Raw genomic sequence first — 72089 nt, 5'->3', positions numbered from 1 at the left:
TGTTTACCTTTTCCAGCTCACTAATCCTGTTTTCCTTGGAGTTGTTTACCTTTTCCAGCTCACTAATCTTGTTTCTCAATGATTTGATTTCTTTATCCATTCTATCTTTGAATGCATGGGATGACTTCTCCAGGCTCTCTTGCCAAGCTTCCCTTTCCTTTTCCCATTTCTCTTCCAGCTCTCTTGTGAGAGCCTTTTTGATTTCCTCTATGAAGTTCTTTTGTATTGAGGAGCAGCTTATATCCCTCCCAGGGGATACATCTGGGGACAGTCTGTTCCTAGTCTCCTCAGCATTTGAAGTCTGCTCCCTCTCCACACAGAAGCTGTCAATGGTTAGAGCCCTTTTGAATTTTTTGTTCATTTTGTCAGAGTAGGAATCAAAGAAAACAAACTGACAAGAGAAACAATTGGTCTGTTTTGCGGGGGATAGGGCTGAATGGTATTAATGGGCTTCCTCTACAGACTGGGGGTAGGGCAGCAGAGAGCCACTAACAGAACAGCAATGACTGTACTGAGTCTGCGCTCTGAGGCTCTGAGAACGCACCGAGTCAGTCCAGGTGGGGGTTGGGGGTGGCCGGGCTCTGAGAGACGCTGGCTTTCTGGGGTTTTAATCTTCACCTCCGGTGTTTACACCCTCTCCACCGCTCCTGGCTTGCTGCCAAGACGGAGCATCCACACTGGGGCAAAAGCCCTTTCACAGAAACGGCAGAGATCACACCCCTCCCCCTCGGGTCTGAGCTGTGTGAGCTGCCTGTCTTGCTCTGGCTGTCTGCCCTCAGTCTGCGCCCAGTCTGATTGACCCTCCCCCGAACAAACACAGACCTTTTCTGGTGACTTTCAAGGATGTCTTCTCTTGGTGATAATTTGTGGATTTCTTTCTGGGTCAAGCATTAAGTCAGAGGCTTGTCATGAAGTAAGTTCTGAGAGAAAACGAGGAGCTCAAGCAGCTGTCTGCCTCCACGCAGCCATCTTGGCCGGAAGTCTAATGCTCTATATATTTTAGAAATGAGGCCTTTATCAAAATAATTGCCTATAAAATTTTTCCCCAGCTTTTTTGCTTTCCTTCTAATCTTGCTTGTATTGTTGGGGTTTTTATTTTTTTTTGAGCAAAAACTTTTCACTTTGATGCTATCAAAATTTTTTTATCATATATAATTTTTAAATGAAATCTTAGTTCAGTCTCAACCTGGTCAAAAAGGCAAACTCGGGAAACAAAGGTAAAGGTATTTTTATCACACCAAAGCAGCAAGCAGCTGGGTGTGGCTCCCAATTCAAATTGTGCTTTCTAAAGACAAGAGCAAACATCTTCCATAAAAGCAAAAATATTTTGATTGGTACATATAATTAAGAGGAAATGGGATTAGTGCCACCTCAGCTCTCTTCCTCCCTTCATTATGGTATCTTAGGGAAATAGGATTAATGTGCATGGGCAAATATTTCCAGATGGCCATCTTCTGCAAGCTGATTGCCTATATACTCAGTACTCAAAAGTCTTAAGGTTTTTAAAAATGAGGTCACTCAGACTGTCTGGACACAGTGGCTGATTTTGCACATATGTATGAATGTGTATATGCACATACATAAGCATATACACACAGACATATTCTCTGAAGGCTAAACTAGGACTATTCTTATTCATGTAGAAGCTATTTGTCCAATAAACAACAAATACCTTTAGTATTCAAAGTTATCAAATTTTCCCCCCAACTCCAAAATTTTGCTGCTTTCCCCTATACATGAGTAGGTGAGAAAGATACAAAGTTGAACCCAAACAGCAAAGTCATGTGTTTTGTCTAAGTATTTTTCTGTCTTATTATATGCACTGATAGCCTACAATGTTTAAAAGGCTTTGACTTTACTCATGTAGACACTAAAGAAGTTGTCTAACCTTTTTGACTCAATGCCCCAAACTTGAAAATGAAGTGATCTGTTGTTTTGAAATGTATGTCTTTTGTATGTGGTTAGGATTTGAAGGCACAATGCTTTATTGCATTTATATCTTCTTCCAATTTTCGTTTATGGTTTAACAAGCCCAGAGATGCTTCCTCCAATAGTGTTTCTCTAAAAATAAATAAATAAATAAATGGTTTTGTTTGAATTATGGGGACCCTTGCTCATTTGCTACTAAGAAATGCAAAGAAGGCCAGAAGTCAAGGTAACATAAATCCAAAATCCATTTTTGTTATTTTAGCATCATCTTTCTTCTGCCTCTAGCTTTTTATTTTTCGAGGTGAACTGAAAGCTTGATATTTTGACATTGTTCATTTGTTTAAAAGAAAGTAAGCTTAATATATCACCAAGCAAACAATGGCTTAATTAGATGTACCAGTGTTTATAGAAACGGTGTTACTTAAAACTAGGTTGAAAATCAATTTCTTCTTGTGAAAAAAAAAAAAAAAAAAAGGAATACTAAATAGAACAGCATGTGAAAAAGACAAGAGAGACATAATGCAATGGAGAGATAATTAGACAGTCAGGCAGACCAAGATAGAGAGACAGAGAGGTAGTCAAATGGAGAAGGGGAGAAGGGGAGAAGGAGAGAAAGAGATGGGCAAACAAATAAACAGAAAAGGATAGACACAGAAAGAGAAAGAAGCAGGCAAAGAGATAGGAAAGAGAAAGGGAGAGAGGGAGAAACAGAGAGAGACAAAGACAGAGATGATTGCTTATTAGACTTTAGCATTTGGTCAAAATTTTTTTTTCCAGTTTCTTGCTTTTATCACTTTGTTTCTCCAATGATCAGTATATTTATATTATGCAAAATGAATTAATCCTATTGATGAAGAAGTATTACACATTTTCATGGCTTATGTAAGCAAACAATGTTTTTTACCAATCCACTTTCTACCCTTATTCCAATTTTATAATTCTCAAAGGAAAAGAACACAGCCTTTGATTTCTATTGAAAAACTAATTTCCATTGCATTAATAAAATCCCTTAATTCCTTTGACCAATTTTAAAGAGAAAAACTTTTCTATCTAAATACCCTTTCAAACTTAGATTTTTGAAGTGCAAAATTGATGTAAAAGAGGCAATGTGGCATGTTTAAGCTGAAGAAGAGTTGACTCATTGTTGATATGATAACTAACCTCCAATATTAAAAGGGCTGAAGGAGAAGGTTAAGGTTTGTTTTGTTCACCTCTGAAGACTGGACCTTACAAAAAGGTCATTACAAAAATGGTCATTGTAGTGGACATTACAAAAAAAAATTAGGTCAATTTAGTCTGGCTGTAAGGAACAATTTCCCCACAATTAGGGGAACAGACAGAATGAGCTACCTTAGAAGGTATAGGTTCTTTTTCATTAGATCATCAAACTAAGTGGCCCTTCCTGAGATATATCGTACCAAATGGCTTTCAAGAAGCCTTTTAACTAAAATTCCAGGATTCTGAACTTCACATTTTTATTACACACTGGCAAGTTTCTAAAGAAAGTGATCATTCAAATAAGTATGAGGACTTTGGGTATTTATACCAAAGAAAATTAAGGCTTTTGCATTTGCAAAAGCTGGAAGCATGTTAAAACTGTCAAGCTAAAAATATTATACCAAATTTTTGTGGGATTTTGGTACAGTGAACTTGTTTCTGGTACTGTGTAAGGCAATGGATTTGAAGAGAAACTGGAAACATAAACATGCTAAAGACTGATGAGCTTTCATGAGTAAGTCTGGGATAAAATTTTAGATTTTTTTTTCTTTATTTTGTAGAAAGAATTTTGTCTGTTGTCATATGATGACATCAATATTTACCTATACACAAAAGCAGGATAATCTTGAATTTTCAAGGTTGTAAATTTACCCACATTTCTTCCCAAAAGAGTTGGAGGGAATGAGAATGAAAAAGGGAATCTAGACAGTCTTTTATATCTCTAATACCTCAAAGATCTGTTCTCAAATTGAATTAATATATTTTAAAATAAATAATGATAATTATAATAATTAAAATATATAAAACTCTCTGAACAAAGTTATTATGATTAAAGTTTTACAATGATTACATACATTTAATGATTTGACATATTATATTATTCTACAGGAAGCCTTTCTGGATCTCCTCCTCCTGGTTGCTAGTGGACTCCTTCCACAAATTACCTTCTATTTATTTTATATTCACTTTGTATGTATTTGTGTACACATGACCTTTCCTGATAGAAGGCAAACTCCTCTAGGATGGGGACAATTGAATTTTTGTCTTTATATCTCCAGTGATTAGCATAATATCTGAAACTCTTACTTAATAAGTTAAACTCAATAAATTCTTGTTAATTGATTCTATTAGTATGCTAATCATAATCAATGAAAGCTAACAGATCTAACAAGATACTCAGAGAGTATCTGAATCCTGAACCTGCATTCTTTTCATTGTTCAACAAAACCCCTTTTCCTAATTTGGCAAACAAGTATCAATTTATCAACAACAACAGACTTATACAAGATATATCACCAAGATGGTGGTGGTGGTGGGGATCTGAACCTGTGGTTTCATCAATATACTAATTTTCTGGTTTAGGAACTCCCTAATGAAGATGCTCAATTATTCTACAATTAGTAGATTTATAGAATTTCCTGGGAATGCTGAAAAGTGAAGTGAGTAATACAGTCAATAGGATGAGCTGCCAGTTCTCTGTCCACTCTACTTTATTGCTTCTCATATGTAAAAGGTTTAAATAGAATTTTGGGGAGAGAAAAATCATGATAATTTTTTTTTAAATTCCAGACCTTTCCCTCACAAAAATTGAGAAGACTTTATAACAATGTACTATGTTCTTAAAAGTATGATTTTATGGTAAAGTATTTGAGATAATAACACTTTATTGGGATTGGGCTATACTGCAGGATTTTTAAACTAGGGGTATGAACTAATTTTTTCCCATATATTTTGATAACTGCATTTTAATATATTATTTTTATTTTATGCATCTAAAAACTAAAGAGTTCTTGGGTTTCACCAGACTGCCAAAAGGATTCATAAAGAAGAAGATTCAGAATCTCTGGTCTATTACATGTATATTTTAATTTCCCACTTGAATGGCATTTTAAAGTCAATTTTCTTTTCCCTCAGTTTCTTCATTTGTCAGATAAGTATAAAGAGATCATTGGTCAAAAGTAAAAAAAAAAGATTATATCTATTTTGCAAGCATGGCTAGATTATTATTTTGTTAAGAGGACATAAGAAAGTTGTGTAAGAAGTAAGGAAAACACTCAAAAATAAAGATAAATCCCCAGGTTTTCCTCTTGAGTTCTGCTGCTGAATGTGAGCTTTTCTCACTGTAGTTAGCCTGAGCCAAAGAGCTCAGTAAATTGCCTAGACATCAATGATGGCAAAATTCTCTGGGCGGGAGTCAGAAATTTTTCATTTCATCTATCAATTCTAGCTTCCTCCTGTGGTACCACAAAGTCAACTGTACTTGTTAAGCTCAGGAGAGAGTTCAGGAGCTCACTTTACGATTAACTGGTGTTTAACAAAAGACTTGAAGGATTCTCAGTCTTATTGGCCATTTAATAGAAGTAGTTGGTAGTGCGCAGAAATTATTATTATTTTTTTTCTGTCTACTGTGCCCCATGGGAACCAAGATTCTTTGACCTTATCTATCTGCCCCCTCCAAAAATTTGCTATTAAAAATTTGTTTCTAAAACTGTTGAAACTTTCATTAGACACCCTCCATATTTTAAATAATAATAGAAATCAAAATAGTTTACATAGGCAATAGTAAAATGACCTTATCTCTAGAGATCCACGAAAGACTATTCTCCACTATGGGAAATGGAGAGTGTGTGTATTATATCTCTCTGATATAATAAAATAAAGGCAGAATGAAAGATAGGACCAATTCACATATTAAACCTGGATCTATAAAAGAATTACTAATTCAACCATTTAGATTGAATTGATCAGACAATTTTAGTTAAAATAATTGGTTTGATTGATTTCCATAGCACAATTTCCCTTATGCACACACACATACTGAATTGACTGGTTGATTGAATTTTGTTTGTATAAATTGATACAATGTCTGGCACAAAGTAAGAAGCTTAATAAATGCTTGTTGATTGATTGATTAATCAATACTATATAATACTCCTATGTTGGTTATCCTGTCATTTGTGCTGCTTTATTTATCTTTCAGAATGTTATTGTGTAAGCAAATGTGGCACTAAAGTAATGCTTCAATAACAGATGACTGGAAAGAAAAAGAGAGAAGAGAATGTTTATGGAAAGTTGTATGGATCTTAAGTGTTTTAGAAACCTGAAACATCTATTCTGACTCTTCAAGGTCTAGCTCACATGCCTGTGATTCCAGACTTTTAGATTCTAGACTGGGGACTACTCTAGAGAGAAGAAAGAAAAAGACTTTCCTGCAAACACATAGGAAAATCTGGATCCTCAACATGTCCCTAATTTCCAACTTTAGTCTTTAGAGACTTTGGAAAATTTTTTTCCAAAGGCAAGTTTGAAGCCTCTCTCTTTTGGTTAATTCAAAATAACATCTTATTTCTGCTTTTGTATTTTGGGGAAGTATAGTCTGATCTGAAAACCTTTTCTGATTTCTCTTTGTTATCTGCTTGGATAAATGGGTTAATTAGCTATTCACTATTTGAAGATCTTTTGTGTTTCATGTTTGGAAGGAAGGGGCCAAGCTGGTGAGTGAAAAGTGAGGTATTCTCTGCTATGAAAATAGCAACTAGCATTTACATAGCACTTACTATGTGCCAGGCACTGTGCTCAGTGCTTTATAATTATTATCTTATTTGATCCTCACAACAACTCCTGGAGGTAGGTGCCATGTTATTTCCATTTTGCAAATGAGGAACCTGACACACAAACAGAGGGTGACTTAGTGAGGGTCACAACACTAGCAAGTGTCTGAGACTGGATTTGAACTCAAATCTCCCTAATTCTAGATCTTGTGCTTTTATTTATTGTGTCACCCAGAGATAGTATCCAGGAAAATCACCTTAATTGTTTTTAAGCACTGATGTTTATAATTGATGCCATAGCTGATTTTTGTAAGGAACTGAAAAAAAATTTTGGCACAGGGAAGAACTGTTACAGAGTTATACAATAAAATTTGGACCATTTTGCATAAAACTCCTAACTGGTAGGAAAAAATGGGAGCATGATGCCTCCTTAGGCCTATTTGAATAGAGATGTCAGAACATTAGAGACATTATTTCTTCTTCAAAAGAGACCGTTTGCAATTCCGGACTCTTTCAGAGACATTCTCTATTCCTTTTTCAAAAGAAAATATTTGTGATGCTAGACTTTTCAGGGATATTCATTACTCTTTTAAGGACCAAGTCCAGGAAGAAGGAAAAAATGTCTTTCAGGGGCTTTCTCTAGATTGAATTTAGGTATTTCTTATCAAAAAGAACAGATATTTGACTGCAATTTCTTGTATAGTCTGATTTATTGAATTTCTCCACATTCTGCTTGTTGTCTACTTGGATAAAGGAGTTTACTCACTATTCACCTCTTTTGTACAACTATCATTTGACAGAAAAAGGTTAAGATGGTAGGTGTAAGCTTTGAGATAACCTTCAGATAGCAACTAGACTTTTTGTTTTGAAATGGTTATACCTCCAGACCAGCAATATTTAGTGGGTTCATATAGATACAATTTTAGTCTGGCAAGAATAGAATGACTTGCTTCATACATTTCCCTTGTGCTTTTCCTCCTCAAGGCAGGAATCAGTCTATCTTGTCAAGGAGCGGGTAAGACTCCAGCGATACCAATAATGCCTTCAATGAGCTACATTTAAAACAGCCCATATGGACAGATATAGTATATACTGATATTAAAAATGAAACACATAAATAATCTCAAATAAAAGGATGTCTACACTGGAATGTCTCCAATTCCTTTCCACATGCTTTCTTCTGTAATCTATCTTTTAGCTTTATCATTTAACTGAAACTTTTCCCTCCCAAGTTAAAGTGGCAATCTGATGGCATCTTCTCATTTCTTCTCCTTTCTGACCTATCCATATCATTAGATGCTGTTAATCAACCTCATCTCTTGGATACCATCTTTTCTCTTTTTTATGTGAAATGGTTCTTTCTTTCATTTTTCTGACTGCTTCTTAGTTTCATTTGCCAATTCACTATCCCCAATCATGACCACCAAGTGTGGATGTTCCTCAAGTCTCTGGACTGGCCAAATTATCTTTTCTCTGGAAACTTTCTCATTTGGTGACCCTCATCATCTCCCAGAAGGCTTAATTATCATCCCTTTGCATAATTTCCAGAGCTACATACTCAGCTCCAATCATACGTCACAAGTTGCCTGTTGCACATTTCAAATTGGGTGTATCACTGAACTTCAACCTGTCCCAAACAGAACTCTGCCATTACCATCATAAGCTATTGTTTGGGGGACCATCATCCTTCTAGTCTTCTAGGTATATAACCTTGGTGTCATTCTTGGCTTCTCATTATCTCTTATGGTATACATCCAGCTCAATTGTTAAATTTTATCTTGCATATATCTCTGCCCTCATACATCTACTAACCTAGTTCAGGCCCTCATCACCTCTTGCTGAAAATATTACATTAGTTTCCATTTGGCCTTCCTATCTCAAACTCCACTCTGATTCATCCTTCAAATAGTCAACAAAGTGATCCTTCTAAAACAACAATTCTAACCATGTCCTCCCCTTCATACTTATTCTAGCCAAATTGCCTTGCTTCTTGTTTCCTGTCTACAACATTCCATTTCTCACCTCCTTGTCTTTGTATGAGCTCTCCCACATGCCTGCTCACTTCTGCCTCTCAGGACTTCTGGTTCATTCAAGGCTCAGCAATAGTCAAGGAACTAGCTATAAAAATAACTAGAAGACTGAATAATCACCCTCCCTCCTCTCTGTAACATTTATTAAACACCTATGGAGTTCTGTGCCTAGTGTCAGGAGCGTATACAAAGTATTGTTGAGATAGTCTTGCATTTAAGGAGTTTCTTTCTTATAAGCACCAACATTTGTTGTTTCTGTATGCCAGATTTGTGATTTTGCAAGACTAGACAGCTACTAGTATTGAACTTCCTCTACCAAAGTCAATCAATACCCTTCAAGCCTCAAAGAGTTCTCTGGGTTAATAAGAAGGTTTGCAAAGAACAAGATCCAAGATATAATGGATATGAAGTTAGAAGAACAGGATTTTAATACTGACTCTGCTATTTCTATTATTTTGGGGCAAGTCAATTCACTTCTCTGGAACTCAATTTCTTCATTTGTTAATGAAAGGGGTTGAAACCAATGATATCTATGGTTTTTTCCTGGTCTAAACACAAAGTTCCTCAAAGTTTGCTTTTCCAAATTTTACTGCTGTAAGACTTTTGGAACTATTTAAATATGATGCCATAATTTATTTGCAAAAGCATAAAGGAATCAGAGGAACTCATAAGAATTCAAACAATTCTTCCATTTCTATGGGAGATCAAATGAGTGAGCATATGCATAATGTTGTACAAACCTTAACTTGCTATATAAGTGCTCATTATTATTTTTAATTTCGTTTATTATTATTCCTCTGTGCATATATCTTCTGTTTGCTGAGACATAGTTTTGGGTATATTATTGAAAGGCTACTCAGCCTTTACATTACAAACTGCTCAACTCTGGCCCTCTTTTTAATCTCCTAAAAAGTAGAAAGTATGTAGGTGTTGAATGAATGGAGAAGTAGATTGTATGCAAGACTTAAATGACAGTTGTAAATGATCTCCACAGTTAACTCAACTCTAAAAAATGTTTTGAAATAGTTGAAGTTTGTCCCACCTCCACCTTTCCATCTTGTTGAGTTTTCTGTCCCAACTTCCTATCTCTTGATAAGGAGCCCAATATACTTGTGTTTCCCTATGGCTGATGCAAGTCTGTAGCTGAGGAGCCCCACTGAGGTCTACTGACAGATGGAATCTTAGCTCAGCATACGTCTTCAGAAACACCTGTTTTAGCTTCCTTATTTTACACATGAAAAAAACTGAGACCCAGAAATATCAAGAGTCTTGCTCATGGCTACAAAGGTCACAAACGTTAGATGTGGATTGATAAATTTTGCACGTCTTTGCTAATTGACCCAAATAATACATTTTGAAGGGATTTTGGGCAGGAAACCATGTAAATGCCTATTACTGGTAAGGTTTCCTAGTGATGAGGGCCTGATGGATCAGACTGCTGATTATTCTCAAATCTAAATCTGTCATTGCAATCAAATTCTCTCTCTCTCTCTCTCTCTCTCTCTCTCTCTCTCTCTCTCTCTCTCTCTCTTTCTCTCTCTCTCTCTCTGTTTCTCTCTCGTTCTCTCTCTCTCTGTTTCTCTCTCTCTCTGTCTCTCTCTCTCTCGTTCTGTGTCCTCCATTCAAAGCATCTCAGAACCTGACCATGGAGCAAATGTTGTTGTTAGTTTTTTGCTTCCAAAGGGGATCAGTGATATCACAGGGTGATGTCTTGACTTGCAAGTCAATTGGATTTAAGTCAGGCAGAGTTGCACAGAATCATCAGCTTCTCTCTTTTTTTCTAGAGTCATGAGCATCCAACGGTAGGGCAGAAGTCAGAGCAGCTAGCAATGTAGTAGAAAATTTACTGTCTTTGATATTGGATCAAACTCTAAGCACTCCACAGAGCCTGCTTCAACTGCCATTGGAACAACTTGTTTCCATCTGCCCATTCTGCTAGGGGAAGTCAGAGTAGATACTTTCATAAGTTACCAATGGGTTTGTGGTCCATCTTGTTACCCTCAATCTGGTTTAGCTCGTCTGCTGAGATGATTTTATTGGGATGTGGCTGTTGTACATAGTATAGCTTCTTGGAGCTCCAAGTGAGAACTGGTGGACTCCAAAGCATCCATTAAAAGGGCTCAGTAGTCTTCACACCAGGAGTCCTGATCCTTTGTGAGCACGCATATACCAAATAAGATGTAAGGAAAATGGAGACACACTAAATGTGTGTCTACTTTCCATGATGGTAGAACAAACAAGGACACATATGATTAGATTGAGGAAAAACCCAAAGCGGCTCATTTCTTGGAATTTTAACTGGCCATGTATTTCCCCCACTCTCCCACATACTGTACTCTGAACTTTGCAAAAGATGAATTGCTCTGATAATGGCACACCGACCCTAAAAGCAGGGCAGAGCCAATTAAAACATGTACTTTTTTGCATTAAACTACTCTAAGTGTGAGTGAAGCCCCTAAGGCTAATCCCTGGTGCAGAACACCACTATTTTCTTTTACTCACTGTACCTATTGCTAACAACAGGGTATTGTTTGGTTTTGGTTTTGGTGGAGTTTTTAATTGGTGGTGGGGGGCAGTAAGAACTCAAATTTTCATTTTATAGGAAGAAGAGGGAGAGGGACAAAGCATTTATGGCCCTTGTTCCTTTTCCTCATGCTGGTGAGAAAGGGAAGGAGAATAGGGAACAGCTGCAAGATATCTCTGAAATGTTAAATTCATGACTCAGAGAAATTGCTGAGGTGGGATGGGATCTCCTTGCTTCTCCGCTGGGGCAAACTAAGCTCCAAGTACACTGCCCCATAAATGTTAGGAATCCGGGTCAGAGAAGACATTGGCTCTCTTTGGTTTAGGGCAGAACATTTTCCAGATGAGGAAAGCCAGGCACAGAAAAATGAATTATATTTGCAGGGTCAAAGTAGCTGAGGGAGAATCTGAACCCAGATGTTCCTGACTTCAAATCCTTTGCTCTAAACACTCTAGATGAGAGTAAAATTAGGAAAAACAGGAATTTGGTGGTGAGAGAGAAAGTATCATGCTGTACTCTTTTCAAAAAGGAAAAAAAAAAAAACAATCTTGAGGACTGACCCAAAAAGGGGAATGGAAAAACTGAAGTCATGGGCAACCCTGACATAGGAAGATATGAGTTAAGACTGTCTCTAGAAGATACAAAGGCAGAAAACAAAAATAAATATAAATGTGTGACATGAGACTCTAAGACTACTGGCAGGAGTGCTGAAGCTCAGGATGAACTAGGGCTGCCTAGGAGAAACTATAGATAATGAAAAGTATTCTTTACAATTATAATGGGGAAATAGGATCATGAAGAACTCAATGAGCTAAGTGTTTGACTCAATTTTTTTTTCCAATCCAACTTTTTCCCTTTCTTTAAGGGACTACCACATGCCCTCAAACACCCTAATCTTTAAGTCCCATGTTATGTAATACCATTAATCCTCAGTATAATAGTCATATACAGAAATGATCAGGTGATCTCCCCATCACCCACAAGAGTTTCACTTCCATGTTCTGATACTGACATTGCTTTTTTTTACTGATCATTACCTCTTCCCTATACTTAACTCCCTCCAAACCTATTCTTCAATCTTATCAGGATTTTCAATTCTTAGACTTCTCAGTATTTTTTGTCTATCTTCCTTGTTCTAACTCAGAATCCTCTTTTTCCAATTTTGACCACATAATGAATCAGTCCAATTCTATTCTGCTGTCTCCTTTCAAATCCTTCCCCCCTTATCCTATTAATGCTTATGCCTTGACATATTCCATACCTGAATTATTCTTTTCAACTACTTTTGCTCCTACTTATGGTGCTGTTGAAGAGAACTGGAAGAAGTCACACAACCAATGAGTCCATTTACAAATTTATATTATTTAATCTAAATCAAGCTCTTGTCATTACTAGGCAATCTTTTAAATCCCTATTTGTTTTCTGTCTTAGTTCTCAAAGAAACTGTTCCTTTCCTCTCCTCAGGCCTCCCATACTTTCCCTACCTCTCTAACTTTAGATGGTAGCCTTCTTTTATTTTTTAGTAGGAAAATAGAGACCATTTGTTATAATCTTCATTTTCTTCCCTTTATATCTCCAAATCCCTTGACATCAGTGCCTTTCTCTTTTACTCAGTTTCTCCTAAAAATGTGTTCTGTCTCTATACTGAGGTCAGTCCTTCTATATCCATCCCCTCTTTAATCCTATTCTTAATTCCACTCCCTCTCATTTATTAGTGTATTTACTGTATCATGCTCCTTCTCCCCTGTAAAATAATGACATTACATAGTAACTACACTATTTCATGCAGTAAGCCTAACACTATATAAAACATTATTTGACAGGACTGTTTTAGTGAGTAAGTAATAACATATGAAGGATATGTTCTGATGCTTCTCCCTTCAGAGTTCTAATGGTGATCTAATGCTCAAGAGCCTCCATTGGCATTATTTCCCTTCCCATTGATACTGGTTACTCAGACAAACAATAGTTTTTAGAAAGAGGTATTTAACAACGTGATGCACTATCCCAATAATATTAAATATTCTGTCCCCAGATTTGTGATACAACCTCTTAAAAGAACATCTAATCCAGGGGAAAGTAAGCTCAAGTTTGTAAAACATATATATGAAAGAGTAATTCATAGTTTTTGATTATTGGAAGTCCTTTCTTCCTTTTATGGGGTGTTCAAGAAACTATCTTGATGAATCTTTGCTAGGTTTCCTTTTTTCTGTTGACTTTTAAATCTACCTTTACCTTTTTTCCTTTTTTTTTTTTAGATAATAATAGCTCACTTTATTTTTTTAAATTTATGAAATAAAAGAAGCATTTCTATAATATAGTATAATAAAAAAGATAATTATGCATGAAATTATAAATCTGTTTTGCACAACTTGCTATTCTTTTAAAATATAATTATATTAAATTATAATGCAAATTTCTTTTTTCTTCCTCACGCCTTCCCTCCCTAAAGATGGCTACTCTTAGATACAAATATATAGATGTATATATATATATATATATATGTGTGTGTGTGTGTGTGTGTATGTATGTAAAATCATCCTATACATATTTTTATTTATTAGTTTTTTCTCTGGAGTTGCGTGTCTTCCTTCATATATCCTTTGAATTTAATTTAGGTATTTATAGTAGTCAGAGTGGCTTACTCACTCAAACCTGTCCTTAAAGCAATATTGCTAAATGTTTGTAGCAGCTCTTTTTGTGGTAGCAAATAATTTGAAAATAAGATACCTATCAGTTGTGGAATGACTGTATAAGTTATGGTATATGAAAATAATGGAATATTATAGTTCCACTAAAAATAATGAAAACCTGATTTTAGAAAGGCCTGAAAAATTTTACATAAACTGATGCTGAGCAAAACAAGCAGAACCAGGAATACATTATACCCAGTAACAGCAGGATTGTGTGATGATCAACTATGACAAACTTGGTTCTCCTCTGCAATTCAATGATCCAAGGCAATGCTAATAATCTTTGGATAGAAAACACCATTCAAATCCAGAGAGAGAACTATGGAAACTAAATGTAAATCAGCACTTGCTATGTTCACTTTTCTTTTTTCTTCTGATTTTTTTTCTCTTTTAGTTTTCCCTTTTTGTCATGATTTTTCTCTCCCAATATGATTCATAAGGAAGCATGTAAAAAAATGAATGTACATGTATGACCAAAAACAAAGACGTCTATTACTTATATCAAAAAAAAAAAAAAAAGAAAGAAAAGATAATATTGCTTTCTCCTCACTTCCACTCTTTCCTTGTTTCTCAATGTAGACATTTCCTTGTTTTTCAATATAGACATTGGCTGTTCTGGGGACAATACTAAAACTAGGATGCTCATTTTTTAAAAGTCCAAATCTTGTCTTCTGAAGCTCATGAGATCCTTTTCTAGTTAAAATGGGGTAAAAGAAAGACATTGGGACCAAGATTGGAGATGCTTTCCTTTTCCCAAACTCATTCTCAATTTCTTGGCTGGAACTGCTTTTATCTGTCTGATTTGAACCTCTTAGTTTTGTATTAGATTGCTATAAAAAATATAAAAGGTATGATGAGGTTTTTCAAACCAATCTTTAAAAAGTTTTTGTCATATCTACTTGAAAAGTTAGGCCTTGTTCCAGCTAATTCCTATCATATCCAGTAAGCTGAGTTCTCACCTGATAAATGTATCCTGGCTATGTAAATAGGCTAATGGGCTTATACAGAAGTCGATTCTTATAAATTCCTATATTGGAACCCATACATGTACACCAACAGTATTTAAACAACCCATTTGGAAAAAAACAAACATGGGATAATGGTTCACACATGAACTAAGTATTTTTTTTTTACTAGAACAGGTTTAGTTGTGTCAACTTCCTTTTTACCATTTAGCAATTTAAATGAAAAATTAAACTATCTTTTTTGGTGATCATCTGAGTGGAATTCATTTTATGAATTCAGGAAGGGAATAGTAATCCTTATAATTTTCCTTCTTACTAATCAACACAATCACCTTCAAACATTTTTTTCATGGTTCTAAAATATTTTGTCTTGAATAGTTTTTGTGGCCAGAAAGTGGATGGGAGAGGGGAAAACAGAGTACTTCTAAAAATGAATTCCATTGTCAGAAGCAATTGCCAGTTTGTCAATGATCATTCCTGATAGCCAGACTTAGAGCAGTGTCTCCATCTTACTCAAATGTGAAAGGTGAGTAACCTGTAGACTCCAAGTTAGGTTCCTTTTCACCTGGAGTCACTTTTATTTCTATTACAATCCTCTTCTTCCCTCATTATTCTTTTGCTTTGATTTCACAAAGAAAGCTGATTCCTAGCTAATATAACTCTAATACAGACTGCTTGCAGAATGAACAGCTTCTTAATTAGACCTTAATCAGTTAACAACAAAATATTTCCATAGGCTGACTCTTCTATCTTAACATCCATTAAAAGGGAAAAGATGTGTTTCAGGACCTCTGTTTCTATGGTGATGATTGGAAGCAAGTGGTATTTCTAATAGGTGACTCAAATGTATAATGGACATAGCAATTTTTTTGCAGAAGAGAAAAAAAATGTCATTATCTAGCATAGTTATATTTTACATATTGGAGCCACAAGGTGACTGCTTTTTTAATCTCTCTTTTGAGTTGTCTGCATCCTACAGAGACACAGTAAAAATAAGTTATTGATTTTTTTTGTATGTGTAAGATAAGCTGTTTTTTGAGTGGAAAAGCAAATGAGAGCCAGAGGGAGGAATTTGGAGCAAGTTGTTAGGGGTTTAGCCCCATGTGTCCCACTAAAAGCAGGATGGATCAAGCTATTTTCAACTTAGTTGTCTGTTCAGCAAGATGAAATATGTTAATATTAAGTAAAGTATGGAACAAGTGCTATAGATGACATTTCTGGCAAGATAATTCTACTTTTTGTGTCTTTTCCAGTTAATTATTTATTGTCTATAATAAAGAATCTCTATAACCCTCAACCCCACTTCCTCAAAAAGGCTCTTTGCTGAAATCAGACCACATGAAAATTCCCTAAATAATCTCTAATTTATTTATTTTGTGTGGGATCATATTGATATTTAAGAAAAATTATTTTTTGATGTCATTTTCATATTCAAATGTATTGCTCCCCTATCTCCTATCTAGCCAGCCTACATACAAATTTTGAAAAGAAAAAGAAAAACAATTCAACAAAACTAACCAACTCTATCAAATAAGTGTAAATGGTATAGACAATGGGCCCCCATTTGTGCAATGAAAGGAGAGAGGTAAATTTTAACAACTTTGTAAGCTCACCCTTAAAAAGAAAGCAATGTATATGAAAGTTCAAGGCCTGTTCTGATGTTGTCTGTACACTTTATTATCAGTAAAATATTATATTGTTTCAGATACAAAAGTATTTCAAATACAACACTGTAGTTTGAAGAAGAGAGATTGCAGCATGTTATTCCACAGTTTTGCAAGTTTTTCCAAGTTTGACCTTATATATCATTATCTATTAAACTTCCATTTGAACCAGAATAAATATGCTTAGTAACTTTTGAACAGAATTTGTTAATCCTTTGTCTATTTATGTCCATTCTTCTTCTTCCCGAGGATTCATGTCTATCACATCCTTTGAAATTTAGCATAAAATCCAAGGATTTATGTCTGTCATGTCCTTTGACACGTAGCGTAGAACCAGACTCTCTGGTGAGATAATAAATGTAAAGAACTTTGCAAACCTTAAAGTGCTATATAAATGCCAGTTATTATTATCCTGCAATCACCAGGACTCCAGGACAGTGATTTCATTCCATTATTGAAGCTTCTACAGCATTCCTGCTGAGCTCAAGCATTGTTTATAGAGCAGTACAGGGATATGCTGCTAAATATTTAACAACCAGGCTTTCTAAGGGGAGAAAAAAAAGTATCCATGCACTTTTAAATGTAATTTGCATTAACACCTTCTTAAGACTAGATAATAAACAAAACAATAAATGAAATCCTGGTTCATAGCATTTATGGAATGGCCAGGTATAAATGTTCTTGCTGAAAATTTAGCAAAAGCTCTTGGAAACCTATTTGAACTGCTCCCTGTATAAAATCAACTCCCTTTGAGAAGAGGCAGTGTGACATAGCAAAATTGCTTTGGAGTGGGTTCTAGTCTCTACTACTCACAGTAGGGCAAATAATTTTTATCCCTTTGGGCTTTAGTTGGTTCATCTGTAAGATTTGTTCTCCAAATTTTTTCTAGTTCTGGCATTCCATGATTCTATGACTTTTCTGATGAACATAATCCCAGTTCAATTCAACAAACATTTATTAAGCACATAGTATAGGAGCAAGATGTACACTGAACAAGAAGTAGCTAGAGTCCAGTAGCTTACAGTAAGTTTGATCTCTGAGTCAGAATTACCTGCATTGGATGATTTCAGAAAGACCTGGAGAAACTTACATGAACTGATGCTAAGTGAAGAATCAAGAGAACATTGTACACAGCAACAAGATTATGTGATGATCAACTATGATGGACTTGGCTCTTTTCAACGAGATGATTCAGACCAATTCCAATAGACTTGTGATAGAGAGAACCATCTGCATTCAGAAAGAGGGCTATGGGTACTGAGTATGGATCACAACATAGTATTTTCACCTTTTATGTTGTTCTTCAAATTAACAAGCATTTTTTACAAAAGCGATTATTATGTGTCAGGTATTGTGTTAAGCACCAATGATTTAAAAGAAGGGGAAACTGTGGCTTCCCTCAAGGAGTTCAGTTCTGAAGAAGAAGAAGATAGCATTAAAAGACTATGTAAAATGTACAGTATAAATTAGAGATGGGGCATTGAGGTGACACAGTGGATGGGGAGCCAGAACTGTAGTCAGGAAGACTCATCTTCCTATATTCAAATCTGGCCTGACACTTATACCTGTGTGACCCTGAGCAAACCACTTAATCCTGTTTGTCTCCGTTTCCTCATCTGTAAAATGGAGAAGGAAAGGACAAACACTTCAATATCTTTGCCAAGAAAATCCCAAAAGGCGTCATGACAAGTCAGACTTAACAGAAAAATAACTAAAAAAAAAATAACAATAAGGAATTAGAGGCAATCTTGAAGGGAGGATGTTAATATTGACAGAAGAGGAAACTCTATTTTCATGTTACAAACTCTTTTTTAATATTTATATACTCAGTTTGGAAGACATTATTTAGACCAGGCTGATGTGCTACTGTATAATTGTTCTTAAATCATTTTGTGCTAATTTTTGTTTTTAAAATAAGATTGTAAATTCCAACAGAATGGGAACAACATTTTCTTGTTCTTTTATATTCTAGGCAGCTAATTGGTGCTGTGGTCAGAGAACTGGACTTGGAGTCCAGAAGTTCAAACATGACTTCACCCACTTGTAAATTGTGTGTCCCAGAGAGATGATGTAATCTGCCTCAGTTTTCTCATCTGTAAAAAATGGGGGGGGGTGACAATAACACCTCGTAGAACTGTCATGAGAATAAGATAATATTTGTAAAGATCTTTGCAAATCTTAAAGTGTAATATAAATGCATGCTGGTAATTCTGATTATTTCCCCAAATCATCCACTAGAGTGACTGCATATATAATTCAGTAAGTAGTTCAAAGAGGAGCTGGTTTAGGGCAGATCAAACCAGGGAAATATCTTTCAAGTCTGGCAGCAGTGGCAGGAAACACTAAGAATTCCAAGAAAAAGGGGGAGTCATCTTTTTATGATGGGTAATAGAATGAGGATTTCTGGGAAAATTGGAGTTTTAGATTCCCCTTGGACTAAATTTGCTCATTCTGTTGACTCTTTTTGCTCAGTAGAGGTTGTTCTGTTTAAACTATTGCAGTGCTGTGGATCTCAAGAAAATGCATTTTGGCTTCATGATCCCCATTTTATATATCATTGGCAAATTGTCAGGGACATGAACTCCTGGGAAATTGGTTTATTTTCAAGTTTTCTGATGGCATATTCACTTCTTTCTCAGCACTGACTGGTGCTTTCCTGTTTTCCTGTATTAGAAATGTGCTATTAGCTGGGACATTCATTATTCAAATGATTTTTCTAACTTCCAGTATGCAGTATGTGTATGTGTATATGAGAGACAGAAGATCCTCCCTACCTCCAATTTGGAGAACTTGGGCTACTTCCAAGGGCCCACATGTGTTTTGGTGGAGTGTATAAGGACTTAGCACTGTGGGAGGATGCAGAAACCCTTGGTCTCCCATGACAGTAAGATGGGGGAGAAGGAGAGAAGATTAGAAGCTCTATCATTTTGAGTGGAGAGACTCCAACTTTTGTTGCTCTCAGTTTTTTGACTCTCTGAAACACGTGACATATAACTCACTTTAGCCTGGAAAGTCCCATCTATTCTGTGATAGTGACTACTTTGGGGACTCTTTAAAATGTGACGGTGACTATGTTATCTTACAGAGCCACTCCCCTAGTTCAGACCCTCAGAGCTTCTTGCTTGGATTATTATTAAATTCTTAATTAGTCTCACAGACTCAAGTTTCATCCTTCTGCAATTCCTCCTCTGCATAGGTGCCAAAGTGACTTTCCCAAAGTCCAAGTATGACCAAAAAACTACCCAAAACAGTCTTCTCACTGGGTTCAGCTTTGCCATTGCTAGTCCAAAATAAAATTTCTGGAGATAGCAATAAGAATGCTAGCGAATACTGAGAAAGTGCTTTAAGGTTCACAAAGTGCTGTATATATGTTATCTCATTTGATATTCATCATGCCCCTTTGAGATACACGTCAGTATTATCCCCATTTTACAAATGATTAAACTGAGTCTGAAAAAAATCAATCAATTTACTCAAGATCACATAGTCAGAGAGAATCTGAAGCAGAATTTGAAGTCAGATTTTCTTGACTCCAAGTTTGCCTAGTTACTGTACCAACAGTGTGGTCATTCTCTGTCTCTAAGTAACTTATTAATGGTTCACTGTGGAACTGAATGTCCTGCTAAGATTTGTGTAGTCTGAATATTTTCATGAGTTTCATTTACCTTTTAAGTGATTATATCACTCTGTTTTTCAAAAGACAGCCTCTGCTCTCAAGGAACTTATATTGTAATGATGGAAAAACAACATATGGAAGAGTTGGTGGGAAAGCTGAGAGGAGAAGCATATTGAGGAAACAAGAGCGAAGCAGCATGGAGGTCTGAACCTTTGAGAACTAAGGCTTACCTATCAGAGCTAAACAATCCAGGGACAGAGTCCAATTTTCCATTTGGGTGGAGATAGTACTATGAATAGAGATAGCATGGTGAAGAGATTTCTAGGAAGATTTTTTTTTTAATTCCCTAAGGGAAAAATTTGGGCACAGAACCAAATTCTCAGCTACTAAAGGAAACTTTGGAGCTTTTTAAGTATATATTTTCACCGTAAGATATCACCGATTGTGACTTCATAGTTTATATAGCTTTTATTTTAAAAAAGCATTTAGATATCTATGGTTTATAAGAAATGGGCAAAAGATCAGTTCTGATCATTTTTCTAGTATACTTTACTATTGCATACCTCAGCCTAGAACTTTACTTAGAAACTGATATATGTTCACCAGGTTCAGCTGCCATTGGGCTTACACATCTGGATAACTTTGTTCTCATGCCAGTATTGCAGTATATAACACTTAACCAGTTCTCCATCTTACATCTGAAAAGAGAAGCTCCTTAGCTGCCCACCACTTGTAGAATGTAATGTATTACCTTTTTAAAACCTCTGAGACTTAACAGAATCACCCAAAATAAACTACGTTGGGAAGAATAAAATAAGGTTCTTTTATTGTGTGTCAAGAAACAAGGGATGCTAGGTGGTTTTGTATACTTGAAATTGTAGATGGATGACTCATGAAATCTCTGTAGTCCATCAAAGGACAGCATGACTTATATCCTCCTAGCCGTTGCAGCTTGAACTGACAAATTGGTTTTGGATAACCATCAGTTTTTTTTTCCCTTAGCTTATTCAGTGTGCATGCCAGGAAATGAGCCATGTTGACCATTGTATTCAACACCTTCATTTCTTAACCCATATACATATGATGAAATTCAATGCTTCAGAGATTTTTTTTTATTATAGATGTCATAGATTTCTAGCTTTGCAGTAGTGACAGATCATTCTGGATGGACTATACCAGCTGCTAATGTGCTTTTACTCCATGCTTATCCCAACAATCTGTTCTGGTCCCATTTAAACTTTCAGAAAGAACCCAAATTAGAATAGCCAACATCACACAGACCCTTTCCAATTTTAGCAACCAGATGGTCATATTTCAGAATCTATCTATCCACTTCCTCCCAAGACAGGTAGATGCTTCATGTCTGCAATTCTCCATACTTAAACACAACATTTAAAGATCACTGGAAATGACTCTTAAGCCACCGTCAAGTCCTGTAAAGCTGTTTAAGGGGGAAAGGATTTGTAGAGAAGCAAATTTAATGTAGAGAAACTATTTTACCATAAATGATAGCCACCATCAACCCAGGAAAACTTGACATTCCTATCAAATATTGTTCTGAATCTCCTGATTTTTGTTGTTTTCTTATAGGCAAAACAGAACTCTCAAGGTGTTCCAGGTTGCTACTCCTGATGCATATATAGGTCCAGATCCAGGCAATAATTGAGGGATAAAAGCCATTTCTGTATCACTAAATCCATTTCTGTGGGTATTCTTTCATATTTGTAGCCTCTTTTTCATATCCCACATATTGATAGCCTCTTTATATATCCCACAGCCATACTTTGCAGCTTCTAGGGGGTCTGAGTAATATTCACTCCCAGAAACCATAGTAGAGCATCTGTAGGATTGACCTTTGGCTGCTTCTATAAACATGTTTCTTGTTTGGGGATGTAAATAAGTCCTAAGCCAATCTCTCTCTTTTTAAAAATAAGACATAAAATATATTTATTTATATTTTATACATGAAGCTGTAGTTCTGAATCATGAACAGCTTGCTTTTATTTTTAAATATATCATAAATGCAGTGTTATTTCCAAAGATGTCTTGCTTCTCTGGTTTTCCTCCTTGCCTTTATTCTGTTCTTTCCCATGTATTTTAAAAAATACATCAGTGACCTCCTTTTGTTACAGAAGGGTAGGGTCAGCAACACTCCACCACTCTTAGCCCAGATATATTTATCTGGGAAACAGCATCTTGATTGTTCACTACATGAAAACAAGGGAAGTCTGTTCTGATTGGCTAGAATATGTGTTTAGACCCTCTGGGGCTTGTAGAAAACCACTCAGCTAGTTGCAATCAGAAATTTCAATCAATGATTATCAAAAAGAATATTCCAGTCAAACCTCTGATAATGAATTGCTTCCAGAGGAGAGCATTTTTACTTTTTGGCTAGAGGAAGTCCTTGTGAGTTTCTAAGACTGCAAGTATTTTGGATTTCTCACCTTCACATTGGAAATTGTAGTAGTTTCCTCATAAGAGCTTATGGCGGTGTCTATATCAGGAGTTAAGAATAGTCTTGACGAGGTGAAGAAAGCAGATTTAAAGCTCTACAAAAACTTGGAAAAAAAGTATAATAATACCTATGGGTTTTTGGAGCGAGTTTGACCAGTTCTAGGCAGTGAAAGAAATTGCTAAAATTTCAGCCTGAGCATTTACAATGTGAAAATTGGCAAATATAAATCAAAGCTTGATTTATTATTTCATTGATTGTCTAAATTTAAAGTGATGGAGGAAATGCTAATAATGAAGATTAAACTTAAAATATATATATATATTGGCCTTGCAGTCAGAAGGACCTGAATTCAAATCTATCCTTAGACACTTAATACTTTCGAGCTGTGTCAATCTGAGCAAGTCACTTAACCCTAGTTGCCTGGTCAAAAAAGAAAAAAAGTAGGTTATATGCACTTCCCCCCCACCCCACCCCAGCTATTATAGTAGAAATCTGTGAATAAAAGAATAAAAGAAAAATAAAAAGAAGTAACAAAGTTCTGAGCACAATGCATGTTTAGTGAAGCTAGCAATTACCCACAAATGAGGTCTAAGGTTCCCCAGTAAGTAAGGACACCTCGGACAGCCAAGGCAGTTCTTTTATGGTGAAATGACACAATGTATTACTGACACTGTGGATTTTACTGAGTTACAATTTGCTAGAAGTGGGAAATGGGGATTTTGCACAGCTTAAAATATCTAACAATAGCACTTCATGAGATAATTTGACCCTTATTTTAAGCAAGGTTTTCCTAAAAGTGATCTGTAGGTAATTTAAAAGAGTAAAACTGGGAATTAAAGTGGCAGGCTTAAATAGTTTAAATTCCCACATAATAGAGGAGAATAATATTTTCATTAAGCCTTTTAAAATATATATTTAAAATTATTTATTTAAAACTTAAATTCAAAAATAGAAAAAGAAGAAAAAATTGCCATGCACACAGAAGAACATAAGAGAGGATTCAAAATATAAAGCAATAAGTTTCTATTTCAAAAAAAGTCTATCTGAAAAATATTATACATTATTTTTAGAATTTTCCATTTTTTCTTTGCTTCCTTGTAGATTTTCTTTTGTTCTCTGCTGTGTGCCTTTTCCTTTATTCGTTTTATTCCTTTCCCTTCCCTTTCCTCCCCCAAGTAAGCTATAATTAAGCATGGATATATTTATACATATATACATATGATACACAACACATATGCATAGATATCTATAATCATATACATGTACATTCATATATATCTATGTGAGATCATACTAAATTTATTTGTCCTCTGTTTTTCTGAAGGTGGATAACATTATAAGAACAAGTGTTTACATATTTTTATAAGGCTAAAACTTCATCCTGGGATTTTTCCTTACTTCTTCCCTTGTTGACACAGGAAGACCACTATTCTGCCTCAACTCTTGTTAATTTTTACTGCTCTCCATTCACCTTGAGGCTTTATTTTATCTTGCTTGTGGAGGAAATCTGGAGAGCTTGAAATTTTCTGACTTACTCCACCATCGTCCCAGAATTCTGTCTCTTGGTTACACCTTAATTAGATCTATATTTATATATGTACATTATACATAAAATATTTAATATTATAATTTTCTCCTTTGTTCCTTTAAAGAGACAGACAAGGTATTGTAAAAAGAAAATCATCAGTATCATTGTATGTATTGTTCTAACAAATCCCTAAGAAAATTCAGAAAACATAAATACCATGAACCAAAATACCAGAATATTACAATAATGAAAAGCTCTATGTTAAGTGATAGGAATACAAGCAGTCCCTGCTCACAAAGAGCCTACAATCTAACAGGGGGAGACAACATATCTGGAAAATGCAATGCATCAATTCCCTCTATAACCTGGCAACCCACTCCCAATGATCAAATATTTAAGCAGTACATTTTTGTCTTAAGTCCCAGATGTCCTAGAGTAATCAGCAATATTTGGAATGGATCTTCCAAGACAGGTTGAGTTCTGATTGTCTGATGGTAATTTTTGATATAAATGTTATCTCCAGCACAAAAGTCATGTAATAAAAAATACAAAGGCCCAGTCTGTACTGCAGTTTCTGCTTCATGAAGTTCCTTAAGTACATTTTGCCTAAATCTTCAGGAAATAAGACTTAATACAATTTAATAGAACCCTTAAGAGCCTGAGTTGGAAAATGAGTTCTTTTGTCTCTCAAAATTATCAGACACTTCAAATTAGGAAAATATCAATGTGATTTTATATATGAAATGCTTAAATCAATTTTGAGACTTGTTACTAAAATATAGTCAAAGCTGTAATTATTATAAGCTTTTTCTTTGTCTCTCTTACACACATATAAACACACACATTCACATACACACATCACACACACACACACATATATCCAGTTTTTAAAGGAAACAGTTTGATCTTGTTGCATTCTCAAAATTTTTGACTCTTTAATTAGGAATCTTTCTTGGAGAACTTGGAAACTTTTTGGAAAAATTTTACTAGTTCTTATAAAAGTCCCTTATTGCTCTAAAAGAATAGGATACTTCAAGAATTTAATCTTAGAAGCTTGAATATATAATTATTAATAAGGGAATAGTAAAGCTTAGAATTAACCACATTCAGATGGAAAACCATAAGATCTGTACATCCTATTATAGAATCTCAAACTCCTTCCTTGCATGAAAGCAACAAATTGTCACTCTCCAGGGAAAGGGTGCTACAAGGTCCAAACACTATTTCCATACCATCATTTAAACTATCTCAGTGATGCTCCTTTTAATACTAGAGGCAGTTCTCCTTTTCTAAAAACATTCAAACCACAATTTGGAAATTTACAGTAGAGAATGATTATTTGTCATAAATTTAGTCTTTAGTTTCCAAATGTCACAGTTTTATATAACTAGGGAACAAAGATTTCCTTCCTTCTTAACTAAGTCTCATGTCTGTCCTTCCAGCTTGGCCATCATTAGATGGCTCTTTTGAAAGCTCTTAAAAATACATTGTTCTTCCTTTGGCTAATAAAACCATAGGAGAAATTATCAGCATTTACCACAAAACCCAGATAATATGATGACAGACACACAGATGTACTTGCTGGCAATGTTTTTCCTTCCTTTAGTATAAGCAAAAAAGTCAGTGTGCACAATTTTACTGACTATAATCTCAGAGTCTTTAATAAGTGAAAGTTCCTTCTTTGGGCCAGATCAAGGACTTAACTGGATTTTCATATATATTTAGACCAATATTTATACTCTTTAAGAACCATATTTTTAGTCAATGCTTTCAGAATTTACCAAAATGTTGAACCAAGAATTCATCTGATTGGGGTAAAATTATTCAATGGCTAATCTTGATGTTCTCAAAATCCAACAATTAGAAGTGCCAAATTTTGGCTAGAATCAGCTGAATTTCTTGCACTTTTAGACCAGATTTCACATATTAATAGCATGTTGTTTGGCAACTCCTGATTGAAACAGGAGTTTTCCCTTATTCCAAGATATTAGTAGTTTTTCCAGGGGAGTTTCCCTTGGAATGCTATTGCCTGACCCCATCCTTGTTCAAAAGAGCCTTTAGTTCTATAGGAAACATCCCCACTGAAACTCCTGGGGAGTCTTTAGTTCCATGGGGAATACCCATTCTGGAACTTTATAGGAAGGAAAAATTCTCACTTTTATTGTTCTGTATGTGTAAAATTGATCCTAAACTATAAGACTTTTAGAATTTAATTAGAATTTACTCTTAACTAGAATGTCTTAGAATCCAATCCAAAAGAGGAAGTTACAGATATAACACATTCTGCTTCAAATCTCACTTCCTCCTTTGAGGGTTTATTTTTCTCTGTTAGAAAATCTAGTCAAAAGTTAGAATGATTTAAAGTATCAATTTCAAGGTCTTACGCCAATTTTCCTTCTTTATTTAAAGTGCCATAAAAATTGTTTCACCTGCAAGAGAGGTTGGTCTGCTGACATAGAGTTTCTTTATGTGTGAGAGTTTTTCTCTGGAGATCCCTGCCCAAGGAGTCATATGGTTTGGCTGAGTCTCTCAGCTCTTGCATTTCTCTGGTTCAGTTACTGGCTAAGTAGGTGTGATTACTTTGTTTTGGCTTGGACACAGATCTGGTACTCAGATTATGAATCTCAGGGGGACCTGATGGAATCCCTCCTGGTGGTCCATGGCATTCCAATTGGTATCCCTCTCTATTGAGACTTTTCACACAAATTTTCTCAGTTTTGTTTGAAACCATTCCTTTTGTCCTTTCTTACATAATAATATTCCATTATTCCTATATTATATTTTTTCAATTGTTCTCCAAATGAGGGTTACTCTCTTAAGTTTCCAGTTCTTTATTACTATCCTCCGTAAAAAAAAAAAAAAGCTGCCTATAATAATAGCTAACATTTATATAATCTTCTGAGATTAGCAAAAACTTTACATATTATCTCATTTAAATCTTATAATAGTCCCATGTGGTAGATTCTATTATTAATCCCAATTTTACCAAAATGAAAGCAATTAAATGATTTATTCAGGGTCACAGAAGTGGTAAATATCTGAGGCAGGATTTAAACTCAAATCTTCCTGACTCCACACTCTATACTTTATCCCTTCTGCATAATATAATGGCAAAATCACATTTGTAAATGTCCCAGGAAAATAAAGGCAATATTTATAAAATCCCAAGGGTTTGAAAGATTTGTAAATTTCCCAAGAACTGTGCTAACTGCTGGAGGTACTATGAAAGGCAGAAGACAGTTATTGCTTTCAAAGAGCTCACGATTTCATTGGGGAAACAACTTGCAAACAACTATGTATAATAAGTTATATGAAGGATAAATTGTACATAATCAACGGAAGAAAGGCACAAGAATTAAAAGAGATTGGGAAGATAGGATTTTAGCTGAGACCTGAAGAAATGCAAGAAGGCTAGGAGTCAGAAGTGAAGATGAAGAACATTTCATATATGTAAGAGTGAATATAAGTGGAGTCCGACTACTCTTAAGAACTTATAATGAAAAAGGAAGGAGAAGGAACTGATTGTATCTAAACACAGATTGAAGCATTCTCTGTTTCTCTTTGTCTCTCTCTTCTTCCCCCCACCCCACTTAATTTTTCTTGAGGGTTTTTATTTTCATTAGAATGGGAGATCTATATCTTGTTTCGTAACTTGACTGTATGGAAATGTTTTGCATAACTTCATATTGGTTTCTTAATTTTGGATAGGATAAGGAGGAGAACCTAGAATTCAATTTTTTAAAAACAAGTGTAAAATTTTTTTTAAAAAGAAAAGAAATAGAGTCTGGGGGTGGAATATTTTGATTGAGGAACAGCAAGGAAGCCAGTATCACTAGATTAAATTGTAGAGAACAGGGATGTTAAAAAATTGTAAAGGGGAGGGATGGCTTATGAAAGGTTTTAGACCCCAGCGAAAGGATTTTATATTTATTTCTGGTTAGATCTGTACTTCAGCAAGATGAATTTGACAACTTATTGCAGAATAGAATGGAATAAGAGAGACTTGAGGCAGTCAGTAAGCTATCTATCTCAATTGTCCAGGGATGATGAGGCAACTGTACCAGGATTGAGATAGTGTCAGAGGAAAGAAGGAGGTATATTTATGCTGTGCTGCCATTTCTAAGCTGTGAAAAATTCACAAAAAGGAATTTTCTTTTAGTTTTTTTGTTTACTTAAATGTAGGAGATTATTTCTAGACTTTATTTTTTCTTCTTCAAAGTAATAAATGATCCTTTTTCTTTTGACATCAATCATTTCTTAATTTATTCCTCCTTGATCAAATTGGACTTTCCCTCATAATAGACAAAAATTGTTTAATGATGAACTAATTAATAGGAACCACAAATGGCACAGAAATACAACCAATGTTCAGAATTAGGGAGATAAAGGGCATACTCCTCAACAAAAGCTTCCTGAAATTTACTTAAAAATCTTCATGGGCTGATACCAGTGGAGCATACTGAACAAGTTCAAAGAACTGCCATTTTATGGGACAATTCCCTTGTTATAGCTGTTAAGAAAAACCAACTGAGAGAGGGGTTGCACAACAATATACACCACTTGAGTTTTCCTCTGCTGAAAGGAGACATATTTTTGTTTCACTATCTATCCTTTTGTTTTTGTTTTTTTACCCTATTATACAATGGTGCTTTTTTACTCTATTTACAGAGTGTTGTTTTTTGTGGAATAATACAGTGTTGCTTCCTTTAAGTTATCTTTTTTCTTGTCATCATAGCCACCATGTTCTTTTTGTTTCTTCTTTCATTTTTCTGAAGTTCCAACAAGTCTTGCCAAGTTTTTCTTAATTGTTTATATTTGAAACTTCTTACAAAACATTCATATTCCATGACTTTCACACAGCATAAATTATTCAGTCATTCCTCAACCAATGGACACTCCTATGTTTCTTCTTCTTAATGACTACAAAGCAGGCTTCTTTGAGCATTTTAGTGTTTATTGGACCTATATTTCTGTCTAAGATCCCATGGAGCTCATTTTCAAAGAAGCGACTTGTGGGTGAATTGCAGGCTGCTGAGAGTCTTCATTTGTATTCTCTCTGTAGTAAACATGACCCTGTTGTGAAGGAAATGTGGAGCTACCTAGAGTTCAAAAAGTGGGTTTAAAGTCCATTCAGTGCCAATTAAATCTGGGTCATATCACAATGTACAGACATCAGTATTGCAACATAATGTCTGCCTGGCCACATGGTAATAGTTAGTTAGAAAACCTTGCTCAATGGATGGGGACTGAGTAGCAGGAAAGGATGGGGAAGTGACTGGCAACTTTATTTTTAGTAAATAGAAATAATAATGGAACTGACAAACCAGGCAGGCTGTGAATCTAGTGATAGATACTCTCTCTATAGAAAAAGGATGATTGTGAGCTGCTTTTTAGTACAATGAGGACTTCATATCTCCCTTAATGATGCTCTTTTTCACCAAAATGTAAACAAATAAAAACCAGATTAAATAACAGAATAAATCAAATATTGGGTCTACATTGGCAATTTATTGAGCATTATTGGCCAGGGTAAACTTCAGAAAAATTTCAGGCTGCTGGAGACCTGTCATTACTAAGGGCTCCATTTTTTTAAGCTTGAAGATCGAGTAGCAGAGGTTTGAATTTATGGTATGAAGCAGTATAAGAAGTACTAGGATATATTCTATCTGACCTCCTTAAACTGACTAGTAGCAATTTTCAGTAGCCATTCCAAAGCATTGACTTAAGGAGGCCCAGAAACTGGAACCAACAAAACATTTCTCTGATTTTCCCAAAAAGAAGATAGGGAGCTCAGCTTTTAAACGTTCTGCTTTCTACTGACTTTAGTATTTCCTTTTTTTTTTCGGAAATGGACTTCATCCTCTTCCCAGACCCACTCCCGATACATAAACATCTTCCTTGGGGGGATGGAAATTAAATAAATGTTCTTTAATCAGACGCACTAAAAGGAAAACAAGAATGTTAAGCTCAAAACCATGAACCCACAATACATGAAAGGGAACTTACTCTAAATATATGACTGATGCTGTGACCACAGTGTTGTTTTGGCAATGAAAGACCATCTATAGAACTATATTTTGTCACTACTCCTATCAGGATTTCTAACTTCATTTCCTTCCCCACCCTGACCCTAGACAAGCATTTGGGGTATAAACTCAGTGCCAGATGTCTTTTGAAATACCTCAGATGTCACTGTAGAAAATTAGTTTCAGGGTCACTTCTTGGTTTTGTTTCTCAAGACCCATAGATTTCTTCCCTTTCCTCTTTGAGGAACACTTTATTGACTTAAATGAGCTGTTCAGGAAAGAAGCATGGCTTTGCTCATTTAGAAGCTCCACGGGAACTTTATGTCCTTCCACTTGGGGAACCAAATTGAGAAAGATAAGCAACCTGCTCCTTGGAGGAAAAGAATAGAAATTCCTTACAATCCATCTTGGTTTTATGGTATGGGGCGCCTTTCTGTCAATAGGGTCAGTGAGAAAACAAAGCGGAATAAAAAAAAATGCAACAAAAACCTTCTTCTTTGGCTCCAAGGAGAAGAGTCAAGAAGAAGCACCTCCCTCCTGCTGTCTTTGTAGAGGTGGGGAATTATGGGTATGGAATATTACCTATGCCATCATTCACAATTGTTGTGAATTTATTTTTGCTTAACTGCTTTTTTTCTCCCTTTACTTTAAAATATGTGTTAGAATGGAATGTTTGCTGGATAGGGAAAGGAATAAGGATATTCAAAACAAAAAGTGATATAAAAGAAGATAAAATAAGATTAAAAAGATTATTTCTTATGCAATGTTCAGTTCTAATGAGCATTAGAGTACATACCGAAGTGCTACTACAAAAGGCTTATTTAGCAACAAATCTTAAAGTCTTATTTCTACTTGTTGGCACAGACGTTTTAGAAAGGTTTGTTTGGATAATCTATTTATATGTATATATGCCTTTATCAACATTTAGAAATAATGCCTATGCATATGTGTGTGTATTTGGGGAAGATAGGGGTTCAATAATGAACCAAAGTTCAACCAAGAGAAAATATATGTTATTGAAGGGTGATTAATAGTCAGTGCAAACCAAAACACAAGAGAATTCCCTGCCTTTCAAGTTTGAAAGATGAATTTAAAAAATCTTCACTCAGAAAACTGAAGCCATGTTCAGACAGCCAGTGAGACTAATAATATGGAAGTTAATTTTGGCTTCTTTGGCTTTTGTTAAATACAAAGTAAAGTGAATACAGTTCACAGATGTTTCCAGCTTTGGTTCTAGGATGTACACCTATTCCAAAACATCTAAATAAATAAATACATGAATTTGGGAGAGAAAGACTCTCAGGGTTTCAATCTGAGTCGATCAGAACCAATTACCACCACCAACAATATTGACTATAGAATCATTAAAAATATTTTCAACTTTTATAGAACAATATCAGAGAAATGTTTATGGCAGAGAACTAAGTGTGTCTGCTTCCAACCCCAGCTGTCTTCACATAAATTTCCCTGAGATTGGCCCTCACAGAGAAATAGGTAACAGAAAAAAGGAACGTGACTTGTTTAGGATACTTTTTTGAGGACAATCCTGGAAGATTGCTTATCAGGAATAAAAGATCTTCTCAGAGAACTGCTTGACAATGACTTCATCAAAGACTTTTGTGGTAATATGCCTCCATGATAATGGAGGTAAGGAAAATGATTGGGAGGTCTTAGTGGACTATCAACCTTGGAACAACAAAAAAAAAAGTAGACCTGGACAACATTCCATGAATATGATTTCCTAGACCATTTGGCTAGGTAATCTACCTCAGTACTAATCTGAATAGTAATATTACAAAACCCCTATGATAGAGAAAGACAAAAAGACAGTCTTCATTTGCCCAGGAGGATTCTACTAATTTGTGAATCTGTTCCAAGGATTCTTGTGGATAATAACAACTTTTCAAAGACTTGTGGAGACATTTATGTTGGAATACTTTGTTGTCTCTGGAAAGTTTTTGGAGGGGGAAAATTTGAATAAAAGTGTTAAATTGACTAGATGTAGCTGATCTAAAACTGTCAATTAACAAGTGCCAGTTTTATTGAATCAAAATCAAATACATGGCTTACACAGTGTCGACAGAAGGAAAAATTAATTCAGAGAAGATCCAAATACTTGCCTGATGATCTAAACTACTTGATCTGTGAAAATATAGAAAAGTGTTTAGATTTGATGGCTACTATAAAAAAAATTTGCAAAAGATTATATTACCATTGCTAATTGGTCTCTCATTGGTCTCATTAGTGGCTATGTGATTGAGAAGAATGAAAAAAAGGAAGAATTAGGAAGGACATTTTGGCAGTCCACACTATTCAGGTGCTGGAATGAGAAATATGAACAAACTTTTTAGTCCTTGGTTAACTGCCTCAGGCACACACACATATATTATTCAGATCAAAACTTACAATTTTTAACTGACAATTAACGCTGACAGCATGAGTTCAGTATTATATCTGAAAGAGTGAGGGTTATCAGAAACCCACTGAAAAACAGTCAAGAGAATTGTAGATAGTGAGACTTGGTAAACTGTGCCCAAATAGAAGTTCTTAATTTTAAAGTAGGATCTCCTTAAGACCTTCCAGATATGAGCTGACAACAATATATTTTGATCAGTATAATGTCAGATCCAGTATGCTAGAGATGAGTGATATAGCCAATTATAAGTTCAGTGTGTATTGTCAGCCACATTAATATTTGTAGATGTTCTGTCCCATGTGCCACATGAAACTGGAGCTATGATGATATGCAGAAAAGGAATAAAGATGATCTGTAGTGATATAAGGAGATTGAAAAGTCCCATGAAAATGCAGTTCACAATTGGGGATATCCTCAAAAACACATCATCAATATTTGATAATTTTTTTTGGTAATAAACCAATTTTCTTTTTCTTATTCATCCTTGGATGAGTGTTCTTGAATGACTGGCAGTGGGAGCATTTGTGAGATAAAAGGAGGAGAGAAGCAATATAAGCCAGGAAACAAGGGCTTGATCAAACAAGCTTCATAAGCCATTGGGCACCTTAACTCTTGAGGCAATAGATTGTATTCAGCAGAGTCCTGTACTACAATGATGGATCATATTATTTAGTGATCCCACATAAAAAGGACTACCAGAGCATTTCAGTTTGTCATCATGATCATAACACATGGGACCCTTAGGTCATGAGAGTATATTTCAGCTAGTAAGAAAAAGATCTTATTTCAAATGGCAGCAGATACCTATAAGAAATAAAGCTTATGTTGGATGTATTAAAGGAAAAAATGTTACCAGCTTATCCTGAATATTTGGTGATTTTAAGTATTAGAAAGTCACTAAATCTTGTATAGGATTTTTATTTATAGAATGAGATAGGAAGGAAATAAGAACTATTAGTGTATTGTCTGCCCATTGCAGCATATACAACCAAGAATTAGAAAGCTTTTACACTTGCTACCGTATTGTGGGACTGGTATTTCTCTATAATTGGTTTCCTTGCCATAATCCTTTGTAGCCAAGGTGGAGATTTTGAAAGTAAACAAAATAAAGAAGTGTTGTTAGCAGGAACCAGGAAGTCTAGAGCCATCACACTACCCCTGGGGAGACCTGGAGCCTAAGTGATTTAATGGCACACTCTTAAACGTGCTAGAGACTCAGAGTCCTGAACGGAGGATTCAGTAGAATCATCACTTAGCATTTCTAACTCATGCATGGAGTGTTATTATGAATGATGCTACAGGTTGCATTTACACAATATCTGCTAATGTTTGGGCAAGAGCCACATTTGTGTATTAATAGAAATTTAAAAAAAAACAGAAACGGTACAATACATTGACTCAAGAAAACTGTCTCTTAGGTTTAGATTATAAAAGCTCTGATAGAAATGTGATGCTACAAGATTTTCCGGAGATAATATAACATGAACTACTAAAGACTCAACGCATAGAGAACATACAGGATAATGGGATCTGTGGAAAGACATTCCATGTCAAGTATTTGAAAGACTGGGCAACGTGCCATTCTACAAAACAGAATCAGAGACTTGCCTAGCTTCTAAAAGGCAATATATTAATCAATTAACAAGTATTTATTAAGGATTTATTGTTGTCCAGATACTGTGCTAGACACTAGACAATGTAACACAACCGCTTTTTGTCTCCTGGAATTAATCAGAGTCTCTAACAAACAAAAGAAATGGTGAATAGTAACAAAATAAATTAATTCTAAGAGAATCCATTCACCAGCTTCTAAGACACTACACAATTTTGATGCAGGGTTCTCAAACTACCGCCCGCGGGCCACATGCAGCGGCTGAGGACGTTTATGGGGCCTGCCGGGTTATGCCAAATGGGCTGAGGGGCGGAGACAGAGTGTGAGGTTTTGTTTTACTATAGTCCGGGCCTCCAACAGTCTGAGGGACAGTGAATTGGCCCCCTAGTTAAAAAGTTTGAGGACCACTGAAGGAGCTCAGATGGCAGTAACTCAGATAAGGTGGAAAATAGTTTTAGATCTTTTGAACATAAACAAATTTGGACACAGAGGAAGGGATAAACACATAATCAGTCTTTTTTTTATCCTAATGCTCTAGCTGTGGAGTCATATAGGGAAACAGGGCCCACAATGTGCCAGAGGACAGTATTAGGGATATAAGACCTATTCCCTGAGCCCAAGAAGTCATACTAGAAGTGTCAAGCCTGTAGTCATTGACCAAACTTACTTAGAATGTTTTAAGGAAAAATAAAATAGTTTCCCTGTATCCAAAAGACATTTATTACTAGTATGAATGCAATGTGTACTTTGAAGGTAATTACATCATACAATATTTTGTGTTTTGTACGACTTATGTGTTTCTTGACAGGTATAATGTCATAATATAGTGGATAATTTTAAAGTCTTGAAGACTTGAGTTCAGGTCTTACCTCTGTGTAAATAAAATAATTTATTTTATTAATTAAATTAAAATAAAAATTAATTAAATTAATTATTTATTTATGTGTAAATAAAATAATTTATTTTATTAAATACCAGACAAGACTTTTTAGACTCTAAATTACAGAGAAGTTAACAATCTTAAATCAGTGAAGAGAATTTCCAAATCAGGAATTCACAAGTCTGATGAATTCCCAAGTAGAATAAATAAAATATGTTGAAATATTATACTTTTATTTCTATGGTATATTTCCTTGTTATATATATAAAAGCATATTGTTATGCATGGATAACTGTAATATGTGATTAATTATAGCACGTTTCTATATGTATAAATGCAATATGTTTGATGCTACAATATTTGGGTGTCATTTTGTATTTAAGATTTTTATTCTTAATTTAATGTATACTTTTATATATGATATGCTGTATTTCATGCTTTCTGCAGGCATGCATGGTTAATTGCAGGTAATTCTAGGATGATTGTCATATATTAGGTGTCTTTATAAATAGTTTACTGTGTAACTGGTATGATTATGCTGGATAATTATGATGTATATTTATAGATAATGAAATAGAAACCATGCAATTGCTGAAAATTGCAACTATTCCTTTAGTGAGGTGACAAGAGGTAGACTATAACCCCATTGCCTCAATTTCCTCCTCATGCTGTATCTAAAATAATTCAGGAAAATGAGGGAATAAAGTAATATCTACTTCTAAGGGAGGATAAGAGAAGAGCCAAAGGCACAAAGAAGAAAATGATAATGTGTGCTTGCATCTGACTTGTCTCAGAAATCTTGGATTTGTGGCAAGCCTGGACTGATCCTGGATAGTCTGAGTCTAGAAAAGACTGTGGACATGGTGGTTAGTTTAAATACATTTTTAGACAGATAAGATATTGATAGAGAGAAAAATAGTTAGATACTAACCCTTTTGCTTCTTTATAAGCAACAAAGGAATTTATAACTAAGCAGTCTTGTATAATTAATTCCATTGTACCATACTGGCTAGGTTTCATTGAAATATAAATGATCAGGGAACAACATGGAGTCATGTGCAAAGGAGATTGATCCAAGATTCTACTTGGATAAAGTCAAACTGACCTTCCTGTTCCTACCTACAAATGAATGGCTGCAAGAAAATGCTACTTACAATGGGAACAGAGCTAATGATTTGGTACTGGTTCTCTGGGAACTAGAGTTATATTTGTGTTCTTCCCAAGCATTGCCTTGGTGTTGGATTGAAAGCATAAACCAGCATGACAAAGGATTGCTGATATCTGGGTTTTCATTACCAAAAATTGTCAGATAAACTGGATAGGGTGCTCTTTAGTGGATTAAATAAATACACATGTCCATCCATTACTGACATCCTTACTATTGTTTCACTGACTGGGTTAAACACAGTTAAGATTCAGGATTGGGTACAGAATGTCAAAATTCAATCAAAGAGAAATAATCAGGGTTGACACATTTCGTATGTTTTCTATTGATGACCTTTGTAATTTTTCTTGTCTCTGATGGTTTATTTGTTTATTTTGACAGGGATATTTTGTTTTTATATCGTTTTCATTTCCAAATATATCCCTCATAATAAGGACTAATTAAAGAAATTCTTCATCTGGGTTTCTCATTTTTAGTATCCTGGTTTTTCAGGGATCCACTGGAGAAAAAATAGTATTTTTTTCCTCTTTCTTTTGTTTTAAGCTATAATTGGACAATCTATTTTCCGATGTGTTTTTCTTCTAAGTTAGAACAGTTTCTTTAAGGTAACTTGTACATGGCTGAATGCTTAAGAACTATTATCTGCTGCATTATTATACCCAATGGTATAGTTGTCACTAGTGCCTAGTAGTTCTCCTAGAGTATATGATGGGAGCACATTCATGGCCTCCTCTCACAAACTCTTTTAGCCTTATATTTTCTTCACTATGACTTAAGTCCAGATAGCTCTTTTTATATACTTTCGGACTGCAAATTTGCTCAATGATCTAGAAACACTAAGTAATCAACATCAAGTGCTTTATCTTTTTTTTTTTTTCCAGCCTTAAAAATTCTTTGGACCTTTCCAAGTTTTATCATGTGTGCTTTCTAAATTTAGGGCTTTGAATTAGTTTGGAACCTCAATGGAAATTTCGGGTGTTTTGTGTTTTACATATATCCATTGGGAATTTTTTGTCCAAATTTTAATTTGGCATATACTATGTGACTGAAGAAATTTTAGGTGCCTTATATGTTTAAGGGACCCAGGGGATTTGTACCTAGACCAGTTGGTTTCTCACCAGAAGGTGAGGTGATGATTTTTAGACAATAACAGGTCTGTCCTTATAGGGAGCTCTATAGGAACCAGACTCTTCTTCTGTCATGAAAGAAGTTATTTTTTCTACTTTTTTCCTTTATTATCTTTGAGTTGAAGAAAGGCCTTTGTTAGCAACAATATAAATAGTACAGAATTATACAAAATCATGCCTATATATATATTAAAATTGTGTAATCATGAATTTGGAAATGAGTATAATCAATCTCTAGGCTGGTCAGCTCTGGTATATCCTCATCAAAAAATGTGGATATTCTGCAGTAGAAGGAATTTTAGAGGACAATTCTGAAAAGCTTCCCATATGACCAGAAAAATATCTAAAACATGGGATATGAACTTTGTGAAAAGAATCTGAGTCGATTTTTTTGGGTCCAGCAAATGTTTAACTCTGGGGGAGAAATGTATAGGGGAAAGTATAATTTATTTTTGATTAATTGTTTTTCTTTGCTACAAGGGAGCATTCAACCTGGGTGTTGTTGTTGAAATGATTGCAATATAAATAGAAAAAGAATCACTTAAATATTTTTAGAATGAATAAAGAATTTTGTCATGACTCTACACAAGAGAGATCTATCTTAGAGAAAAGTTGTGCTTTATGGATAATAATCTTAGAATAATATTATGGTGTTACAGTAACTTTACAAAGTTGCTAGTGTCCAAAAGAAGTTTACTTTACATTTATTTTGTATATATTTATTTATATATGTAGCTGGAGTTGGATTATATTATGTTCCCATGAGGTGCTAAGCTTTCACCATAGTCACTTTTGGAGAATAGTTCAGCCCTGAAGGACTTGGAAATTTTAGGATAAGAAAACAACCCCCTTCTCAACTCAGTGGATCCTGAAAATGATGTCTTTGGCTGTCTTCTCCTCTTATCAAGCAAAGCAGGAATCTTTGAGTCTTTCCCTAAAGTAGAACTGATGGTTTTTTACTTACCTCATAAGAAATGCCATATGACAGCTTAAACACAAAACTTAGCTTAGATAAAACTTAGTGACGTAGCAGAGGATGCAGAACCCCAACTTCCTGGATCCAGCAGCGAGTTCTAATTTTTACATGTTTATATATCTCCCCAACAGAAATCTAATTAATTGAAGGCAGAGACTTCACAGGTCTGGCACGTATTAGGCATTTAATAATTGGTTGTTGATTGATTTCATAGAACTTTCTAATGATAATTTTGTAAAATTAGTAGTATTATTATCATAATTTTACATATGAGGAAACAAATGTTAAGAAATATAAAGTTAATTTTTCCAAGGTTATACATGATTCTAGGAATTGAAACTAGATTACTTAATTCCAAGCACACTTTGCATTTCTGCCTAGAATTTTGTTTAAAATATTCCATTTTATCAATGGATAAAATCACTATTTTACAATGATATTTCTATCACATTTTACAAAGGACTTATGAAGATGGCAAGTTGTAAAATGCTGGATCTGGAAAATACCTTAGAGATTCAATCTCCTCCTTTTGCAGATAAGAAACTGAGGACCAGAGAAAGGCAAAAACAAAATTTGTCTTGATATAAGTGTAGTAGGGGTTTGGTAATGGTATTATGCTTTTTTTAAAAAGCCCCCAATGAATAAGGGTTTAACTGCATACAGTGCAAGTGACCAGTGGTAACTATTTCAACCCAGCCTTGTTTTAATTTTGCATTGTTCTCCCTACAAATCTAAAAGGATGAGAAGATCATCAATTTAGTGTTGGAAAGTATCTTAGTCCTAGGTCAGTTAGGTGGTACAGTAGATAGAGTGCGAAGTTGGAGTCAGGAAGACTCACTTTATTGAGTGTGACTCTGGACAAGTCACTTCACCCTATTTGACTCAGTTTCCTCATCTGTAAAATGAGCTGGAGAAGGAAGTGGCAAATCATTACAAGTATCTTTGCCAAGATAATCCCAAAGGGAATCATGAAGAGTTGGATATGACCAAAAGACAATTGAACAACAGTCTAATCCACTCATTTTTCATGTGTAAAAATAAAGCTCAGAGAATATTAATGACTTGACCAGTCACCTGACTCCAAAATTATGATGTTGGTCAATGACAAAAAAGAATTTTTAAAAATTTTACATAGAACTTTTTAGGTTCACTATTTATAAAAAAGATAAGAATTTTTTAAAGTAAAGAACAGAATTATTCTCTTTCTAAAGTCAGAAAAAATCTATTAGGAGGCAATGTGGTATAGGGAATAAACTGCTCACCTGGTTCAACATAGTGGCTGTGTAAACCTAGGCAAATCATTTGACTCAATGCTCTGAGTAATATTCTGAGATTCTAAGTTGCAGGCTAGTTGACCTGTATTGATTGAGAAAGTTTTATCACTAGGAAGAGAAGAAAGCAATAATTTCTTTTCTTTTTGTTTGTTTGGGTTTTTTGTTTTGTATAGTATTTTATTCTTCCAAATACATCAAAGATAGCTCTCAACATTTACCCCTGTAAAACACTATGTTCCAAATTTTTCTCCCTCTCTCTTTACCATACATAGATTAACCTTGAAATTTCCTAAGCACCTACTGGGTGCCAAACACTCTGCTAAATGCTTTACAAATATCTCTTTTGATATTTGCAACCCTCTCAGTTTTGTAGGTATTGTTTTCATCCCCATTTTACAGTTGAGAAAGTTGAGGCAAACAGGTTAAGTGATTTTCTAGAGTCAAAATGCTAATATCTAAGGTCAAATTTGAACTCAGGTCTTCTAGGTTAAAGTTCTAATCCATTGCACCATCGAGCTATCTGCTATACCACCCAGCTTCCCTGTAAGATTTCAATATGCCAATTAAGTCTCAAATGTAGACTTTTCCCCACTCAAAGTTATTGTTGTATTTCAACAAGAAGTGGACTATTGTGAATATGCATAGAAATCAAGATTATTACTAATTCATATCAAATGAATGTTTCTCCAAAGAGAGTGAAGCTCTTAACCAACCATTTCTGAAATCTGTCATAGACTAATTATATGCCACAACTTTAGGAAAAACACTGACTCTGTATGCTATGAATATTATTTTTAATAGGTCAAATGAGTTCTCAGATTGGCTGAGTGGGACTCTTGGAACACCCTCCAAGGGTTTCTGAGGACATGCATAAAATTTTTATATGTTTATTTGTACCCTGGAATTATACTTACACTACTTTCATAGCATACAATCTAATGTTTCCTTCAGAATTAATGTTTTGTATTCTATAGAAGCAGATTAACAAGGGTATAGACTTGATTCTAAGCAGTAATATTGATTGCATAAAGGAAAAGTCCTCATAAAAAGCTGCAGTGGTATGTTCAGTTATTACAACAATATTTCATTGGCTTGTTGTTTTCTACAATAACATCAAGATGGATAAATTTTTAAAAAAATCATAGCAATTTTGTCATCTGTTATCTTCCTTGTTCAATCAATTTCTTCTTTGATGAAAACAATTGAACAGATGCTTTGAATAATAGACACCAAGTACCAAATACTATCCATAGGTAACTCTTAAGAGCAAGAGTAGACAATCATTCTGGGTTGAGGGCTAATTTGTATGTTTTGCAGAGCTTTTTGAGTCTTTAGAAGGATATCAAAGTCACTTCATAAATATATTTATACAGTAATTTTTATCGAATGTCAACAGCCACCAGTTTTGCTTTTTATTCTTGCTTCCCAGTTGATTTGCATGACAACTGTAATGGGTGTGGAAAGGAATCTCCTCCCACTGCTTCACCAGCTCCTTTGCCATTTTTCATGGTGGAGTCTCTCTCATGATTTGAGCCACCCAGAAGACAGGAATTGAAAGGAATTTTGAGTTATCTACATCACAGGTGACTTTGAATTGAGAACGTAAGAGAAAATGCACAAAAAAGCAATTGAATAGATAGGTTTTATTTAAGCCTTAGGTCTTCTGCAGATGGCTGTGCACACTTAGTAGCCCCTGGGGCTATGCATAAAAATGCTAAGAAAAAACCCAGTAGCTTGCAATAGATAGCAATAGAGAATTACGAAGATGCCCTGAAGAATACAGTAGCCTTAGAAGATGTCAGCTTAATAGGAAGAGCAATCAGCAGCATAATAACAATACCAGAATATATATTAGTGTTCCTTCACACTGAAGAAAGAAATTGCCTTGGACACAAATGTTTTCCAGACATTTGTATTTTTTTATGTGCTCCTTGACCCTGTGTGTTCTTGGTGGTCCCTTCTAGCATGCTGTTATAATAAACAGGGTGACAATGCACTCTCTCTATATGGAGTGTATAGCTTTCTAGGATCCTGTTCAATTAAATATTTCCATTCACAATACTTCAAACTTGCCAGGGCTCAGATGAGAGGGAAGGCCCTTATGCTACAAGTTAAAAAGTATGTGTAATACATATATTGTTTAATTAAGCAGAAATCATTTAGATTATTTTCTTAGGGATTTCCTTGATGGGTTGGCAAAATAGAATCATCTAGTGGGTGGATGTAGTGAAATACTGAGAATGAACTCATTTTCTATTATTTATCTTTAAAAGGTCCAGATTTCTAAGGCACAAGACCTCACAAACACATTTGCTTGCACCTTCATCTTAAGCAAGATTGGAAGAGTCATGGAGAGAGAGAGAAAGAGAGAGACAGACCAACAGACAGAGACAGAGAGACAAGGAGAGAAACACAGAGACAGAGACAGAAATAGAGAAGACAGACAGACAGAAATGCAGAAACAGAGATAGAGATAGACAGAGAGAAACAAAGAAGAATTAGACTAAACATATTAGTAGATTTAATTTCTAGGTCCTAGCTATGTCATTGATTTCCTGAATAAACTTTAATAATTAAATTGTCCTCTCTTAGTTTCCCATTTATAAAATGGAAATTGTCCCCTCTTGGTTTCCTATACTATCTCTCCTACCCAATAAACTGGGTAAAGTGTAAGCGTCTAACAGTCCAAAAGCATTACAATAAAAAAGCAAGAATAGTAATCATTGATCTTAGAGTCAGACATAAAGAGTCAATCAAGAGAGAAATTTACATTATATGTCAATCATTAATATTGTTTTAGATGGATATATATGTATACATATGTGCATATGTATGCATGTAGGCATATGTATATGTGTATATATGTATGTATGTAGAAGTGCTTGTGTTTGTGTGGGTGTATACACATATATGGGTGGGTGGGTGTGTGGGTGTGTATATATATATATATATGTATGTGTGTGTCTCTGTGTGTGTATATCTATCTATATCTGTGCTTAACTGTAGCCGCTTAGAAGTGAGGGGGAGGAAGAAAAGGGGGAAAAAAAAGAATGAAGTAAAAAGTGCACAGCAGAGAACAAAAAAATTCTACAAGAAAGCAAAGATGGATAGTCATGAATATAATGTCTTCTATTATTATATATGCTTTTTTGAAATGGAAATTTATTGTTATATATTTTGAATCCTCCCCAATGTTCTGCTGTGCACATGACAAAGCTTATTTATTTTTTTATTCTGTCTTTTTCTATTTATTTTTTCTTATTTTGCTTTTGTGTTCAATAAATAAATACATTTTTAAAAAACATTAAGATAGGTACCAAACACTATAAGACAGTATCATAATTCTTAGTCAGTAATAATCAAATCCTGATTTCTAGACCTTTCCAAATGAAGTCTAGGTAGAAAAAAAATGATCTTGTTAAGAAAAAAACACTTTAGCAAACAATTTAAAAATGATGTATGGTATTAGTGGATAATGTGTCTGGTGTCTCATTTATCCATATTTTGAGATTTGAAATCAATAATGGATCAAAGACTGCTTATATTAAAATGCAGTACAAACTAATGGACAGTCAGATCACTGTCATCCTGAGTTATAAATGAATGAAAAATGAATATTTGCTTATTTGTCATTGTGGAAAACGTTGAAGACCAAGAGGAGAAGATGTCAATCAGGACAAGATTCAATATGAGAAAGAAATCAATCTGGAGATAAAAGATATTATTCCCTCTGCCCCCCCAATTTAGGACAGTTTTTTTTTTTCTTAAAAGTTATTAAGACCATTGTTAAGATTTGATTGACTTAAGGGACTAAAAGCTCAGGCTACTGACATTTCCTGGTTGTCTGAGTACAAAAGACAACCAGAAATAGAGAACCAGAGGCTGTCTAAAGCTTGGCTGAGAGATCACAATGATCATAATAATCTGTTTAAACCAGGGAGCTTCATTTAGCTGAATCAACTTGGGATGTCCTCAGTATCTATCCCTGCTTAATATCCTTCAGCTGCTATGGCTACAAAAATCTCTTTTAGTCTCATTTTATTCCACCACTGAACCTGATTAACAGATCATCCTGGGTCAGGTCCTATTCTAGGATGCAACTGCTCTCCCAAAGCCCATCCCAGTGGAGCTAGAGTTTCTTTAAATACACACACACACACAAAACACACACACACACACACACACACACACACACACACACACACACATATATAAATAAATAAATGTATAAATAGTATATAATAGTAAATGGTAGAGATAATTTTGAGAGATGCCTGAAGTTGGTCAATGTAAATTTGGGGAAGAAAAATTTTGGGAAAATATTGAAGACCAAGAGGAGAAGATGTCAATCAGGACAAGATTCAATATGAGAAAGAAATCAATCTGGAGATAAAAGATTGAAAAGAAAGGTCCCTATAAATAAGACTTAAAGAAAAAGAATATGCAATTGGTTAAAAAAAAGTAAAGAAATGAATCAAAAGATTAATGGCAGGAGGTTTAGTATCTATGACTAGTGATAGCTGAGAAAAGAAGAGGGAAATTAAGGTGATTGTCAAGTTGTTAAGAACTGATATATACACGCAGACACATACATCTACATATATAGTAGTTAACAAAATTTTTAATGTTTGCTAATCATTTTTGGTAGGAAAAACATTTATTTTATGTTATACTGTTGTACTTTCCCTTTAGGAAGGTCCAAGGAAGTTGAGATTTGGTTGGTTTGGAAGACTTGGGGTATAAAAAGCCTAGCCTATGGAGAGCTAGTGTTTCCCAGGTTTGGCAAAATTCCCTAGAGAATGATACCTTCCCCTGGGGAGGAGTGGGGCAGGGCTTTTACCATGAAGGAACTTGGAAAATTTCAGGGGAAGCTTAAAAGCATCATAATGAGTCCTTAGAACAACAATTAGAGAGGGTCTGAGTCTCTTGGGCAACATAACTTTTTCTGGCTGCAGAGTACACACACACACACACACACACACACACACACGTCTATAGATAGAGAGTGCTTAGTCATATCTTATGTATTTATATGTAACAATAATAAAGTTATAAGCTATAATTGTCCCCTATAAAAATGAATTTCCTATACAGCTAATTTCCCAATAGGGATCAGCAAGTGAAGGAATGAAATTTTAAAGAGATAAATTTCATAGACTAGAACTATGCTGCCCACTAAACTCCCAATGATCAATCTGGGTTAGAAACAATTGCATTCTGCCTTCTGAACAGAGACCCCGCCTGAATGCTTCAGTTTTTAGCTAGGTGCCTCCCTTGTCATACTACCAGACAGTCCTGGAAAGATGACCAAGGATCATTAGCTGTTTTAATGGCCAGTTTGAGTCACTGGGTGCAGGTGAGGAGGCGTCTGCAACCTGTTCTTGTATTAGACAGTAGTAGTCCCTCAATAGAAAGTTCTGGAAGGATTTTGTACTCTAAAGGGACATAACAAATAGGAGGAGTATTGAGGTGGGTGGCTTAGTTACAGATATGCTCAAGTGATTCCTTTCTTAGTGCCTTTGTTGGAATGTCCCCTTACCCCAATCTCCCATAATTTCTAGTTTCCTTGAAGACAACAATCAACATCTTCAGAATGAAGCCTTTCCTGATTCCTTCAGTTTCTACTTCCCTCTCTCCTAAAAACCACCCATTACTTTACTTATATCATCTCCTCTACTCAAATTTAAGCTTTGTGAGGGGGTAAAAGCATTACTTCATTTTTGTGACTTTTTTCAAATAAGGAAAAAGAGTAGAGTTCTTAATGCTAATTCTTAGCAAAATTCTAGAATGTTATTTTTTACATTAATTTTATAATTATATCTTTTTTTGTTTTTGACAGTACATATGTATAAGGGGGCCTTTAAATGGGTGCCACAGCAAATTGGGAGATTGAGGCCCGGAAGTAATTTCTGTGGATATTAGGACTGCCCTTGGGCGGGATCCTGGCCATATTGAGATAGCTTTGTAATGGGTGACTCTCTCGCTGATTGGCTGTGTGTGTGACCTCACAGGCCCTATGTAAGCCCACTGCAGACAGCAGGCCCGCTCTTTAACCTCGTGCTCTTCACCCTGGCTGCCCAGCCTGGGTGGCCAAGCCGAGATGGGTAGCCCAAAAGAGGTAAGGGTTTTGGTAGTGAACACATGGGTCTTCTGACCAGGTGTTCACTCGGGAACCAACAAGTCAGGGCATCAGTCAGGGCATTATGTGAGTAGGTATAATAAAGGCTTTTAAGATTACACGTGGCTGTTCTTGAGCGTGCTACCGGTTATTAAGCTATAGATTCAAGAAATCATGGCCAGAGACCTTTGAAGGCCTCAGAGGAGGCGAGCCGGGGTAGAGTTCACACTGCAAAGGACAGTGGTCAAAGGTACTCTGTTGGGTCTAGGACAGACTAGTAATTGTAACTGCCAGGAGAGCACGTTACACATAAGCATGGGTAATTTTTTACAACATTATCCCTTGACTCACTTCTGTTCCGAATTTTCCCCTCCTTCCCTCCACCTCCTCCCCTAGATGGCAGGCATTCCCATATATATTAAATATGTTATAGTATATTCTAGAATCAATATATGTGTGCTGCAGAATGGAATTTCTTGTTGCACAAGAATTGGATTCAGAAGGTAAAAATAACCTGGGAAGAAAAATAAAAATGCTAACAGTTTACATTCATTTCCCAGTGTTCCTTCTCTGGGTGTAGATGATTCTGTCCATCACTGATCAATTGGAATTGGATTGCATCTTCTCTTTGTCGAAGATATCCACTTCCATCAGAATACATCCTCATGCAGTATTGTTGTTGAAGATCTCCTGGTGCTGCTCATTTAACTCAGCATAAGTTCATGTAAGTCTCTCCAGGCCTCTTTGAAATCATCCTGTTGGTCATTTCTTACAGAACAATAATATTCCATAACATTCATATACCACAATTTATTCAGCCATTCTCCAATTGATGGGCATCCATTCATTTTCTAGTTTTTAGCCACTATGAAAAGGGCTGCCACAAACATATTGGCACATACAGGTCCCTTTCCCTTCTTTAGTATTTCCTTGGGATATAAGCCCAGTAGTAGCACTTCTGGATCAAAGGGTATGCACAGTCTGATAACTTTTTAGGCATAATTCCAGATTGCTCTCCAGAATGGTTGGATTCTTTCACAACTCCACCAACAATGCTAGAATATATTATTAAAGAAACAGCATAACAGCTTCAAAAGAGCTCAGATATGTGAAAAATCTAAATGAATTATATTTGAATATAAAAGACAGTAGGCAGCAGGCTAACATAAGGCAGAAATCACATAAAATACTTGAATTTCAAACAGCATTTTCACTTGTAGCCATGCAACTAGGTGACACAGTGCTGGACTTCCAATCAAGAAGATCTTAATTCAAATCAAATCTCAGATGTTTACTAGCTGTGTGATCCTGAGTAAGTCTCTTAACTTCTTCCTGTCTCAGTTTCTCCATCTGTAAAAGAAGATAATAATAACATGGGCCTCAAAGTATTGCTAGGAGGATTGTTGTGAAGTGCACAGTGCCTGACATACATTAGTCATTTAATAAATGCTTGTTTTCTTCCTTCATAAATAGGTTCAGCAAGCAACTTTGAAGGCTTGTGTTTAGGATCTAACCATATAGGTTCCTGCATGGTACCTCCTCTTTGAATTCATTTGGTCTAATGTCCCCTAGGTGATGTAAAAGAAAGAAAATTCAGCTGGAGAAAAGTAAAAGACTGTCTACAATTGGTTAAGAGCGGAAACCTTTGAAACATTTTTGCTTGAGTGAGCTAAGTAGTACAGAATGCCCTGCCTGGAGACACACAGACTCATTTTCCTGAGTTCAAATCAGGCCTCAGCATTTACTAGCTATGTGACCCTGGGCCAGTCACATAACTCTGTTTGCCTCCGTTTTTCATTTATAAATTGAGCTGGGATCACAAAGATTTGGATGTGACTAAACAACAGAAATCCTAGCTCTATCAGTGTTCTCCTCATGAAATTTACCTTAGGAGAGGGAACTGACTAGACCTATCAAACTTTTAAGGAGGTACTTTCCAGAGTTAGCAAAGTAATGAAATTCTTTTAGGACAACAAAAAGGGTTAGAATGTCAAGAGGAAAAAAAAATAAAGGGAAAAATGGAAGAAGGTATAAATGTTTTAATCTTCCAGCTAGTTAAAAAAGAGAAAAGTAGGTCACAGAAGCACTTTACAAGAATCAGAAACAGTTAACCTCAATAGTGCAGTGTTTGATAAACTCAGGAAAATAAACTAATTGGGGAACAAATGACTTTCCATTTTTCAAGAATTGTTAAGCTTACTGGAAAGCACTGTGGCAAAACAAAACAAAAAACAAATAAACAAATCTAAAATGCTTTAGATAAGAATCTAAGTATACTTCAATAAGTTCCAAATGGATAAAAGATCAAAACACAAAAAGTTACATAATTTCTTTTTAATTGGAAGAAAATGGATGGTACTTTAGTTATGCAAGTATTCTTTCTAAAATGCTTTAATCATATAGATATGTGAGTGAATGTGTGTGAAGTATTATTGTACACTTAAATGTAAACAAATAATAAATGCTTGAAATATTTTTAAAAAATCATTGTATTTCCCAGTGAATCCATTTCTTTTTCCCAGCTCTTTAAAATAATAAATATTTTTAAAGAAAGGAAAAAATAACAGTAGTTCAAACAAACTGAAGTCAGTCAAGTCAGGATATTGCAAGGTTTCATAGGTCTAGTTCCCCTCCTTTCAAAAATATATGGAAGATGCATTTCCAAATCTTTTATTCAGGACCAGGCTTGGAAATTATAATTATACCATCTTCAGTTTTAATTTTTTGCTGTGGTTTTTGTCCCTCTCATTTAAATTATGTATATTTATTTCCTGAATCTGCTTATTTCACTTTCTGTAAGTTCATACAAGTCTTCCCATACCTTTTCACATTTGCAGAATGACAGTCATATAGTGTCAAGAGTTTTATAATTCCTTCTTTTGAGAACTATTTGTTCACATTCTCCAACCTTTTCTGTTGAATTAGTTGGTTAGATGTTTCCCTTCTAACCAATGTTGTTAGGACAGCTAGATGGTACAGTGGATAGAGTACTGGCCCTGAATCAGGAAGATTCACCTTGCTGAGTTCAAATCTAGCCCCAGATACTGTGTGACTCCAGACTCCCGACTCTAACCCTAATCCTAACCCTAAGTCATTTAACTCTACCTCTGTTCCTCTTCTATAAAATGAATTAGAGAAGGAAACAAAAAACCACTCCAGTATCTTGTCAAGAAAGTCCCAAATGGGGTCATATAGAAACAGACACCAAAATAACTGAACAAAAACTAGGTCACTACTTTTAGTCCCAAGTGTACTGTATTACCATTGATTCCTAATCTCAACAAGTAGTCTCCATCCCCCATAACCATAGGAGATTTAAGCCATTAGCTTGTTCTGTTAAGATTCTTCTCTTCAATTGTCACCTTCTTCCATGAAATTTTCTCAGATCCCCCTAAGTGAAAGTAAAGTCTTCAGATTTTTCACATGACTTCATGTATGTATATACGCATGCACATGCTTTATGTGTGTGTATACATACACACAGAAGGTATAATTTCTTTTATTTAATATTTTTTATTTCCTCAAATGTTGCAGTTAAATTTAGGGGTCCTGTGTTCAATTATTTGTTCTGCTGTGGTATGACCTTGGGCCAGTGACTTATTGATAGGTCTCAGTTTCCTCATCTGTATATGTTTATATAGCTCTCCTCTGTGTCACCCTCCCAAGTAGAAGTAGGAGTTATACCATTTTTCATTTTTGTAGGTCCTCCAAGGCCTAAAATAGTACCTTGCTCATAGTAAGTAGTGACTTAAGTGTTTGCTGAATTGAAATGACTACCTTAAGGCCACACATACATGCCCTTCCATAAAATCAAGAACAAGGACTAAAAATTCTCATTTTGTTGGGTTTGCAAGCAGCACTCAGTAGTCAGCTGCCCTTGGTCTTTTATGTACAAAGCCTGTCCTCAGACTCAGCTTCTGCAAAAGACTCTCTTCTTGGGTGAAAAGATTTGACCAGGATGTTTCCTCTCCCAAAATCTCCCCAGCTCTTCTCCTCAGATAGTCTAAGAACATGGAGAAATTGTTCTCTCCATCAAGAAGGAAAATCGCATGCAAATACCAGGCTTGAGCCTCAGCAATGTGTTCATTTTTCCTTAATGCTTTTTCCATGCTTAGATATTTTGATTTCTTGGCCCCTTCTACACGGTTTTTCTGCTTGACTTCTCTATATCCTGTGAGCAAAACTGGCTATGGAAGTTGTTCTTCTCCTGGAAGATAGAAGAATGATTCTGTAAGGAACTAGGAGGTTTAGATACCAATATCAATTAATATTCACAGGACTTCCTCCCCCCCCCCCTTTTTTTTTTAACCCATCAACTACTTACTATTTCATGTGGCTCTGCTGAAGAGAAGCTCAGTGGTTTCGAAACCAAACCAAACCAAACCAAACTTTACTGTGAAGCAGGGACCAGCAGGGCTCCCCATGTTTTCTTGCCACTTCTCCTGAGTACACAAGATATTTGATGCCTATCTTCAAAGATGTTTTTCATCTCACCACAAAGTATCTGATTAACAAAGTCTCTTTCCAGTTTAACAGGTTTCAAGAGCTTTTAAGAATTGGAGCTGTGAGACTGAGGGGGACTGAACTTTGAGACTCTGCCATCAGTGGTTACAGCAAATAAACTAGGTTAGGGAAGGAGATGGAGGAACCTTCTAACCCAGAGAGAGGAAAGCATGATTTCTTTTATTTAATGTTTTCATTTCCCAAGAATGGTACAGTCAGATGTAGAGGTCTTGAGTTTGATCCCCAGATCTGCTGCTGTATATATGATCTTGGGTCGGTGACTTACTGATTCTGGACCAAAGTTTCCTCATCTGTAATATGAGGGGGTTGACCTACAATGTCTGTTGCAACTAAATCTATGATCCTATCATCTCTTGAACTTCCAACCACAAGATATGCTGTGTTCAGTCATGTCTGAGTCTTTGTGACCCTCTTAGGGTTTTTTTTTTGGCAAAGATCCTGGAATGCTTTGCCACTTCCTTCTCCAGCTCATTTTACAGAGGAGGAAACTGAGAAAAACAGGGCTTAAGTGGCTTGCTAGAGTCACACAGCTTCTAAGTGTTTTAGACTAGATTTGAATTCATAAATTTGAATCTTCCTGTCTCCAGGCCTTGCACTTTATCCATTGCAAGACTTAACTGCTTCTTCTTGCTTTGTAGGAACATAACAACTCCACTAACCAAAATTATTTGTTCTAGCTAAGAAATGTCAAATTGTTAAGGTGTATTTGTTTTCTTTTGAAGGGACTGTGTTTCTTTGCTTCTTCTCAGGCCAAGTTTTCTTTTCATTCTCCATCACTTTTGTCTTCAAAGAATTCTAGGAAAATATATTAATTATATATAAAATATATTTATTTAGAGCCGACTGTCAATATTTGGTATTATTTCTGAAATGTCAAGTCCAAGTTGAATGGACTATTTTAGGACACCAAATTGATAAAAGTACTTCAGCACTAATTTTTTTTTTCCCACAGTTGTCCCAGTGTTTCTTTGTGTCCTCACTTCTTCATACTAGTTATTAATTATACTTCAAGATGGCTCTACTTGTGAATTGTCTTATTAATTGTAAATACTTTGAAATTATTCTCCCTTTTACTCTAAAATCCTAATTTAACAAAGAAATATTAATTAACCCTTCCAGGGGACTCCTAATATCTCCCAACCTCAACTTATGCTTGTCCATTATTCTGACTGATACAGGAAGAGCTGTGAATGTTGGTGGCCTGGTTTTTATTATGAATCCAAATAAGATTGTTCTTTAACAATTCAAGGTTCTTATTCACACACATCTAGAAGATAAAAGTGCATATGCCTCCTACCTTCACTGTTTATACTATTAAAACAGAAGAAATTACTTCCTTTGTGGTAATTCTTGGCAATTCAGGTAAATTATGGGGGGTAAACACAGATGAGCTTCAGTCCCTGAAAAGTTTTATTGTAAGCTGCACCACAGGAGCCTGAAATTCAATTAGACTTTGTGTGTGTGTGTGTGTGTGTGTGTGTGTGTGTGTGTGTGTGCATGCGCGAGCATGTGTTGAGCTTCTGTATGCAAAGAAAGACTCCAGAAAGAGGTTTTTTTGTGGGGGGGAGAAAGGGGAATCTTTTATTTATTTATTTTGGTCCAAAACCAGCTACCTTGTTGCTAATTCCTTTTCTTTCTGTGCTACATATTATTGTTATGAGGTGACAGAGTGAATGAGTCCACCGCAGGAGCATTGTTTGTATGTGGTTGTGAAATGCAAGTGTGTTGACATAAGACATTGGTGATTAGTGGGAACTTGAACTTGGATTGTAGGATTGCCATAAAAATCTGCTAAGGAGAATGAGAGTTCCTTTGTGTTTGTGGCCATTTGGGATCTTGAAGACAATTCAATTAATATGTGTGTATGCTTAAGACACCTCTCACATATGGGTCTCCTGTCAATTCCCACAGGTTTAGGTCACATTGTGAGTCAGCATAATTTATAATTTAAGTTATAATTTAAAAACTCACACCAACAGTTTTCTTTCATTAGTCAAAGCAAAAGATACTTCGACAGCAGAGCAAAATAAATGACAGAAAAGATTCCTTGATCCTATACAGGGAAACATACTCCCACAGTTGTCCCAAATGCAAGGAAGAGAGGAAACATGTATAAAAGGGTTCACGTGTGGAATAGCACATGCCTAAAACAGCTCATTTTTCAAAAAACCTGTGCTCCTGCTGTTTGCTTCCTTGCAGATACAGTGTTCTCTGGTGATATCTATGGGCTGTGAACTACTTTCTGTAGTATATCATTGTTATCTGTCATTCTTCTCTCTATGGTTATTTTGCTTAAAAGATGTCCATTATTCATTTCTAAGCTGTTCTCTGTTGCCATCTGTTGGTGTCTTTCTTGAACTGTATCTTCTAGTTTCTCAGCAATTTTGACTATAGGATTATTTCAGTTCTTTTGTGATACCAGCCTCTGGCCAGCCTTACCAGACAGCTAACTGGGGCATACCTTGGGCATTTAAGTCTGTCTTTTGCTCTCAGCCTCTTCATATCCACTTGGATTTTCTCAGTTCATTCCTAGTCAAAAAATCATGCTCAAATGATTCCTCTTACTTCCTATCATACTCCTTGGATCCCTAAAATAATTTGGTTATTACACCCAGCAAAAGAAGCTAGACAGATTTATGGTGAATGGATTCCTTTCAATACTTACCATAGTTCTGGTCCCCAGTCTGATTCCTGTCCAGTGACTTAAGAAACAAAACTGAAAGCAGTTGAGTGGAATAGCTGAAGCTGTATGTCACTCCAGCAGCCATATCACAGTCTTTCTTATACTATATAAAATTATCAATCAATATTCATTTATTAAACACTTATATATATGTGTCAGCCATTGTTTAAGATCTTGGGGGAAAGGTAAGCACAAAGAATAAAGTAATCCCTACTAAAAAGAAAATTATATTTTAAGGGATAGGGGAAAACAACAAATAATTATAAGAATATTTACAACATAAATATAAAATTATTAGGCAAATATATACAAATTATTTAAATGTATCATTACTACCTTACAAAAAAACTCATGATAATAGTGGAGTAAGAGGCAGTATAATAATTTATATAGAGCTAGCCTTGGAACCAGGAAGGCCTGAATTCAAGTTCTGTTTCTAATAAAACCTATTTGTGTGATTTTGGGCAGGTCAGTGCTCTAGAAAAATTTCTAAAACTAAGTAAGTTATAGGGAAGGTATGGACCTGTATTAATAGAGGAAGTTTCTTCATCTGGGAATTCCCTTTTTCAATAAAATCACAAGTTCATTTCCCTTTCACTAATATCAGGGTAAAAAGAACAGGTTCCTTCCTTCTTACACTTTCAACTTCAAGGAAGCATTTGAAATAAGCTTTTCTCTTTAAGATGGTAACTCTGCTCAGGAAATGCCTTTTTCTTGATGGAAAGGTAGATTCCAAAATTCTCTAATTTAGGATTTCCTAGAGGCAACATCTGAGACTTACACTATCATGAAAATGCCCCTTATCTCAATAGATTTTAAGATAAGGGTCCTTAGAAAATCTTGTATTCATGAATTCTCTCAGATCATATCTACATGGTGCCCTTCTACATGGTAGTCAGGTGGCTGAAAAGATCTGACATGTTTTTCCTAGAACTAGATCCAGAAATACTTGATATTCTTCCATTGTCCTTATTGTTGTAAGATCATGAGTCAAGAAGATGCCATTTTTGGGTGATATTGGCTACACAATTCCTCTCTCCCCATTTGTCATATGGTGGTAAACATGTATTTTCCAGATGCTTCATCCCAAAGTAATCATTAATGGATATGGGGGGAGGGAGGGGTGACAGTGACCCATTCTTCCCACTACAATACTAGTTTGAGCCTACTTCTGTTAAAAGACAAAAGAGAAAACAACAACAACAACAAAAAAAACAATACCAACAAATTTGTCAGATTCTTCTTATAGACCAGAACAAGTGGGATGGCTTCAAGAGCACCAGCCAATCACTTACTTAATCTTAGAAGACATTCTCTGTTACTGAGACTTAATCAAGAAATGTCTTCAGTCTTAATGACTGGTCAATAAGTCCCATCCATATTTCCAAAAAGCCTAATCTTATTTAAACTCATTAAATTGATGACAAATAAAAAGCAAAAGGAGGTCTTAGAGGCTTTCTAGTCCAATTTTCATATTTTACATATGAGGATAATGAGGATAAGTGGCTTGTCCAAGGCCATATAATAAGTTATAGATATAAGATTTGACCCCAGGTTCTCTGACTGCAGAGTCCATGATCTTTCCACTGGATGACACTGCCTCCTTCAGGGATGCTCCTTTGATCAATCTCCCCACACTGCTAGTTTTGACACATGGTTCAAAGGTTTCCAACCCTACATAAGCATTTTAGTGAGAGATTAATAGTAGTCTCCTGGCCGCTAAGAGGCATTTACTCAATTCTTCTTTCAAGGAGTTAATAGGTTCCATAAAGACATGTTAAAGAATAAGAGACTCATAAATAATAACCTAACCTATGGCTAAATTATGATCAGTAACTGTAGGATTTTTTTGACTATTTTCAAAAATTTATCAAACACAAAGTTAATATAACCTTATTCATAAATCTATATTTCTATAGTTCATTTCTAATCTCTAAGAATTCATTTTTCAAAAAATTATAGCTTTTTATTTTAAAAATATATACATGGATAATTTTCTACATTTACTCCTACAAAACCCTGTGTTCTGATTTTTCCCCTCTCTTCCCTCCCATCCCCTTCCCCAGTCGGCAAGTGATCCAATATATGTTAAATATGTGCAATTCCTCTATACATATTTTGACAAATATCATGCTTCACAAGAAAATTCGGATCCACAAGGAAAAAAAATGAGAAAGAAAACAAAATGCAAACACACAACAAAAAGAGTAAAGATACTATGTTGTGGTCCACATTCAGTTCCCACTGTCCTCTTTCTAGATGCAGATAGATGTCTCTCTTCGTCACAAGATCATTGGAACTGATCTGAATCACCTTACTGTTGAAAAGAGCCATGTCCATCAGAATTTACTTTGCTATATATAATATATATGTATACCTATAACTTTGCTGTTGCCATGTATAGTGATCTCCTGGTTCTGCTTATTTCACTCATCATCAGTTCCTGTAAGCCTCTCCAGGCCTCTCTGAAATCATTTTGTTGACTGTTTCTTATGGAACAATAATATTTTATAACGTTCATATACCATAATTCATTCAGCCATTCTCCAACTGATGGGCATCCACTGAGTTTCCAGTTTCTAGCCACTACAAAGAGGGCAGCCACAAACATTTTTGTGCATCTGGGTCCCTTTCCCTCATTTAAAATCTCTTTAGGATATAAGCCAGGTAGAAACACTGCTAGATCAAAGGGTATGTACAGTTTGATAGCCCTTTGGGCAGTAATAGTAGGATTTGTGATAAATGATATTGTGATAATGAGAAAGGAAACTTGAAAAGTTTTGCCTACCCATTTCAATTCCTTTTTTTTTTAAGCAGTGGATGACTCTCCAAAGGAATGATTTTATGGTAAATCTGTAGTCCCACTGTGGAAAGGAAAAGAAAACTTATGCATACTTTTTATGCCTATAAAAGACATTTATTCAAGAATATCACGTGCATACAGAATGGGGGTGGGTCAAAGTTTTCATGTCAAACAACAATAAGATTGGGCCTGCAAATGTTAATGGTACTTCCAGCTTGATCAAAAGAAAAGTAAAGAAAATCAGTTTAGCACTCTGATACTCAATTTTTGAACCAGTAAAATGAGAATATTTCTTTTTCATCTGAGATTGTCTTCATCGTGGGTGTAAAATGCTTGGTAAAATGTATAACACTTTAAAACTTTTAAAAAAATGTTTTATCATTGCCAGTTCTTTAGATTGGGGTATTATGAATAGCATTGAAGACAGCCTCCCATTATTGCCTTATTGAATAGAAAAAGTCCCATCTGGGGTGTGAATTAGATATACACCCTCCTTTTGGAGAGTTCTTGGATGATGATTGGTGGAGAATAAAATGCTATTTACTACCTCTGCTTCCAGATCTGAAATTTGGAATCTGATCAGAAGAATTGTTAAGGGGAACAGAGTATGGGATTGGAATTTACATACAGTTTGCTAATAAGGAGGTAGTGGAGGATCTTATCAAGGGTAACAAGCTTTGGGGTCATCTGGGTTTAGATGGGTGCTTATGTATAATTTATAGATAAGGCAGAAAAGACAGATGGTTTTAGTGATGAAAGCATCAGAAAGAACAATGAACACTTAGATGATACCAGACAATTGACATTGGGCATGAATTGTCCTAGGGTGATCTGCCTCTGAAATGATCTGGCAAGTGTCAGGCTTTAGGTTGTTCTCTCAGAAAAAAATAAGATTTATGGAGATTCTTTGCTTTTTATCCTCATGATTCTAACTATAAATATGAAGGGATTATAGTAGAGGAGGAATAAACTTTCACTACACAAAGATCCTAAGTTCTAATTTACTGATATAGTTAAATATAAAAGTTTGCATACCTATTTGTTTTCCATACAAAATAATATCAAGTAATTTATAATTTTCCAGAGGGAAGAAGGAAAATAGTACTTGCAGTTACAAAATCCTTAAAAACAAACATAGATAGCATTGAAATAGGTCAAAGTTTTCATGTCAAACAGCAATAGGTTTGGGCCTGTAAATGGTCATGATAACAAAAAACAACAGTTTAGCACTCTGATGCTCAATTTTTGAAGTAATAAAATGAGAATATTTCTTTTCCAGTTGATCTCATGAGGTTGTCTTAATCATGGGTACAAAATGCCTTGTAGAATGTATAGCACTTTACAAACACAAGATATTCTGATTGTTATTATCACTGTCGATTTTATTATCGCTATTAGATTACTATTATTGGTCTACCTCCATGCCATTTTGCTTCCACCGGGAACACTAGCAGATTTTAGAATCACTGAGGGGACTTCAAGAATCACTGAGTTCATACCCAAAAAGTTATCAAACTGTGCATACTCTTTGATCCAGCATTGCTGCTATTGGGCTTATCTCCCAAAGAAATACTAAAGAGCGGAAAGGGAGCTGTATGTGCCAAAATGTTTGTGGCAGCTCTTTTTGTTGTAGCTAGAAGCTGGAAGATGAATGGATGTCCATCAATTGGAGAATGGTTGGGTAAATTGTGGTATATGAAGGTTATGGAATATTATTGCTCTGTAAGAATTGACCAGCAGGAGGAATACAGAGAGGCTTGGAGAGACTGACATCAACTGATGCTGAGTGAAATGAATAGAACCAGAAGATCGCTGTACACTTCAATGCTGTATGAAGATGTATTCTGATGGAAGTGGAAATCTTCAACATAAAGAAGATCCAACTCACTTCCAGTTGATCAATGATGGACAGAAATAACTACACCCAGAGAAGGAACACTGGGAAGCGAATGTAAATTGTTAGCACTACTGTCTATCTACCCAGGTTACTTACATCTTCGGAATCTAATACTTAACGTGCAACAAGAAAATGGTATTTACACACATATATTGTATCTAGGTTATACTGTAACACATGTAAAATGTAGGTAGCCTGTCATCTAGGGGAGGGAGTAGAGGGAGGGAGGGGATAATTTGGAAAAATGAATACAAGGGATAATGTTATAAAAAAATTACTCATGCATATATATTTTCAAAAAAAATTTATAATTATAAAATAAAATTTAAAAAAAAGAATCACTGAGTTCTGCTTGCAACTAAACATAAAACTATTCTATGTCTTTTTTTTTTTTAAGATCAGTATCAGAAATCACAAACTTCAGTCTGTTTTTAAATGAATCCCAGATGAATTTTGTTCCATTGACATGATTTTTTCCTACAATTTTTTTTTTCCCTTCTCCTTTTTTGGGTCCTCACTTTGAGGTTTTCATCCATCTGATTCCAATCGCTATGTCTAATTCTTCTGTAAAATGTGAAGAACTTAAGGCATCCATCTGGCCTGTTGAGCCTCCCAGCAAATTCCTAGACTTCAAGGACTATCTCAAAAGTGTTTAGATGTGTTTTTCAATGTATACATTTTTTCTTTACTATTTACTTTTACAAGCCAGAAGCACGAAAAAGGGGAGATCTAGCCACCATCAATCAATCCATTGATAAACATTTATTAAGTACCTACTGTGTGTTAGATACTGTGCTGTCTATAAGGAGTTACAGGTAGGGAGATCTGGCCATCTTCAAGAAGGCCATCTTCAAGAAGTTGGAGCCCGGCCTTGGGCAGTAACTGTGTGATCCCAGCTAAATTGCTTAATCTCTGAATGACCTAAGCAACTAACTCTACTACTAATAGTTGCTGCTGTGCAGGCGTGAAAGGAGTTTCCTCATTAGGTTTCTCTAGATTAAATCATAGTCACAAAAAGGGGGGTGAGGTGAGGTGAGGAGTTGATTTATCTGCTTTACAAAAACTATTTGTCTCTAGTTTCTTTTTTTTCACTTAGCCATTCTTCCCTTTGTCTCAGTAACTGTCCCCAATCAGTATTTCACAACAATTACTTTAGCGGACAGAAAGGTCTTTATTATTGTGATTTTTTAATTACCTGTCCTATCATAGGAACAAATATTGCATCACCTCTGATTTACAACAATAGGTAACACAAAAAGACAATCTAGGAAAAAAATTGAACCCTGCTCTCTGGTCAACAGTGACTGATTCCTGACCTCTAACTACACTATTTTCTCCTGTGTTCTCTTTAATCTTCCCCTTCTAGGCCTATGCAAATCCTATATATGATTTTAAGAGCTAGTTTATATCATTCATCTTTAATGAAAACTTCTTTGCTCAGTCTGGGCTTCAACAATTGCATTGTTCTTCTCTACATTTAGCCAATACATTGTCATTTCAGGACTTATTTATACAATTTCTAGTAATGTTAATTAAGCTTTCTTAAGTGTGTGTTTTATCTTTCCAACTAGATTATCAAATCCTTGGGGCCCGAGGCTATGCCTTATATTTGCATCCCCTGTAATTCCTAGTCCAGTGCTGAGCAGAAAGCTGGTGTTGAATAAATACTAAATCACCTCGGACAAGACGAGGTGAGATCTTTCATGACGGTTGTGAAAATCGAGTAAGGCTTCATCTACTTCATAGTTTGAGCAGGCCTGAAGGACTTTGAGCATTGATTTAAGGGCATACATAAATTCCCTTCCTACTTTATTACCATGACATCATTTTCTCCCTATTTCAATCAAATATCGGCAACTATGTACTTATTGGTCAAGTTCAATTTTTGGGGGTAGTTCCTGCATTTAGAATGTAAGACCCTCCCTTCCATTGTCTGCAGTGGTTGGGACACCCTTCTCGCAAGAATGTATAATAAACTTTGCTTTGCTCCTAGAGATCTCTCCAGCTTTTTTATTAAATGGTGACTCCTCACCATGTCTGAGCCACAACCTTAATTCTAATCGAAAATATGTTCTCTCCCAAATTCAGCTTTGTGAAAAACTATGATTGTCTTCACATTAAAAAAACAAAACAAAACAAAACAAAAAACCAACCAGTGAAATAATGTGTTAGTTTTGTCAAATGGCACATTTTAAGGTTAAAATGTAAATGATCACAAGGCTCAAACCACTTAGATTGCCTTCTGAACTGGGTAGTTTAACAACCCAGGACTAACACAGGGACTCCTAGGCCTCAGGCTCCCAGTTAAACCCCTATCCTAGGGCCCCTCAGGAAAAGCCTGTGTAAACAGATGGGCCTCCCATTGAAGGTCAACAAAGTAGAGCCTCGCTGCTGCAGACTGGAGTAGTAAAACCGAGTGGTGGCCCTTCTAGCGACAATGCTTCACCTCTCGGTTCCCGGGGAAATCTCGAGATTGTAACAAAATACTACAGTAGCTGATCCACAGTGCAGGGAAGTTTGCTAGCCCTTATCAGGGCTGGGTCCCCAGACTAATAGCTTTCATATCAGGGCTGGAGTCAACTTTGAGTTCTACTAGGAGGTCTTTTCTCATTCAGATCTTCGTGATTGCCTCCTAGCAACTGGCAGAGTTTGTCATTACCAATGCCTGAAACTTTCAGAAAGTAGCTGAATCTTTCCAGAATCTTTTCTCTTGTCACTATTGAGGTCATAACAGCTTCTTTGAAGACTTTTTCTTTTGCTTTCCACCAGGTTTTCCTGGAAAGGAGAGCACAGAACTGTTTTTGTTTGTTTTAGATCCATGATCGCCTCTTTTAGGGAACTCCCAATAAAGAAACTCCCTTTATCGATGCAATTCTGCATTTTAAAGTCTCAGAAAATTTCCCCGGGGCACCTGTAGATGAAGCTCTGCCTAGGAGTGCTACTTTAGGACTTGTGGGAGCCAAACTGTTAAATATTCAGTGGGAGTGTTTACAGTGAGCAAATACTACAAACCAGGGCTTGATTTATTTTTCTAGGAGAATAAAATGTTTATGGACACACCTCTATGTATATTTAATATGTCAGAGGTGGGCAGCATTTGAATCCAGAGTTTGCTGACTCTGAGATCAGCTCTCTCCAATCACTTGCTGCATAGGCTATCTCAATTGTGCTTTTTGTGGGCTATTGGGTGAGTTATTTAATTAAGTTTCCTCTGCTATAAAGTGAGGGGGAGTTAATTCAAATGGTCTCTAATTTTAATTCTGTGATCCTGTAAACTTAATATATCATCTGTCATTTGCTAAGGGATAGTGACCGTAATCTCAGGATCTGATTTCAACCTATCTTAGTTTCTGAAGACTTCTAGAAAATATAGTTACATCATTCTCATTCTCATAGAATATAAGCTCAGAAGTCAGGAACTATTTTGTTTTTCTCTTTGAATTTCATGCATCTAACATATCATAGATATGAAATAAAGGATTAATTAATTTTTTTTCAAGTCATTAAGGACAAAACCCTTTTGTTCCATGGTGATCTGGTCACTTAGCTCATGGTTTCTAATTTGATGCGTGTGCTCAGGCTGTAATGGAACCTTCCAAGCTCTTAGTCTGATCAGCTACAGTTGGCTACATGGTACCTTGACTATCACACAGTGATGTCATTTTGGTCTTTTTTGAGTACAGACGACATCAAAGAGCCAACTGACCTGATGACACTCAACCTGAGCAGAATTTGAAGGCACTTATATACCAATGGATTGATGACCCAATTTTCAAGTTTTATCTTAAATCTCCCATTTATCTCTCTTACAGAAAAAGCTAAATCTTTGTCTCAAGAATCTGATGAAGAAAAGACAGTAGTCCCTTTGCAGGTCACTCTTGTGGGTAGGCAACTGAAACCAGAAGTTGCTTTGCTGCCAAAATGACCATGGTCTTTAATTGAGTCAGGCCTTGCCAGAGGATGAAGGACAGGGAGGAAGGATGTTTTGTTATGCTTTTTTCCTTTTTTTAAAAATTCTCCACACTCCTAAGCCCTGCTAAGGCTATAGAAGAAATAAAGAAAATACATTGAAAGATAGATTACTGACCAGGAAGCCAAGGAGAACTGGATTTTAATCCTAATTCAGATATTAATTGGCTATGTGACATGTCATGTTTTTATATAAAAATTTTCCATTATGGAAGTGTCACACTTCTAAGAGTCTAAAGAAGCATATACCTTTGTATTTCTGGAAACAGCATTCAATTCCAGGTATTCTAATTCTGCGTTTGGGCAACATGATAAAAATTGTGTTTCTCCAGCAAGGTATATGAAAACAACACAGGAGGAGCAGGAGGTCACTGAAACTGCATTTAAAAGAGTCTCCTATGATTTTATCAGGTTAAAAGTATTTGCTGTAAACACCATGATCTTTTCCTTTGAGTAGCAATGGTACAAGATTAAAGCTTTCTGAACTCTATGGGTTACCTTTGGGGTAGCCATAGGCTCCATCAGAAAAGGAATAATGAAAATGGCTCATCTAATTATTTTTCTACTTCTGACCTTTGTCAAAGTGTACTTTTAATGCTTCTCTGGGTTGGGCTTTCATTCATTCACTCATTCAGCAATGATTTATGAAGTACCTATTGAGTACAAAGTACTGTTCTAGGTACTGAGGGACACAGAGATCCAGAACACAATTTCTGTAGAATTGGAGTTTTTAGTCCAACACAAGAGGTTAAAGTTTTACTGAGCCAGTTACGAGTCCTTTCATTTCCTAGATAGCACATTATAGAAATTAAAAACAAAACAAAACTGAAAATCAGAAGTGAAAACAAGGAGGCAAAGGGAAATGGATTATTTTTAACAAATTCAGAGCTGCGTGGAAACTTTGAGGTCATTTAGTACAATCCCCAACAGGTCTGTGGATATTAAGTGATTTGCCTATTAACACAGATAGGGAGTAGCAGAGCCAGAGTCATTGATTCAATAAATATTAAAATTTCTCCTTGTGAAAGTGATTGTTCTAAGGGCTAGACAAAATATAGGTCATACTTCTTTTTCTTAGAGTTTATATTTCATGGGAGGAGGGGTAAAGGAGGAAAATAAGAAATATGCAGTCTTCACTCTCATATTACATATTACTAGCTAACGTTAAGACCAAATTTAGACAATGCAGACTGTCTCAAAACTCTTGGTCAGAACAGAGGAGTTTGCGTGCTGGGAAAAGTATGCCCCCAAACATTCCTGGCTTCAACAACAATTCACCTTTTTAGAACAAATTCAGTTGGGGGAATGAAGACTTGGAGGAGGACTTGAGCCTCAGAATACATTCTCTATACCCTGGAGAAGAACTCTAGACACCTCATTTCTCAGTGAGGAGACCAAAATTGAGATTGAGACTCTCGTCCACTATTATCAAGACTTTAAGACACTGGGAGGTTGCCAGTGGGGACACACTCAGGAAAGAGAGCAGTGTGAGAACAGCCAAGTAGAAATTAATTGGAGAAGTAGCATGCTATCTGTCAGCTTTTTCTTTTAACTAATTACTCTTACTAGCTCCTGGCTGATCTCAGTTGTGTCTGCCAGCTGAAAGAGTAAAAGTATCATCACAGCCTTCTAAAGTATGATACCCTTGAGTAAAATTCATTACTCTGTCCTAATTACAACACTGAGTAAGACACAGGGTAGAGTCCCGGATCAGCAAGCAAGAGTTTATATTCTGGTTCTGACAATTATAAATGATACATATTACAGAAAAGTCACTTGTTCTTTCTGATCCTCAATTGCCTTATCTATGAAATAGTTATGATAATTTTATTACCTACTTTATAATAAGGATTTTTTTTTTTGGGTAAGCCTTAAAAGTTATGTAGAGATGAAATTTTATGATCAACTTGTTTTAAAAGTACAGGCCAGAGTAATGAATTGAACCAGCTACACCCAGCGAAAGAACTCTGGGAGATGACTATGAACCACTACACAGAATTCCCAATCCCTCTATTTTTGTCCGCCTGCATTTTGGATTTCCTTCACAGGCTAATGGTACACTATTTCAAAGTCCGATTCTTTTTGTACAGCAAAATAACTGTTTGGACATGTATACATATACTGTATTTAACTTATACTTTAACATATTTAATATGTAGTGGTCAACCTGCCATCTGGGGGAAGGAGTGGGGGGGGGAAGGAAGGGAAAAATTGGAACAAAAGGTTTTGCAATTGTCAATGCTGTAAAATTACTGGTAAATATATATCTGATAAATAAAAAGCTATTAATTAAAAAAAAGTACAGGGCAGGAGAATGACTAAATAAGTTGTGATATATGAAGTTAATGGAATATTATTGTTTTATAACTAATGATGAACAAACTGATTTTAGAAAGGTCTGGAAAGATTTACATGAACTGATGCTGAGCAAAACAAGTAAAATCAGGAATATGTTGTCTACAATAACAGCAAGAATGTGCGATGATCAGCTATGAAAGACTTGATTCTTCTCAATAGTTCAGTGATTGAAGGCAATTACAATAAATTTGGGATTGAAAACACCACCTCCATCCAGAAAAAGAATTATGAAGGTTGAATGTAAATCAACACATGCTAGATTCATTTCTTTTTTTCTGTTTTTTTTTCCTCTCTTGTAGTTTTTCCTTTTTGTTCTGATTTTTCTTTCTCAACATGATTCATCAAGAAATGTGATTTAAAAGGAAATTAATTTGATTTTTCTTTTAAAGTATAGGCCAGGTTTGGGAGAGGGTACCAGTGACAAAAATCACTATTTCATGGACTTAATTTTCTTTAGTACTTAATCAGTTGTTTGGTTTTCTTATGGTTCTTAATATTTTCCTTATTTTTTTCCCTTGCCTTTCCTATCTCAAATAAACCTAATCCTCTCTTTACAGAATCACTGAATTTAGACTTGAAAATTATTCCAGAAACATCCAGTCCAACCTATACCTAAAAATGAATTCTTTTTAAAACAAATGAAATAAGTGATCATCCAGCCTCTGTTTGAATAGTTCCAATGAAGGGGAATTCATTAACCTTCAGAAATATAACTCACACTGTTGGGAAGCTTTTACTGATAACTAAGTCTAAATTCACCTATTTGCAGATTTCACTCATTACTTCTGATTCTGCCTTCAGATCAAAAAGAACAAATCCAATCCAGGTTGTACACGACACTTTCAAATATGTGTACACAATTGTTTTGTTTCTATAACCCCACACACATTTTCTCCAGTTCCTTTTACTGAGTCTGATATGACTTGGACTCATAGACTCTCCATCATATTAATATTCTTCCTAAATTATGTCAATCAGAAGTGAATAAAATGTTGTTCTTCATGACTCCATTTGGGAATTTCCTGGCAAAGACATTGAGATAGTTCACTATTTCCTTCTTCAGCTCATTTTATAATTGAGGGAATTGAGGCAAACAGGATTAAGTAACTGCTCAAGTTTCTGAAGTTGGATTTGAACTTAGAACTTTTTGACTCAGGTCTGGCATCCTATCCACTGTGCCAATACTCCAGGGGGGTAGTCTGTATAATAAGAAGAACTAGCTCCTTATTTCTGCAAGTGATGCCTCTCTAAACAATTTGAAATCACATTATCTTGAAGTACACTAAAATTGCCAGATCTTTTTGAACAAATTACTGCCTAATTTTTCATCCATTATCTTATATGTAGTAAGTTGATTTTTTGAACCAAAGCATAAGACTTTTCATTTATGCTTATTGAATTTCATTTTATTTGATTTGGTTCAATCAACCTCTAACCTGTAAAGATTTTTTTAAAAAATATTGCTAGTCTGTCATTTAAAACTCTCTCTCCTGTAAGTAGGCATATATATATATATATATATATACACACACACACATACACATATGTAATTTTCAAAGCTGATAAAAATATCTCTTGACTTCAGTTTCCTAATCTGTAAAATGAGAATGTCAAATAAGATTATCTTCTTTTCGGGGCAGCTGGTAGTACTATATATAGAGTGATAGGCCTGAAGATAGGAAGCGTCAGACACATTAGTTGTATGGTGCTGAGCAAGTGATTTAACCATTGTTTGCCTTGGTTTCTTCAACTGTCAAGTAGGGATAATAATAGCTTCTACCTCACAAGATTGTTGGGAGGATCAAATGAGATAATTTTTTAAAAAGAGCGTAATACAGTGCCTGGCACAATAGTAGGCACCAAATAAATATTTATTCTCCTTTGCAGTTCTAAATTCTAGCATCTCATTACTAGAAAGTCTATATTTTTCATCTATCTTTACTGCATGATCACAGGATCATGGATATAAAACTAGAAAGGATCTTTGAGGTCTTCTAATGTAACCCTTCATTTTACAGATGAAGAAATGGAGACCCAGAGAGGTTAAGTGATTTGCCCAAATTAGTTGATTCAGGATTTGAACTGAGTTCCTTGACTTCAAAGTTTTTTGTCTATTCCTTTCACTTTATTATTTTGAGCCTTAAGTTTTTCCCGTGTAAAGTGGAAATAAAAATGCCTGCTCTTTGCCTGTCTGATAGTAATGTTTAGGGAAAATTAAGTGTTCAATTAAGTGACACATACTTAAAAAGTGATAATTCATATCATTTAAGAATAAGGTAAGTTTTAATTTGGGGCTGGAAGTAGTTTTGAAGAATCAATTCTTAAGACATCTGAAAGAGAGAGAATAGCAAATGCTTAGGGGGAAAATCATGAATCTCATTTTTCTAGGAAAAAAGGGTGATTATGAAACTAGAAACCCATATGCCTATTTCCTTTGTCTACAAAATATTTGTGAAATAATCTACAAACATATCAAGGACATCCTTGATGAAGGTTTGAAAACAGAACAGAAAAGCTTTCACAAAAGGTTATCAGCCACAGATCTAATCTTTCTGGTAACCCAAGTGGCTGAAAGGGAACATAAGATCCCGCTGTACATCTTTGTTGACAATAAGACAAGCATCTGATTTGATTAACCAAAATACCCTCTTAAAGGTCCTTCTTTAATAAGCCATCTTACATACAGATATGTCAAAATCATACAAATTTTCCTGAAAGACATGACAGCAAGGATAATTTTGTACAATAACCCTCTATTCATTATTATGAAGGTGTTTGCTACCATCATAAGGGATGTAGAGGGTAGAGTTCAAAAGGAAGGAGAATTTTGTAGACTTGGTGGGTATTCTTCCAGATACATTGTTTTATGGATGACACAGTGCTGATTATAACTTCCCAAACATTGTAGAACTTCCTAGATGAGATTCTAAACAATCAAAAGAATTTGGCCTAACTATCCATATTGTAAAAACAAAATGGATGAAGAACATACAGACTAAGATAGACAATTGGATGGACAAAACATAAAACAAATCCATTAGTACATGTATTTTGGATACACTTGTATAAACAGTCTAGATTTCCTTTGGAAAACTATGTGTCTGCTTTTAATCACCTCCAAGGTTCTCTTTGAAATAAAGACCTCTCTTTTAATGTTGGTATTCTTTCCATAATGTTGTATGGATGAATCATGGAGTACTAAAATATTTGAAAAATTAAAGTTGTAAGTTGTTTCAAAGGCAACAAAGATAATGATAGTCATAAGTAAGTCGCAACATAAAAACAAAGAATTGGGCTGAGGAGCAACATAAAAGTTGTTATCAGAGACATTTGTGACTTTAAAAAGGAGGTGGGCTAGTCATATTGGTAGAGTGAGAACAACCAATGGTCAACTCTCATGTTTCACTGGAATTCATGAAATGTCAAGAAATATAGAAGAAAAAAAATTATCATCCTGTCTGATACCCCCACCCATTCTATATGCCCTTTGAATGACCTTCAATTCTAATTCTTTATATACTGCTGTATTTTGTGACTCACAGCCACATAGCCAGCTGTTCAAACTCTTGTGAGTCACACAGGATGGGCCTGCATGGCTAGGTTGTACTGAAGAAGAGAGCATCCATATTGACAAGATAACAGATCCAATCAAAAGAAAAGGAAGGGACTTTAGAACTAGCTTTCTTCCTGATTCCCTTGATGCTAATTCTGGGATATAGTGACAGGATCCCTAGAGTTCCAAACTCTTCCTTTAGGGCTGAAATGGAGGCAAGGAAAAAAAAAAAAAGAACAAAACAAAACAAAACAAAACAACTTTGTCCAGATTACTCTCCAGGGCAGCAAATTTTTTTTTTAAAGTTTCCCATGGCTATTTTCTGATAGAACTCAAGAAGAAATGAGCTGGTTGCCTAAGCTCCTTGTTAAATGTTATATTTGCTCTAAAAATTTCTATACAGCAAAATGAACTGGATTTCTTCTCACCTTTCCCATGTCTCTGTTTCATTTTCCAAACACAGTTTGGTTTCCTGACTTTGGCCCCATCTGTATGTTTTGGCTTTACTCATATGGTTTCCTTTTGGCCTCCATCACTCAACGTTTTTTATTTCAGCTTTGGTCACAGTTTCTGTCGGTTCTGACTAGGCTCTCTTGAAGATCCTCTGGCCTCGGCTGCCAATTTTATAGGAAAAGCCCTGGTCTTTTATGACCTTTCTGCCTTCCATACCACATTCTCATTAAAAACCCATTCACTTAATTACGAATTGTTTGATTTTTTTTTTCCTTTTCTTCTTTCATCACTTTGAAGAAATGACTCAGTAAGAGTCAGAAGCACAGGCCTTTTTTGTTCCTAAAAGAACGTTGTGGCCTGAGTGTGTGTGCCTATGTTAAAATAGCCAATGGCCTACAGACTGGGCATTCTTGATGTGTTTTACAATGGGAAAGAGATAATTTCTGTACATAAGATCAGATATAGACCCCTGTTAGAATAACAAACTTGGAAGCAAGAAAAACTAGCAATTCAAAACTGTTTTAAAATTATTAATACAAAGTTTTTTTTTGTTTTTTTTGTTTTTGTTTTTTTTTTTAATGAACACACTTTTCATCCTTAGGCAGATTACTTTGTTTCTTTGACCCTCAGTTTGTCTATAAAATGGGAGGGTTGGATTAAGTACTCTCTAAAGCACTTTTCCAGCTCTTACATTCTGTAATCACACACACACACACTGTACTGTACAGTTGAAGTTGTCAGATTTCTGACATTGGCCTGGGCATCCTGGATCCATATTTCAGGGCATGATTGGTGAAAGTTTGTAAAATGATAATTTAAGGGATTGAATCTAGCCCAGTAGCCTCACTGATTTACTAAGTTTATTTCCAAGGGTCTTGAGGTAGTGCTCCAATATTCTCAAAGATGTAGGAGTTTTTTTGTTTGTTTGTTTTAAAATTTTTTAATAAGCCTAAGCTCATTAAAAATAAAATTGTAAATTTCTTCATTTTTATGTTTAAATGTGTTCACCCCAAACCCATTCACTCTCATAGACATAGGTGGGATTTAATTTCTTGATGCTCTGCTAGAAGTTGGGTTTTTAGAAACACGGGAATTTCCATTAGTTTTCATAGATAACTCATAGTTTGGGCATGAGTAGTATGACTGGTAGATCCTATTAGCATGACCAGGAAAACCAGGGAGATAGAGAGGGCTAGAGTCCAGCAGAATGACGGACTATCTTTTCTGAGTTATGATATAGGAAATTGGACTGCCTCCACTTCTACTTTCATCTCCACTGAAGGCAGAATGAGAAGAAACAGGTTTCAGCTACTTACAGTATGTTATCCTCTAGTTCTATGCTAAAGTAAGATTTGTGTGACCTTAGATAACCTTTCTAGGCCTCAGTTTTCTCATGTGAAAAAGGCTGAGTTGGGATTAGATTATTTTAAAAGTTCCATTCAAATTAAAATTTATTTTGTGCTCCTGAGAGTCCTGTTTCAACATTTTTTTAATGTCACCTTGAACAATCCATCCATACTTCTTTTCCATCCAACTTCTATGATGCTTTATGGCAGCCACGAGTGGAAAAATACCATATAAGAAGATCCATTGGGGGTGATTTCAGAAAATAAAATTTTTACTCAGCCTGATTTTAAACAAGAAATCTCTGTGGTACTTATTAAACAATTTCTTAGAGGAAATGACTTACTTTAATTTCACTATTAGCACCTAGGATGTACTATAAAATATTTAATATGTATGGGAATGCCTGCCATGTAGGGGAGGGGATGGAGGGAAGGAGGGGAAAAATTTGGAACAGAAGGCAGTACAACGGATAATATTGTAAAAAAAAAAAAAATTACCTATGAATATGTACTGTCAAAGAAAATGTTATAATTATAAAAATTAATTTAAAAAACATTAAAAATAAATAAATAAATAAACAAACAAACAAACAAACAAACAAATAAACAAATAAATAAATAAATAAATGCCCCCCCCCAAAAAAAATTTCACTATAAGCCCTCCATAGTTTGGTATTTGGTAAGTTAAAACTGGTACTCTCTGTGAAGTTCTAGTGCATCTTTTTTTTTTTTTTTCTTTCCCTGAGGCTGGGGTTAAGTGACTTGCCCAGGGTCACACAGCTTGAAAGTGTTAAGTGTCTGAGACCAAATTTGAACTCGGGTGCTCCTGAATTCAGGGCTGGTGCTCTATCCACAGCACCACCTAGCTGCCTCTGGTGCTAGTGTGTCTTGTATAGATGAGCTGTAGTTGTTGAAAAATAGAAGAAAAAAAAGAAAAGATATTGTTCTTTGGGGGTCAGTTTTGGAATTCAAACTCCAGAAGCTGGAATTCAAAAAGACTCATCTTCTTCAGATACTTACTGTGTGACCATGGGCAAATCCCTTAATTCTGTTTGCCTGTTTCCTCATATGTAAAATAAGCCAAAGAAGGAAATGGCAAACCACTCCGATACTTCCGCCAAAGAGACCCCAAATGGGGTTACACAACTGAAAATGACAACAGCAACACGAGTAAACCTCCTCTCTAAACCCCTTCTTCCTATTCCGTCCAGGAAAGGCAAAAGATCTGAGAGTCCGTAAGAGCCACAGCTGAATTAAGCCTGTTAATAACTTAGTTGAACATTTTAGGTTGAAACTTAAGAAGAGGTTTATTTAAACCCAAGAGAACAGATTAGTTAACAGGCATGCACTGCCCTCTAGAGTTGACCTAGATTAGGAGTAAGTATGCTCTTTAATAGAAAATCTGCTGTGAAACAGGTTTCTAACAGATGTGAATTTTGCAGACAGGCCATTCATTATGATTGCAACATATCTTAAATGTGCTGGGCCAGGTAAATGATGCATCACCACAATTATGACCAGACTAGGGAGGAAAGGAGAAGTAGCTTGGTTCACAGTAGAACAGATCCTTTACAGGAGCATTAGGAGCTCTGAGCTAACTTGACTCAGTTCTGCCATTACTAGTTAACTTTATGCCAATCCCTTAAAATTTTTGGCTTTAGTTTCCTCAGTTATAAATGAATGGATCAGACTTGTTAATTTCAGAGATCTCTTTCAGTTCTGTCATGCTAAAAAGGATGGAGTTTTGGGACAAGGGAAGCCTTTTATAAAATATTTTATTACACTCTTTTGAGTTCAAAACTAAATGTTCTATATTATCTGTCATCCACATATAGTAAATAATCCTTTTACTGTGAGGTCTTAAAAATGAAACTGTTTTAAACAAAAATGAAATTCACTGATGCATTTTTGTGAATCTGGGCCAAGAAAAATGCAGACAAAAAAACACAATGTGTAAACAATTATTTCAAAAGTCCCCAGAAATCCTACTCTTTTTGTTTTCAAATCAGAATACAAATTAGGGGGAAAAAAGATAATTTGTTAAATCATAAGTTGAACCAAATAATTCAGGAGGGGATTAAATATGGATCAACAATAGATAGCTTTCATAACAACATAATAACTCAATGATAATTTTCTTTCAGCTTCTGAGAAATTCCCAGAATACTAGGGGATAGGTGAGACTATTAATCATCATTTACAGGTTCATTGTCATAATGATAGGAAAGAAACAAAGTGTAGGATGTCCTAATTTAGAGACAAGAAGTAGAGGTGCTAGGGACTCTATTCCTCCTTTGAGGAAACTGAAGAAGCTGTGTAGCTTTTCTATAATTCACTTAGCCACATCTATAATATGGGAGTTGCATTGTTTGTTTCCGTGGGAGTAATGTTAGTGTCTTCTTCGGCATTTTTAGATGAAAGATACTATCCAAGTTCAAAGTGCTTCAGGAACAAGTAAACAAAAGACACCAAACTTCTTCAGAATTCACGGACAGGAGAAATTGCAGAGCCATGGGCTTGACTATCCTTGGATGTGGAATTCAAATCCATCTTTAGCAGTGACTTATTGAGTGCTGCTAAACCCAGGATTTTATTTTTGTCTTTTCCTACTGTTTTCCTATTGACAAAGTGGTTATAATATTTGTCACTGCCTACTTCACAAAGATATGAGAAGGTTTACTCAAAGGAAGTAAGGCAGCATGATGACCAGATGGCCCATCTCTGCCGACATTTTCC

This window comes from Sminthopsis crassicaudata, chromosome 1 (genome assembly GCF_048593235.1).
Source record: "Sminthopsis crassicaudata isolate SCR6 chromosome 1, ASM4859323v1, whole genome shotgun sequence".
NCBI lineage: Eukaryota > Metazoa > Chordata > Mammalia > Dasyuromorphia > Dasyuridae > Sminthopsis > Sminthopsis crassicaudata.
This window is presented reverse-complemented; position numbering follows the sequence as displayed.